At 36.3% G+C, this 72089-nt stretch overlaps 4 protein-coding genes and 3 pseudogenes across 4 annotated transcripts; 1 reads left to right on the forward strand and 6 right to left on the reverse strand.

Annotated features, from left to right (window-relative positions):
* Window positions 1-5056: 5056 nt before the first annotated feature.
* On the reverse strand, window positions 5057-10235 carry LOC147292737 (mogroside I-E synthase-like). The gene is made up of 2 exons (XM_086232376.1): window positions 9513-10235; window positions 5057-5885 (listed from the first exon to the last, which is right to left on the reverse strand). Exons 1-2 carry the CDS (start codon window positions 10182-10184, stop codon window positions 5154-5156), a joined length of 1404 nt encoding a protein of 467 aa, XP_086088502.1. The 5' UTR covers window positions 10185-10235; the 3' UTR covers window positions 5057-5153.
* A 6774-nt stretch (window positions 10236-17009) lies between these two features.
* On the reverse strand, window positions 17010-17405 carry LOC147292738 (mogroside I-E synthase pseudogene; annotated as a pseudogene).
* A 1930-nt stretch (window positions 17406-19335) lies between these two features.
* LOC147292739 (chitinase-like protein 1) lies at window positions 19336-21923 on the reverse strand. Its single transcript, XM_086232240.1, has 3 exons — window positions 21465-21923; window positions 20537-20696; window positions 19336-20137 (listed from the first exon to the last, which is right to left on the reverse strand). The coding sequence occupies exons 1-3, from the start codon at window positions 21856-21858 to the stop codon at window positions 19720-19722; spliced, it is 972 nt and encodes a 323-aa protein (XP_086088366.1). The 5' UTR covers window positions 21859-21923; the 3' UTR covers window positions 19336-19719.
* A 4417-nt stretch (window positions 21924-26340) lies between these two features.
* LOC147292740 (putative lipid-transfer protein DIR1 pseudogene) lies at window positions 26341-26809 on the forward strand (annotated as a pseudogene).
* Window positions 26810-34624: 7815 nt separating this feature from the next.
* On the reverse strand, window positions 34625-35086 carry LOC147292741 (uncharacterized). Its single transcript, XM_086230919.1, has one exon. The coding sequence runs from the start codon at window positions 35084-35086 to the stop codon at window positions 34625-34627; it is 462 nt and encodes a 153-aa protein (XP_086087045.1).
* A 25779-nt stretch (window positions 35087-60865) lies between these two features.
* LOC147292742 (uncharacterized) lies at window positions 60866-61806 on the reverse strand (annotated as a pseudogene).
* Window positions 61807-64588: 2782 nt separating this feature from the next.
* LOC147292743 (uncharacterized) lies at window positions 64589-67048 on the reverse strand. The gene is made up of 4 exons (XM_086232907.1): window positions 66232-67048; window positions 65982-66112; window positions 65780-65855; window positions 64589-65691 (listed from the first exon to the last, which is right to left on the reverse strand). The coding sequence occupies exons 1-4, from the start codon at window positions 67025-67027 to the stop codon at window positions 64589-64591; spliced, it is 2106 nt and encodes a 701-aa protein (XP_086089033.1). The 5' UTR covers window positions 67028-67048.
* Between the last annotated feature and the right edge of the window lie 5041 nt (window positions 67049-72089).

Below are 72089 nucleotides of genomic sequence, written 5' to 3' on the forward strand. Positions count from 1 at the left end.
TACTACCACCTAACATTGACCAATGCATGCTTGGCGACTCCACCGGTGCCAATGATGCTACTGACTTAGGGGGTCATTAGGGTTTATATTTGTACATATTGTATTTGGATATATTAAATTGTTCCTACTTTGTATGGATATTTGGATAAAAATTTATTATTAATGTTGTGATATAAAGTTTTTAGATAATGATTTTAAAAAAATTAATTAAAAAAATAATTTTTTTAAAAAAATAGAATAGGTTTGGGTGACGGAATTGTTCGTTGCCTAAAGTAGGTTTAGGCGATGCACATTTCCGTCGCCTAAGCATTTCTTTGGGCGACGAATGTGGTGTTCGTCGCCCAAAGTATGTTTAGGCGACGAATACCACATCCGTCGCCCAAAGTGACCTCAGGAGATGAATCAAATTCGTCTCCCTAGGTAGCTTTGGTGACATAATTGATAAGTTCGTCGCCCAAAGTCTTAGGCGTCATGGTTTGGGCGATGAATTGTTCGTCGAACACATTTCGTCGCCTAAAACTTTGGGCAACGAATCAACTTTGGGAGAGGAACTAGGTTCGTTGCCCAAACAAACTTTTCTAGTAGTGAGATGGGGTTGGATAAGGGGTTAGGGTTTGAGAAAATGTGAATTGAGGATAAATGGTGAACACCCATTAGACTCCTGTTTGTTTCTTTACTCAACTTTTTTTTAAATTCCTTGCTCTAAAACGTTTCCATTTTGGGCCAAGCTTTAAGAAAAAAAAAAAAAAAAAAAAAAAAAAAAAGATGAAGTGAAGAATGCCTTAGAACCATTCAGACATTTCGTCGAATAGGTTGTGAGCGTGCTTGTAGGTGGTCATTATAGAGGGTCAACCTGGCGGGTGGTCAAGCAATTAACCACCTTTGTCCCTTGGTGGATCCGTCCCTGAGAGCAATAAGCATTTTCCTTTTTGATATATTATATTGGTAGCATATCTCTAATAAATGTAAGACCTACTTGTACAAATAGAACTTCCTAATTATAGTACGAAATGTGGTATAAAATACAATATAAAAATACAATACATCTAGTACGTATTATGTTGTTGAGGTATAAATAAATTGACGGCCGAGCTCAATAAATTCCCAATTTCACATAATAAAATCTCATAGAGGGCACTGCCAAAGGGCCAAGGAACTTGAAAGAAACCCATAAAGATAAGTCCATTACTTGTTGGCCAAAAAAAACAAAAAGTCCATTACTTAAAAGAGTTCAAACCAAAATTCACTCAAATTATAACACATAAATAATTATTAAAAATAAGAGTTTAAAATTCTATATAATAATAAACGTAGACGTGTTATAATTTTTTTATTTTATAAATTCGTAACAACATATTTGCATACCATCTTACTTTTATATAATGCTAATAATCCTTTGGTGTAGTAAATAGCAGTCTTCTTTGTCGGAGTAGATCTTGAGTTTGTATCTCATAGATGACAGTTGATATTCTAAGTATGGGTTTATGGTTCTGTTTCTTTAAAGAAATTGTATTGTATTGTAGTCTAGCTTTCACTGTTGTACAATCTAAATAGTATTGTTGAATTGATTGAAATAAAATTTTGTTTCAAACCAAAGAAAAAAATATGACATTTGTGTTGTTGTTTCTACCACAAGAAAAGGAAGTTGATTGACTTTTGTTGAGTGTGCATTTCATGACATTTTATGTTACTAACTCCCTAACCTAGAGTGCAATAACTCGATATTTTGTGTCTTTTTAGTTTGTTTTAGTGTTTTGTAGGTAATTAAAGCAAAAATGGAAGAAAGAAGCTAAAAGAGCTGATTTATGACATTTTCTAGTCAAACTAGGAAACAAGGAGAAATCCTGGTCAAATCAGGAAAAGCTGTAATCCTAGTCAAAAGAGGGTTCCTAGTTTCATAAGGAAAGATGAAGCTTAGAGGAAGAAATCATGATTGTCCAAAATCAGAAATGAGAAATCCTAATTGGAGCAGAAATTCTGGTTAAACTAGGAAAACTTAACCCTAGTATGAAAAAAAGTTCTAACTTCATTGGGAGTCATGATGGGCAGAATGGTAAAAGTGAAATCCATGTTGGACTAGAAATCCTACTTTTACAAGGAATTCTAGGTGGACTAGAAGAAGTTGGTCAAAGTCAACTCATATGGTCAAAGGTTCTGGAAGCTTCCACAAGCCATTGGGCCTCCATACAAGCAAGCATTGAAGACTGGGCCTAGTGGAGCATGCACATGGACTAGAGAAGCTCTAGAGGAGTTGGCGCATGGGAGAGTGGGCTTAAGTTGCCGCAAACCCAACCAAGGGGAAACCCTAGCCCTTTCCCCAAATCCCATTGCTTTTGGGACAAGAAAGATGCTCTCCTAATTGGTTTTGAACTGTCCACCTCCTTACCCTATTTAAGGACCCTCATTCTCTCACATTTGTAACTTTTTACATGCTTTAATTTTCTACAAAGTTGAGAGAGAAGATTTCGAAATTGAGAGGACAAGAGAGAGACTTTGCCGCAAGCCCTAACTAACCCTTGTCGTAAGCCTCTTTGCTTGTGGTCTCTCTCTTGCTTCCCTCTTTGTGCCGAAATCTATTGTGTGTTTATTTAATGTTTACTATTGTTTTTCTTATTTCAATTGTTTAATTTAGTTAGTTTGTTAACAATGGATTGAGAATTTATTTATATTATGCACTTTTGGTTTCTAAATTTATTTATTATAATTGGTTAGTTGATTATTCTTGCATGTTGAGATGAAAATTGAAGTTTCAATTATGTGATTAATCGCAAGTCTATTAGTATTCTAGTTCTTGGTTTGAAGTTTGCATGTAACAAAATTCTATTATCTATTAGAATTGATCCTATTTGTATGATTCATTTGACTAGCCACCTTAGGGAAATTGCATCTAGTTTAAGTTATGAAAAATAATCTCAAAAGGATGATAATTTCAATTGGTAACAAGTGGGTAACCTAAGAACTTATCCATGATAATTAGAATTCATAGAAGTTCATATAGATCTAATCATGGTACTCTATGCTCTATGTGTTTGACGTTCCCCAAGAACAATAATGACTCTTACAAGGCTAACAGTCCTAAATATAATCAAGCTTTAGGAAACATGTGTAGTCAACTAATTAAGGCAAAGCTTAGGAAGCTCCTAGTTATGTCATAGAGGAATTATTGCTAAAAGATAATTATCAAAACTTTTAGTATTCAAACTTTGTTATATTGTTTTCAAAATGATGGCTAGTAAGGTTTGTGATAAAGGATTATATGCTTGAAATGGATTTGGAATTCTCAATTTTGCAAGATAATCATATATGTGTGTGTGTGTTTGTGTTTAGTGGTGTGCGTGACTTTCAACCCTAAAACCCCTCAGTCGTGTGTGTGTGTGTGTGTGTGTTAGTGGGTTCTAGTTGATAAGTAAAATTGATTTGTTGTGTATTTAACCATTTTTCGTGAAATCGATCTCGTACTTGCATCCTTTGCTATTAATGTGATTTGTGCACTTGGGAGTATACTTAGAGCTGTAATATGTTTTAATTGATTGATTTAATTTTGCTCTAAAAAACAACAACTTTAGTTCTATAAGAAGAGGTGATTGCCTTTGAGATGCTTTTTAACTAAGCAACTTGCCTCTGTTCCTATTGTCCAATTTCAAGGATAAGATGAATTGATTAGTGGCGTCACCACTTCAATATGCAAATTTGTTTTTCATTTGAATTTTCTATTCCTTTAATAACATTTTTGTCTGGATTTCGGGCTGTTAGTCTGATTACTGCTCCTTTAGCTATTTGGCATTCAATTATTTTTGTTCTTTAGCATCTCTACTAATTACATACAAAGTTGAATCATCCATAATCCCTTAGGTTTAGCCCAAGTTGAATTATTTTGCCCTAATGGTCCATTAACATTATTGACAAAAACGGTGTAAGTCAAACAATAAGATGCTTGATAAGTAAGTGTAGATTTTCAGTAGAAAACTGCACAACTGTGATTGAGTAGTGAATCGAGACTTATGAACCAAAATTCCTTTGAAGAACTACCAAATATAATTATATTTCTGCACAGAGTTCATAATTTTCTGGCCTTAATTTGTGGATATTGCGACAATGAACTATAAACCATATAGTCCAAATATGTAGGGATCACCCTTACATTGCCTTGTAATTCTCATTTACAAAAAGAAACAAAAAAGTATGTACACACTACATTTGATTGTTGTTGTATGCATTGTATCTCAGTCATGAAACTTAATATTGTTTTTTTTGTTTTGGACTTTTTTCATTCTTGCATATATATATGATATAATAAAACATTGGAGAAAACTAAGGACTTGTAGGAAAAGACCAGCTATTGTTCCTTTCAATGATTGGCACTTGCAACTTGGAAGGCCAATATATATATAGATGTTTTTTAGTATCGTCGGCCTCCATGGCTTTGATTGCTTATTAATTTTTGTTTATATATGTTTTTCCTTGTATTAGATCTTCATTTCGTAGTCTATTGTGAAAACCATGATGTGGATTATTGTGCTATTTTAAAAACAACCCATTAACTAGATAAAATCTTATTTATTTGAACGGATTGTTATCTAGTCCATATTTTTTGACTTAACGATGAAGTGCTAAATGGTCTAGAAGCAACTTTCTGGTCCATACTTTTTCACAAGTCGAGATCTTGAAGTAATATGGAAATAGATTTAATTAGAAAATTGAATATTTTGGAAGTCATTTTGGAAGATGTTTTGGATACCCTGTATCGTTCATGGAAGATGTATTTTGGCAGTTTTTTAAGGAATGGCAATGAAATGGCAATTTAATTTTCTTTCCTATTTTGGTATATTATGCTATATTGTTGTATGGCAATAGAAATGGTTCAGTTTAGTTTTCATTCAACCTAATGTGTTTAGTTTAATTTTCAATGAACCTGGTGGAAGTATTATTTAATTCAAAATAGTGGAAACAATTAATTTTTTGTCTAAGTTTGTAAATGCTGTTGGCTAGCTAAAACAATTAAAACAAGCAAATTCAATAGTTTAGCTTGAACTCAAACATTCCATGCACAAACAAATTGGCACTCAAATTTTGTGAATTAAATTCAATATGACAATGTTAATAAACACACTGGGCCACACGTAATAAAATTACAAAGTACAACTGATGGGCAATCAATTTAACATAAGTTTGGCCACAAATTTCTCAATGTTCTTATCAGAGCTTCCCCCTTCAACCACTGCCTCTTTAGCCAATTCCTTCCAAATTACTGAACTCTTTCTAAGCTCCACCCCTTTCTCCTCTTCCATGACCTGCCTTATACACATAGCTATTTCTTTGTTTGTAGCAACACATTTCTCATTAACCTTCACCCTAACTCCTATTTTCCACACATCCACAATAAACTTGGCATTAGTTGTTTGATCAGCCCATTGTGGCAATGCCACCATTGGTACTCCCAAGCTCAATGCTTCAAGAGTTGAATTCCATCCACAATGAGTAACAAAGCACCCTACAGCCTTGTGAGCCAAAACTTGTAGCTGTGGGCACCAACTCAAAATAAGACCCTTCTCATCTAATATCTCATCCTCTATGAAATTGTTAGGAAGCTTTTCCTTTTCTGATTCTTTGACTCCCCACAAGAAGTAGTAGTTGCTATTTTTTAGACCCCATGCTAATTCCTCCATTTGCTCATTTCCTAGGTTGGCCAAGCTTCCAAATGATGCATAAACTACTGAGCCAATTTCTCTTGAATCTAGCCACTTCATGCAAGTGTTCACATTAGGCTTGAACAAACTAAGATTATAGTCTTTGTCATTCCCCAACCGCCTGTCTAAAAATATTGATGGAATTGTGGGTCCTATTGTCATTACCGACCAACCACGGCTTGCCATCCATTTCACCACCTAATGAAATTTAACAACTATATTTAGCAACATAACAATATAATTAAAATTGAAAAAAATCATTTAGGAAAGCTTAATATTCAAGTAAAATGAAATATTGTGGGCAAAAAACAAATTTCCCACAAAATAAATATAATATATAGGCAATCTTACATTGATAAGAAAAGAAAAATGGTTCTATTTGGTATTTCTCTCGAAAACTATTTTCATACAATAAGATTTTTATTGCATGTTTCAAATTAATGATATATTACTTCATATTTATAGCAAAAAGGAAGCGGTTGTTCTGTATAATAATATATGCGGTTGTCCACTATAACATCTTCTATTAGGGTTATTATGTGATTTATAATATTTAGAAACCTTACCTATGTAAAATAAGGAAAAATTGGAGTAGCCCCCAAGCTATATAGGTGGCCTCCAAGTTTCCTATGCCTATAAATAGGCAACTTGCTAATGGAATCAAATAGATCATTTTCATTCTCTCTTACTCGTATACATACTTACATCTTCTCTCTATTTATTTCTATAACATTCAAGCCTTAAAAAAGTCACATCCATATTTTCAACACGTTATTAGCACAAAACGCCTTAGGTATTCCCTCCCTCTAAATTTTTGTAGGAAATGTGTGCCCATAAGTCAATCGTAATTGATCTTGAGAATAACATTTCAGGCAATCGTCCGTCGAGTAGACCCATTAAGACGGATGATACCTTATAGCTATTTAAGAGGAGAGTATATGTGGAATAAAGGTTTGTTATCTACACACGAGACCTATACATCTTTGTTAATAGTTGTTAAACTGTTCCTGATATATCGAAGTGATTACGATCTGGATAACAGTATATCCAAGTAAGATCAGCATAGCTCTTTAGCCTACTCAAATATGGAGGCAGTCAGTCTCAGACTGTGCGTGTGGAGACACCAAGGGCAATAGTATGGGTGCCTATAAGGAATATAGGTTCACTGAACAAGATCAACAAATGAGAATCTTGTATAATGTGGAATTCCCGTCAAACAAGACCTCATTGGTTGTAGCAGATTCAAATTAGTCCTTTGACCTAAGACACCATTGGCTGTCTTGTGCAACTGATCGTTGTGCTTTAGTGGTACAATGCACATGTATCGAGGTGCAATGTGTGTATCGCTAGGTTCAGTGAAATGGAACACGAAGGCATATGAGTGGTTAACAACAGATCTATCATCTTATCCCGTGCGGAAGAAAAGATTGTCCTATGTGATTAATCTGATGTGACTTAAAGACTTCGACGGAAGCATATGGGTGAGATGGCAGTTAGAATGGGGTTTTTCTAACTGTATATTGACGGGACTCATAATTAGAAAGATATCTAACATGCATAGAATCACTATCATAATATTTGAAAAATACTTCATACCTTATACAAGTGATCAAGACAATGGATGACTAAAGGATAGAGGAACCATATCGAATTGTAAATACAACTGAATAGGTTTCGATAATCTATTCAATTTGGGTAAGCCTAAAACATAGCTTAGTGTCACTCAAGACCTTTAGAAACTTGGTGAATAATAAGGTCTAATGCATGCGCATCTTAATATCTTTAAGATATAAGTTCAATTATTATCGTGGGAAAATCAAATAGAGATTTGTTTGTTCGATCTATTGCCAAAATAGAATAGATACTAAAGACCTCACACCTATACATTGATGTCCTAAAAGAAACATGATTAGTAATTAAGTAACTACATGGTAGTTGCTTTAGGTCAAAAGTGTTTGACCAAAGTAATTAGCAAGAAACGATTAATTAAAGAGTAGTACTAACAAACTACTTTATGAACCAGAGTGATTAAATGAATTAGGACGATTAATTAATCACTAAAATATTATTATATGCACATGTCTACTTTTATGTTGCAACAGCAGTGCTCTTGGTAAATTAATTAGATCTATTTTTGTGCGTATATTTTATATATATACATTTCGTGATATAAATATATACATATATATATACATATATATATTTATGTATATTACCTCTTATCCACTTAGCTAAAATAATGTTGTTAATATGTTTTTCAACTATATATACTTTAACTCCTTGCATAAGTAAAAGAATATGCTGCCACTAATACTTATATGTATCGCCAACTATGTTATTTAATTACATAATTTACATAATTCTTTTTCTTTTCATATTTTTTATAAATATTAAGTATATTAGATTTTTGCAATAGTGACTAACAAAAATTTGTCTGTTGATATCAGATACTAAAGGGGGTTATTCTAGTAGTATTGCTTAATTACTTTTTATGCATAAATGAGGCAAGAACTCGAAGTCCCTTGATCGGACATACGTTCTGAAACTGAAGTTTCGGATCTATTGAAATATATGAAACTAATGTTTATGGATCCTAATTATATTATGAACTTGAAGCTTCATAATTAATTAATATGCTTATTGATTATCTAATCCTAATATAATTCATCTTTCATCTTCTTTTTTAATTCCTTATATTTTAACTTTTTATTTTGCTTATTTCATCTTTTTTTATCATGTCTTATTTACTTTTGTTTAATTGATTTTTCCTTCTTATTTTTCGCTGAGGTTGATTTTTCCATGTTAATTGCAGGGACGAGACAAAAAGGTTGGGGTAATAGTGGGGTGTTGGGTTGGAGCTGGAGAGAGAGGCTAGTGAATGAATTTCTATACCCTCAAAATACAAGAAACTCATTAATTACTCTATTCATTTGTTCAATTATTACAATGACTTTGTTCATTAGAGGAAATTACAATAAATTTTTAGAGAGCGTACATGATAATCCTGATCAAATTGTATAAATTCAAGTGATAGAGAGAGAGAGAAGAAAAGGGTTGGGAAGAAATGAGGGAGGGAGTGAGGAGGAAGGGGAAGAATGGTAGATGGTGGTTATGGTGATATGAAGAGGGAACACATGATGTATTTTATTTATTTACTTATTTTATAATTTAAATTTTTTTAAAATTAATAAGAAAGGTTAAAACGGTATTTATAAAAATAATGTAATAACTAAATAATGATATATATATATATATATATATTAACTGAAATATTATTTGAAATGACATGACATTCCATGTCATTGACCCCCAAAATTGAGGCACCCTAGCATATATTACCCATAATACAAGACGTTGCCAACTTGATTTATTATACTAGAAGGGATAAGGTCAAGGTGTTAACAATTGTCTGGTACGTCTTCACGTGGGAGAGTTAAAATGACCAATAGAGAGGTATAGGCTATAGCTCGAATATTAAGTTTTCAACAAATTTATTCATTAAAGCCAAAGACTTTTACTCGTCCAGCATTAGGAAATGGTTGGCATATACGACAAGAACTAATTTGCAAATCCACATACGACAAGAACTAATTTGCGAATAAAACAATTGACTAGATTTTTGTAGAAAAAGAATATCAGATATTTCATATGTGTAAAACATGAACATATATAGAAGCTTTAAGTAGTCTAAATAAAAATAATGGTCGTGCCAAAACATAAACATGGAAGCTTTTAGTAATGCGAAATATTATCTATATGAAACTATATATGTATATATCCATATGCATGAATAGTGTGATGTATGTATATGAAATAAATAATTACCTCATCTTCCAACTTTTCGAAACTGCTAAACAAGAGCCATTTTACTTCCCTCAAATTCGAAAATTGATTCAAGGAGATGTTAAGGAAAGCTGGGTAGGAGTCAACATCACAAAGAAAAGAAGGAAGATCATTGAACCCTAGTGGTGGCATGGAAGGCAATATTGCCGCAGTTCCTTCGAATGGAATCTTGAGTAGTCCATCACGGAAGTGATGAAAGATGGCAGTAACTGCACATGAACATGTGAAAAATGGAGCTCCATCGATGCCTTGTTCTCGCGCTACATCTAAAGCCCACGGCATGCCTGAGTGGTAAACAAGGAACTTGAGCTTGGATTGAGAATCATCACTAGAGTTCTTGATGTTGATGATGAGGTTGGTTAAAGATTTCGTAGTTACAGTTTGGAAACGGTTGACAGATTCCTCAATGGTTTCTGATTTTTCGACATTTTCAGACCCATCCGAAATGAGTGCCACCTTGCACCCAAAAGAGTTCAGTTGGGCTGCTGCATGCATGGACTTACCAGCAGAGATGGTTGTGATAAGTGTGACCTTTACACCCTTAGAGGCTAGGCGCTTGGAGAATTCAACCATTGGATTCATATGACCCTGAACAGGGAAAGGGAATATGAGAAGGTGAGCACTACCCATTTGTTCTCTCATCTCCATTGTCATCCAAGGCCTAGCTTTTTGTCTATGCAATAGCAATAATGAATAATGATATTACATCAGATACAGCTAGGTATATATATAGTAGATAAGTCTGGGCATACCTTAAAGACTGACTGAGTGCATGCATTTCCTTTTCATCTCAATTATTGCATTTCTACCACATACTACAAAAGTGAGTGATATGAGCTATCAGAGAATTGTGGTTTATTGTACATTTCTACCACATACTACAAAAGTGAGTGATATTCGGTATCTAATTGTGCTTTAGTATGATATTAGAATGATGTCGGAGAATTGTGGTTTAGAATGATGTCTCGTGTTACAATCTAGACCACATATAGAAATACTGATTTATCTGATAAGAAATTCACAAAAATAAAAACATTTTGGAAGATGTTATTTCTCCAATGTTTTCTCCCAGTTATTAATTTTCAACTAATTAATATGACATTTATACATTAAATTCTACAGAATAATAATAAAAAATAAAAAATTACGATATAAAAAGATGCTCTGTCAATTAAATTCATGCCATGTAAGTCGGAAAATAAAAATTCGAAAAAAATAATTAGAGCAATAAGCATTTTCCTTTTCAATATATTATATTGATAGCATATCGATCTCTAATAATTGTAAAACCAACCTGCACTACTAGAAAAATTGGGTTTAGCATCTGATGAGAACAATCACCCTCCCCACCAAAAGTGACTCTTAACAATCACCTGGGGCTATAGTGACACTAGGGGTGTGCATGGTTCGAAAAACCGAACCACAAAGGTATAAATGTAATCAAACTAACATTTTCAAAATAGCCAATTTGAGAACCAAAATCAAACCAAGCTTAGCCTAAGCCGATTGGTTTGGTTAACCGAGAATATTGGTTCGGTTGATTCAGTTATCCGGAAACCAAATAACAACTAGTATACCCTAAACCCCATATCCTATACCTTATACCCTATACCCTATACCTTATCTCATATACTATATACTCTATATTAGTATGCTTTATACCAATTACCTACCATATACCTTTAACTAGAATTGTTTTAGTATATATATATATATACACCCTAGTAGTATAGTATATACAAATTATAAATAATAGACTAATCCTATAAACTATAAACTATACTATAAACCTATATATACAAACATATATAAACTATAATAAGAAATTTGGTTTACTCTATAATATGTGTTAAAACCATATAATATAAACTATATAAAGTTATAAATTATATAGTAATATAAACTATATACTAAATAAACTATAAAATATATAAACTATAATAAACATATACAAACACATATAAACTATAATAGAGAATTTGGTTTACTCTATAATAGGTATTAAAATCATATATAAACTAATTAATATATAAAAATAAATATATATTATCAATAATGGTTCAGTTCGATTAAAACAAAAAATTTCAATATTGAACACCAAAATCAAATCACAAAATTCAAATTGGTTTGGTTTGATATTCAAAGAAAAAAAAAAATACCAAACCAAACCGATGTGATTGGTTTGATTTAATTCGAAACTCGATTTTTCGATATTTTTTAACACCCTAAGTGACACTGCAGCCACCCTTAAGTTAACAGTCTAATATAACGGGTTCCAATTGATCTATAGGCTAAGTTTGTGTAGCAGTCTCCCTCAATTTTCCATTTTCTTGTTTTTTTTTTTTTTTCATTAGCTTCTGCCATTCTGTCAGGCCGCAGGTGTAGTTGTCTGGTCTTTTTTTTTGTTTTTTTGTTTTTATCATTAGCTTCTGCCATATATTCTGTCGGACCGCAGGTGTAGTTGTCTGGGCGTAAATCTTATATGGGCCCCAGTGGGGCACCTCTCAGTTGTCTGGTCCTTAGGTTGGTTAAGTCTAAATTCAATCACGAGGGAGGGAAATTTCACTGCTGCTGCGTCAGACCTTGAGTCCAGTGCCAATCAAATTCATCTTTTTTCATTTCAATGCATTACATTTTATGGAAATTTAGAATGGAAAGTTGAATTGCAAGTTGCAACCGAGCATTAATTAGTAGGCAATCTGTATATAAAAAGCAAATATACTTTTGTGCTTTAATTGTAATTGGTCATCAGTTACTAATAATTTACTATAAACAATAATAGTAACACAGTGAGATAAGCGTATCATTGAGAAAAATAAAGGGACGGACCTATAACAGTAATCACCTATATCAATCAAATAATAAAATTTTGAATTTCGAAAAAATTTTGAAAATTTTTAAATTTCAATAAAAATTCGATGAAAATGACAAAAATTATTATCAAAATATAAAAATTTTGAATGAAACTTTATCATATGTTTATTTAACATATTATCTACTACATTGATAAAAAATATTAAAAAAACCAAATTATATGATAAATTTTATATGATATGTGATAAATATAATGCACGTTGAAGGCAAATACTGTTACTCTTTACTTGCACCCTCTCTCTATTCACTTCTATAGCATTTAAGAATTTTACAAAATCATATCCATATTTTCAATAGTGGCCGGCAACTATATATATGTAATATATATAATATATATAGTAATACAAGACGTTGCCAACTTGATTTCTTACTAGAATGTCAAGGTGTTAACAATTTTCCTGTTCGTCTTCGATCACGTGGGAGAGTAATAATGACCAATAGAGAGGTATAGGCTATAGCTTAAACATTAAGTTTTCAACAAATTGCCTATTACTCGTCCAGCATTAGGAAATGGTCGGTACGCAATTTCTTATCTCTCTAATAATTACTACACAGAAAAGATCGACCTAATTAACAAATATCTACGTAAAAAGCTTAAGGTGGTGTGCGTCGAGAAAAAGAAAGGAAAAATATATGAAAAGTGGTCATACATGCATGCTAACTATGTATTGCTATAATGGAGTCCATCATGTAAATAGCTAATTAAGGATATTTAACATAGAATATATAATTACAAAACCTAGCTAGAGCACATGATGATAAATGCTCCTATTTAATTAGCATGGAATTTGTGATTAGTAATGACATATACAAATCTAAGATGAAGAGACTTTAATTGGCATGAACTAGGCACATGAAGGTGGCCGACCATGCAAATCCACATACGACAACAACTAATTTGCGAATAAAACAAATGACTAGATTTTTGTAGAAAAAGATTATCAGATATTTCTTATGTCTAAAACATGAACATAGAAGCTTTAAGTAGTCTAAATAAAAATAATGGTCGTGCCAAAACATAAACATAGAAGCTTTAGTAATGCGAAATTCTATATATATACTAAACGCGCAGAGGAGGTGTTACTGTAGCTTAAGAACAGTGTTCTTCCTTTTTTGTCCCCTTTCATTTTTTTTTAATAGTTGCTTACAATTATAAATAGTGGAATTAGTTGGGCCCCTTTTGGTCATTTATGTCTCTTTGTTTTTTGCCATTGCTTTTTCTGTTTTTCACAAATCTTGTCATCACTGTGGTTTTACCCAAGGAGTGAAATTTCGAAAATTTCGGCGAAATTTCGCCGAAATTTTCGTTTTTTAGGGATCCCGAAATTTTATCACACTACCCTTAATTTTCGGTAATTTTTCGGCGAAATTTCGAAAATTTCGCCGAAATTTCGCCGAAATTTCGGCCGAAATTTCGATCCCCCTCACATGCATTTTTGTAAAATTTCGACGAAATTTGCCGAAATTTCGCAGAATCTCAACTGGGTGGGTGATCGATTTTGGAGAAACGGCGGGTGGGTACTCGGTACTCCTAGTGGTTGTTCAATTTGCTGCTCGATTTTGGATGAAATATATCATATATGTCTATTTCTTGGTTTTGCTGCTCGATTTTTGTGCTGGGTAGCCTGGGTTTATGCTGGATGTCAAGTATATCTGTATATGCCTGGGTTTATGCTGGATGTCAATTAGCCTGGGTTGCTGCTCGATTTTTGTGCTGGGTAGCCTGGGTTTATGCTGGATAGCCTGGATGTCAAATATATCATTTTTTTTTTTTTTTGGTCAACGTGATTCATTAAAGCCCAACAAGGCAACAGAAGGCAAACAGAGGAAAGGCCTATGGCCAGCGTCGCTACAGCAAAGAGGCCACCGTCAAATATATCATATAGTTTTAGCAATGGTTGGCCTTTTTGTTTGTCCCTTGGTTCTAAGCTAGTGTTATGCTTTCTTCTGCAGTTATGCTTCACGATTAAAATTTGTTGTTTGTTGGTTATTTATATAAGCAGAGAAAGCCAGTTCTTTTAGTAGGCTGCATTCCTATTGGATCATATTCCGGGTATTGTTTTTATTAGTTTAGATTTAGACTGTGTAGCTGAATTATTCACATGTCTTGCATTTGCTAATTAGTACAAAGCTGCAAGAAATTATTAATTTTTTTTTTCCACTTTTCCACATTAAATACTATGCTTTGAATATATCTTCTCTTGATTACCCATTTCAATCAGATCACCATGAAATATGACAGCCTAAGGCCCTAAAGTCTATTAAAATAAAAAAGAATATATATAAGATTAATTGATTAAAGGAGTAATGGGACCATTTAATGAAGAAAAAGCTAGAGTACATGCTAATATGAAATTTAGAATTAAATTACATTCAAATGAAGGCAACAGAAGATTATAATTAACATTCTTAAAGATTCTTGGTCCTATAAAGAGATTACCAAATACAAAGAGATTTAAAATTGTAATATAAATAAATTTGAGGTGTTATTTATATAATTATTAATTAGTCACCCATTTTTGTAACAGTATTTACCACCAGCGCCCATTATATTCATCTTATATTACATAAAACTTACTATATAATTTGGTTTCTTCAATGTTTTTTATCAATATAGTAGATAATATGTTAAATAAGCATATGGTCAAGTTTCATTCAAAATTTCCATATTTTGATAACAATTTCCGTCGTTTTTATCTAATTTTGTCGAAATCGAAATTTTAATCGAAATTTCCACGAAAATTTCCGTCGAAATTTCCATCGAAAATTTCCTCGAAACCGAAATTTTACTCCTTGGTTTTACCTCACAAATTTTATTTTTTTGATCGGATTGCCACCGTGAAAATGTGCGAATAAGTGTGCCGTTTTTGGTCATTTCCTCTGCTTTTGCTTTTTGGTGGAGGGAAGATTTGTTTTGAGAGCTGCTATTTGCACACCCATAAATTTCTTTTTTCACACCTTTTTCTCACTTTTTCTCACTTTACACCTCCACACTCTTCCTACAATTAACATTTCTCGTATACACACCCTTCCCAATTACCAAAATATCCCAACTTATACACACCCCTCCCAAAACCTACACAACACACACCCCACCCGGCCCGACACCTCCCTCAGCCACCCCCACCGCCGGCAAGGTCGCCGGCAGCTCAACCCTTCCCTTCTCTCTCTCTCCCCCTGTCCTTTCCTTTTTCTCCTTCCATTTCTCTTCTTCACTCTGCCATCCCCCTCCCCTCCCCCTACCGCACCCCCACAGCCCACCCCCACATACCACAAACTTCCATACACAGCCCACCCCCTCCCTTGCTCCTCCCCCCACCCAACTTGCACACATGCATGCAGAGCCGCCAAGACCACACCGACCACCCAACCTACCCAGCTCGCCGGAGAAGAAAACCAAAAAAAAATTGCTAGTGGTTCGGCCGGACCAGTGCCGAAACCGATGGTTTCGTTCAATAGGTACATGTCGAACAATCCTATTCTATTCGGCAGTTACCTGCCGAATGAAACCACCGGTTTCGGCGCTGTTCCGCCGAACCACCTGCATATGTTTTTTTTTGGATGTTCAGGGGTGCAGAGGGAGGTGGTGCGGCAAGAGGAGGGATGCAGAGGGAGGTGGTGCGGAGGGAGGTGGAGGGGGGCAGGGGGGAGGTGGTGTGGCAAGGGGAGGGGTGCAGAGGCAGAAGGGGAGTGTTGCAGAGGGAGGTGGTGCGGCAGGGGGAGTGTTGCAGGGGGGAGGTGGTGCGGCAGGGGGAGGGGAGGGGGATGGCAGAAGGGGAGGGGTGCAGAGGGAGGTGGATGGGAAAGGGGAGGGGTGTGTAGTGTATTTTCACATTAGCTTTTGCTATTAAATTTGCCCAGATGAGCTCAAAGGGTGGTTTAGCTCTGGAGCTCATTTTTTGGGGGTGGCTACATCTTCTCTTCTCAGTCTGTGGACCTGTTCTTCGGTGTTGAATTTTTTTTTTTTTTTTTTTGTTAAATGAAAAGGTAGTTTTTTGTAATCAGATTCTTTATTTGGTGCAGCTGAATTTTTTTTATTTTTAATTCTATGTCAGAGTCTTTCTTTTGCTTTGCCTTTTCCCATGGCAGTGCCTTTGGCTCTCTGTGTTCTGTTCTCTGTTTCTTGGTTTTTGGCAGGAGTATTTTAGCTTTTGGTTTTCCTAGAGTTGCTCTGTTCTTTGGGGTTTTGCGTATGGCTTGAATTCGGGTTGATTTTTATTTTAAGATGTTTTCAGTTGTGCTCATTTGGTGGTTTAGCCTATGAGCCCGTTTTACTGGATCATTTGGGGCCTCTGGTTTGGTTTTTGACATATAGATTTAGTTGGGCTCATTTGGTGGTTCAGCTTATGAGCCCGTTTTACTGGAAAATTTGGGATTTCTGGATTAGATTTTGAGATGTATCTAGCTGGGCTCATTTGGCGGTTTAGCCTATTAGCCTCTGTTACTGTTGTCTTTTTGTTTCTTGCATTTCAGACCTTTCCACACCCGCAAGGCCGCACCCGCAGGTCCTTCGAATGGAATCTTCAGTAGTCCATCACGGAAGTGATGAAAGATGGCAATAACTGCACATGAACATGTAAAAAATGGAGCTCCATCGATGCCTTGTTATCGCGCTACATCTAAAGCCCACGGCATGCCTGAGTGGTAAACAAGGAACTTGAGCTTGGATTGAAAAGCATCACTAGAGTTCTTGATGTTGATGATGAGACTGGTTAAAGATTTTGTAGCTACAGTTTGGAAACGGTTGCCAGATTCCTCAATGGTTTCTGATTTTTCGACATTTTCAGAGCCATCCGAAATGAGTTCCACCTTGCACCCAAAAGAGTTCAGTTGGGCTGCTGCATGCATGAACTTACCAGCAGAGATGGTTGTGATAAGTGTGACCTTTACACCCTTAGAGGCTAGGCGCTTGGAGAATTCAACCATTGGATTCAAATGACCCTGAACAGGAAAAGGGAATATGAGAAGGTGAGCACTACCCATTTGTTCTCTCATCTCCATTGTCATCCAAGGCCTAGTTTTTTGTCTATGCAATAGTAATAATGAATAATGATATTAATATATTGCATCAGATACAACTAGGTAGTAGATAAGTCTGGCCATACGTATCTACATTAATGATTGACTAAGTGCATGCATTTCCTTTTCATATCAATTATTGCATTTCTGCCACATACTACAAAAGTGAGTGATAATAGTCTTAATAGGTATCAGAGAATTGTGGTTATTATTGCATTTCTACCACATACTACAAAAGTGAGTGATATTAGGTTTCTAATTGTGCTTCAGTATGACTATATGATATTATGTATCAGAGAATGGTTTATTGCATTTCGACCACATACTACAAAAGTGAGGAATATTAGGTATCTAATTGTGCTTTAGTATGGTATCAGAGAATTGTGGTTTAGAATGATGTCTCGTGTTACAATCTAGACCACATATAGAAATACTGATTTGTCTGATAAGAAATTCAAAAAAATAAAATCATTTTGGAAGATGTTATTTCTCCAATGTTTTCTCCCAATTATTATTTTTCAACTAATTAATATGGCATTTATACATTAAATTCTACAAAATAATAATAAAAAATAAAAAATTACGATATAAAAAGATAGATTCTGTCAATTAAATTCATGTCATGTAAGTCAAAAAATAAAAGTTCGAAAAAAATAGTTAGAGCAATAAGCATTTTCCTTTTCAATATATTATATTGGTAGCATATCTCTAATATATGTAAGACCTACTTGTACAAATAGAACTTCCTAATTATAGTAGGAAATGTGGTATAAAAATATAATACATAAAATTAATAATCTAGTACGTATTATGTTGTTGAGGTATAAATACATCAATAAAGTCCCAATTTAACATAATAAAATCTCATAGTGGGCACAGCCAAAGGGCCAAGGAACTTGAAAGAAACCCATAAAGATAAGTCCATCACTTAGAAGAGTTCAAACTTAAATTCCCTCAAATTATGACACATAAATAATTATTAAAAATAAGAGTTTCAAATTCTATATATATTCATAAATGTAGATGTGTTATAATTTTTTATTTTTTTTTAATTTGTAACTGCTTATTTGCATATCATCATACTTTTATATGATGCCAATAACCATTTAGTCTAGTAAATAACAATTTTCTTTGTGAGTAGATCCTAAGTTTGTATCTCATAGATGATAGTTGATTAATAAAAAATTAAAAAATAACACACGTTCATATGATGAATTCACTTGTTGTGAGAGGAAGGTTATGACTCACATTAAAAAAAAAAAATTTCCTCGCCCATTCATCTCTCTCTTTGTTCTTGGGTTATAGTGTCCTTGATTTGATTTATAGAACATGGATTTTTCTCTAAGAACCAATCAGGATACAAATCTAGGGTCTTCCCTGGATGGATTGACCTACGCTTGCGCTTTTTTTTTTTTTTTTTTCTGGCAGATTTTCTTCATCAAGGGCTCAATAATAGTACCAAGCACTCGATAGTGACTTTTTTATAGCACTCGACGCTACTTCCTCTGATTATAGTTAAAGGGTACATACTCTGCTTATAGTTAAATGGTACATACACGACAAATTCACCTTATACCCTCCTAAAGTGTAAAATGAGGCTTGTGGAAGCGTTCAAAATCCCAAAATTAAAACCTAACATAAAGCCGACAAACTAAGTGTCTTAACTCGAGAGAAGAAGAAAAAGACACTGCCTAGCACTCGGCAGGAGCTACCGAGCGCTCAGCTCTAAAAATCCATGAATAAAAAATGCAGGCGTCCGCCTAAGAGGACGACTAATAGGACCTATAAAATTTACTATAATTTATATAAACTAAATAGATGGCATCACAATGGCCAAAAAAAAAAATAGATGGCATCACAAATAATATGGCAGATGCCACACCATTTGTGATCCAATTTGGGGAGTCTAGCATTAGAACTCAAATACGGAACCCATATGAAATAAACATAAATTTACAAGTCCATAACTGATGCACAAATGACAACAAAATGGTTCATATATTACATATTACAAATTACACAACCACACATTTCGACCTTGGAAACGAATGGAACTCAAAACCCACAATGCAATAACAAAGTATAGAAACAAAACAATCTGCACTTCATAATTTCCAAATAATCATATTAACATCTAGCTTAGACATCTTTTTATTAAGATAAGAGTTCACCTTGTGGAGAGACAGTCCTGCCATAGGATGGGTATTTGATTTTCTTTTTCTTCTTTTTATATATTTTTAGCTGATGAGAGAAAGGATGGCTGTGATAGGGACGGCTACCTAACACCATATAGAGCTCAAGAAGATGCAGCAACAGGCTGGGTGATTGGGTTGAATGCAGCTTGTTCACTACAAGTTAGCTCTTCATGGGGCCCTGCCTCCTCTCGACCGACACCCATAAGGTCGAGGTAATACTGGTAATGGGAAACGATGTTGTTCATGGCATCAATGTCACCCTGGCCGCAAACTTGCTCCCCATAAAGAATATTCATCGTAGCGCCAAATCCGGGAACCCGCTTAGACAAAGTATCATTCTTGGTGGGCTTCCAATTGCCAACAAATATGTCGTGGGCTGAGGGTTGTGACTTCTTGATAGGTGTCATCCACCTCCATATTGCAGCCTGGAAGGCAAGAGTGGCATTCTGCTCAATGTATTCTGGATGGTTCAACAGATCCACCTTCAAAGCTTCTCCAGTTGCACCATAATTGTAGTTCCTATGATGTCAGCACCAATAGAAACTTCATAAGCATTTCTATTCAAAATATATAACCTATCATTTTTTCAACAACTTCATATGTCACTAACTGACATGTAAACTGCAGATATTTATGCTTGAGCTACAAAACAACTCTATCTAGTTTTCACAGAAAGTAGATTGCACTAGCTTGCAATATGCATCATTTAACTTGTGGAGTTTCTAAGATGACAATTTAAATGCTTATGAGTGTGTTTATGAATCATTTCATTTAATGACAGCTCTGCTTCAGAAAACAACTAATAAGACCCTCTGATTATGTTATTTGGAAAAGGAGAGTTCATACAATACAAGCAAATCTACATAAATAAATTATAGCTGCAGTTCAATCAAATGATAAAACAAAATGGATACAAACCAGTAAATAGGCAAAGCACCGCGACCATAGTATTCAGCTCCAGGAGTGCAGGGATATGTGTATTTGTAGAAGTCATCGCAGTATGACTGCATGGGACTCATTTCCCTGTTGTAGCAAAGCCCCCAGGCCAATGGTCCTCCTGTGGCCACACCATAACCACCTGGAAATAATCACCCCAATTACCATCATTAATCATAAGAACAATGGTGTGCACATGTGAATTTCAGCAAGAGCTTAGTGCCTTTTATGCAATCTAGAGTTGTAATCAGTCTGTTCCATTGTATCCATTATAACATCGAGATTCTGTCTGGTTCTGTGAATCTTGTGTCTTATATGGCTTTTAGGCATAGCGAGTAGCAACATCTGTCCTACTCTCCTTAGTTTAGTGGACTAATGGGACATATATATGATGGATTTCCCATAGTTTGATTATTTTGATATCACTTACTGACATCATAAGTATTTATTCTTTATGGGATTGATCAACCATTGAGCTCATCTACTAACTTTGTACAATTATACACAACCTGCTTTTGTTCTTCAAATCCCTCTTTCTGGAAAAGGCATTTTGTGGGTAAAATTCTTCAATTTTCTTTTGAGTGAAAAAAGAGCAACCTTATTTGACGGCAAATTGTGAAGTAAAATGAAAAAGTAAATTCTTCAATTTGATGTTTGCTTAAAAGCTAAAACCCACATTATACATCAACCCAATTTCACTCTAACTCAACACATAACAACCAAATCAAATGAAATGAAATGAAGTCAAACCTTACCGACAACCACCACCACCCATCATTCAAGCATTTGAAGCATCCAAAAAAATTTGGTTCAAACATTTGAAGCATCCAACAAGAACATTATAAATTAAAAATAAAATTCAACATTTTGGTGCCCAGCACATCAATTCTGTGAACAAAAATGAACTTACAAGAGGTTTTGCTGCCGACATGTCCGAGAAAAGCGGCGACCTCCTTCATCTGCATTTTCTTGCCGCCGGTGGTTCCGAACCCTTGGGGTTGGAAAAGCGCAGAGGCAATGATGAAAGAATGGTAGTCCCAGAACCCAACGGCTTGAGCCACCGGCATGTTCCGCTTCGAAAACAGGTTCTCGAACTGGTACACTTGGAAGAAATCGGATATGGTGAGATTGCAGCAGTACTTGGACCACCCCTCACACTCCCACCCTTTGGAACACACCTTCTTCCCCTTCACCTTCTTCACCAGCGTCTCCGTATCGCCGTCACCGCCATTCACTCCCACCACACTCAGCAGCGCCAACACCACCACCAAAAAGGCTAACAACGAGCCTCTGCTTGTCTTCATTGCAGAGGAAGAAACAGAGCAATGGAGTGATGGGAGGTGTTTCAGATCTGACTGACTTTTGTTTTAACAACAAGAAAGAGCTTGGAGCTTCTTGTTGTCTCAAGCCAAGTGTTTGATGAGGTGTCGTTTTCGGCCTCGTGGGGAGTGGTTAAATGTCGTGCAAGTTTGGGGTGGATGGACGGTGGATGATGAGGATGGGTTGGGTTTGGAGAGGCAAAGGCGTTCGAGGTTTAAAGGGAGAACAGGCTGGAATGACTTTTGAAGGGGATGACCCACTAAGCTCCACCGACAACGGTACAAGCATTGTGAAGTCTCACTACTACCCTTCTTTGGCAAAAACCCGAGAGGGAAAAAATGGCAATGGGGCGACTCAAACGAATACCCGCCCCTTTACCGCCACATTCGGGTTTCATCAAAACCAATAATGACAATAAAAATAAAAAAAACCATAAAAATTATACTTATAGATTTATCTTCTGTCTTTTTTTTATAAAAATATGTCAAAAATTCATAAAAAACACAAATTCAATTTTATAGAGTCACATCCTCCGAGTAACAATGGTTGTTACCATCAAACATAAATTATCTATTCATAGTTTATGAGGAACAAAAACTATCAACTTAGTAGTAGTACAATGCCTTATGTTCATTTAAGGCCTCTCTTTTTTGTCAATTTGAGCACCTTTATTTTTTGGTCAAATTTTTTTTTTTATAGATTTATGGGGAGGAAAAATCGAACTTGGGTATAGAGAAACAAACTTACAGTTCTTCCAACTGACTGTCCACCAACTGTTTTTTTTTTTTTTTTTTGTCAATTTAAGTGTCTCATTTTTAAATGGTGGGTTTATTTATGAATGAGTAGACCTTTTTAACATTCTAAGTATGTGGGTTGATATTATAGGGGGTGTAAAGTAGACTTATTAATCTTTTTTTTTTTTTTCATTTTTGACATTGTTGGCTTGTAAATATTGTGTTATGTAAGCCTTAAATAGTGTTTAATAGATTTTAGGGGTCAGTGGGAGAGAATCTAAATGGTAGCCTAGTAGGAGTCTGCAACAAAGTTTTATTATAATTAGGGTAAAAATTACAGACCTAGTTTAAAAATAAGGAATGAGTCTAAATCAAAATAGAAAAACCCTCGACTTAAATCCAATATTCTAATAGCAAAATAGGGCTATATCTAAGAAGCTCAAGTCTAAAACATAGATTGAGTTACATGTATGGAATTGGAATAAAAAAAAAATTCAGAAGCCTCAAACATGTATATTGTCTTGGTGGAATTAGATTATAATGGTGCTATGTTTATCAGATTTAGCACCTTAATTAAGAGAGACAAAATATGCAGATTTATTTTTATCACATTTTTGTTTATGTTAAAATCAGTTTCTCACAATAGATAATCGTGGCTAAGTCCTACAGACCATAATTCCTCTTGAAACTCTCAAAGCAGAAGACCCCCTTGTTCGAATAGACCCAGTGCCGCCTAAGGCCCAAGGTGACCGAGGCTCTTTTAACTGGGCTACTCCAACACTCCTACATTTTTCTAAGTTGTGGAATGTACTTTAATAAAAGAAAACCTTTAGCTCTTTCATCAATATTTAAAAAAAAAAATAAAAAAAATAAACATATATATAAATCATTCACAAAGAAAAGAATATTGAAAGATTTCTAGGAAAATGTGAAATGATGTTTCGTTCTTTAAACATACTATAAATTTAAAAATGAAATATTATAATTACCATTTTTTTTAGTTGGGAAAAGGGGGATCGAACTCGGGTGCATTGTGGGTAATTCTATGACCTTTTCAACTAGACTATCCAACAACTACAATATTATAATTACCAATTAACTTGCATTTGAATATTTTGTTTTTACTTTAGAGTAAGTTTTAATATACAAATTTGGGACTACTAATGCCAATCATAAAAGGAAAAAGGAGACAAGAGCAAAGTATAACCGAGCAGAGTTGTGGAAGAAAATACCAATCTTATTTGAACGCTTAGGTTTGTTTATTGCTCAAAATTGAATTTTGTCCGAGTTAAAAAAAGAAGATGTATCCCACTATTTTGTGAGGATTGGCCTTAATGTTCAAACTCGTTATTTCACATTCCACGTCTTTATACATAATTGTGAAGGAATAGTGCTATTTGTATCACTTCTTTTTTTATGTCGGGTGTTGTTAGACAATCTTAACTGATTACTTTATGTACCAATTTTCTAATTACTCGTTCTTGTGAGTTTTTCGTGTAAATGAAAGAAAAAGTGATGAAAAGATAATAAAGATGGGAATAGAGATGAGATTAACTGATTAAGCAAAAGAAATAAAGGAATATTGCAGTGGGCGCTCAGCTTTATACAATCAATGTGATAATAAATCAGTAGGCAGTTACAAACTACTTACAAAGTTACAATTTACATGTATCACAAGGATGAAAAAAAAAATGATTAATTTGAATAAACCCATATAATACTCCAACAAATGAACCAAAAAGCAGGCCCACTCTACATTAACAAAGGAAATAAGAATTTGTTACTCAGGGCCGGGCTAGGCGAAAGGGGTGGATGAGGGAGGGAGAGTGGTATTGACTATTGGGTAGAGCAACTGCTGGGTTTTGGTTCTTTTTTCTTTCTACAATTGAGAGTGTCCAAGTTGGAATTTTAGGAAAAAGATTTGAGGTCTTTTAAAAATTCCCTTTGAATTGACACGTTGTCCTTGCTTGGGCTAGATTGCCCTTTTTTCCAAATTATCTTTTGAATGGAAAAATTATTATGTGTGATCGTAACGCCACGTGATAGTGTGACAAATTCATTAAAATTATAATATGTTGCCCTTACTTGGGCTAAATTGGGCTTTTTCCCATCTTGGGCTTGAGTGATATTCTATCTCTGCTTGACTTAGGCATATAAGTGGATTTCATGGGCCGTATATTTGAGGCAGGCCTCAGCCCCTTCATCATGTTCTCCTATTTACTTCAGACTAGTGGCCGAAACCAACGAACCAACAAGAGTCAACTAAGTCAACTTTTTTTATTTTTCCCTCTGAAACCAGAGTCAATTATATGTGGCAACATCCACGGCTGGAGGGTAATTTGGTAATTTCCCACATAAGGCTTAGACAGAGCTAAAGGGCAATTTGGTCTTTAAATTTCTTACTGAACACAGGAATTGATGATTTTTGTCCTACAATAGCTAAAGCGGTAATATCCACCCCTTGGATTCCTCCCCACCGCTTCAACAATTAATTTCCCTCTATCTCTTTGCATTTATGAAGTCGTTTCAACATTTACAGTGGTGGTATTTATGGCCATCTTCATGCCCAACATTTATAACAGTACTATTACAGGCTGACTTTGCTGCCTAAGTTTGAAACCTTCCACTTCCGATCTCTTTGTTATACGTCGATGGCATTTGGTGAAGTAGCTTTGCTTTCAGCTTTAGTTTCCAAACATATTTTGTGAAAATGTTGACAAAAAAAAGTTAGGTGCTCTAATTAATCTTGGGATGAAATCCACTGTGAATGATTAATCTTATATAAAAAATAATATAGAACAAGTATTTATGTGATTTGACAAATATTTTGCTATGTCCACAGATATTTATTCTTTACGAACTATGGGAAAACAGATAGAACAAAAAAAAAATAAATAAATAAAAGCTTGAAGTAAATCACCATAACCAAAAGTTGAAACTTGTATATCCACTTACACAATATTTTCCCAACAACTTTCAATCTCACCCAAGCATATTGACTTTTAGTCTCTTTAGTTTCTCACACTCATCCACTACTCATCCACTAGTACATATTCAACACTATTTCTTCACGAGAAAGGAATTCCCAGTTTCTTTCGGATAAAGTAAGCAACAGTTAGCCATACAGGTCCACCATGGAGAAAAACTTTGGTGAGAAATAATTCACACATAAAACATATAGAACGTACCGTTCTATGTAAACTTTTTTTTATTAATTTACCTTGATAACTCAATTTATTCATTGACAAATTTTTTCATAGGTAGACAAGATTTTGGATTAAATGTCTTAAAATAGTTGAGGTTGACAACTTGATCTATATTTCCTAGATCCTAGAAAGACAACACCTTGTACAGTGACAATTAATAATAGGAAACCCTTGAAGACAGGAAAAGAATCGATAAACCAAAAAAAATAGCTAACCCTTCATTCCAAGAAAGTGAATGTCTAATGGGCAATGGAAGTATTAAAAAAATAAAAAGAAAATACAAAATTAAGCAGGAGTAGGTTAAAACTTAAAGGCACACACATATCCAGACAAAGACGAAATCATTGTTGGAACTTGGAAGACTTATCCGTGACACCATAGCCCGTGACACCACAGCATCAGCATGGGCCATTGTTTTGGTATTCACTCACGGACTGCATGCAATTACAATGCCCCCATTCCTTCATTCATTTCTTTCCCTATAAAACCTATCAACTGGGAGCTCCCAACATCGATATATCCACACCACAAAACAATTACAAGAAAAGAGAATTCATTGATTCATATATGGAGGGTACTCAGAAGCTGCTCATTGTGGCTGTTCTGCTGGTTGCTATTGCAAGCAACGAAAACGGCGTCGTTAGGGTTTCCAATGCTCAAACCATATGCAATGTCTCTGTGAATGGTTTGATGAGCTGCAAACCAGCCGTGACTAAACCAAACCCTGCCCAGCCGACGAAGGCGTGCTGCACGGCGCTGTCGCATGCCGACTTGGGCTGCCTTTGCTCTTACAAGAACTCCAATGTGTTGCCTTCTCTAGGGATTGACCCAACCCTTGCCTTGCAGCTTCCTGCCAAGTGCAAGCTTCCTCATCCTGCCAATTGCTAGACCCTAGCTAGCTACACAATAACATAATGAGAGAGAGGTTTAATAAAGAGTATGATGTAATGTATGTGATTAAGATATGATTGATCATATACTAGTTAAAGTTGAATTTGAATTAGGGGTTGGCAATGGGCCGGGCCGGGCTAGCCCGGCCCAAATTTTTCGGGTTCGAGCCGGGCTCGGGCTTGAATGATAGAAGCCCAATAGGACTTTCGGGCCGGGCCGGGCCGGGCTTGGGCTTTAATACACAAGCCCAAGGCCCGCCCATCGGGCTTTGGCTTGCGGGCTTGGAGGGCCGGGCCGGGCTAGGCCCAAACGGGCGGCCCAAATAGGCCCAAAGCCTGTTTAGACACATATATATGTTAAAAAAAAATATAGGATTTTGGCTATGTTGTGATTTGAACATGAGACCTCACACAACAAACTTCAACTCTCAACCAACTGAGCTGACCAGTTTATTTGTTAAGTTTGTGAATCATAACATATTTAATAGCTTTTTCGTTTGTTTACTTCAATAAATTATTAATATGCTTATTAAGTTATTCTATAATACTATTATGTTAGTAATAGTGTAATACCATAAATAATAAACTTTTAAAATTATATACAACATTACAACTATAATAAAACATAAATGTACATATGTTTTATTATATATTTTATTACATATTTTTATAAACAAACGATGCAATTGTGTTGTCAACGATCCGAACCATTCAAATTTTAGTTCCTCACTCAAAGATAATTCGTGCAAAAAATTAGCTTAATCGGAGATGTAAAAGTGACATAATGGTGGTCGAATTAAGGAACGATCGTGGTTTTTCTAATGATGATCGAATGGGTAGATGAATGTCGATTTAGCCGATTTTTTGTACGGATGATCTTTGACTATGAACATAGAAAATGAACGGGTCAAATTGTTGAAATCAAGTTGTGGTCTTCATAATTATGGAAACAACAAGGTTTCAACGGGAAAGTTATTAGAATTATACTCTTCAAGTGTATTTATATGTAGAAGTTCACATATCGATCGTGTTTTCAACGATCCGAATCGTTCAAGTTTTAGTTCCCCACTCAAAGAGAATTCTTGCAAAAAATTAGCTTAATCGGAGATGTAAAAGTGACATAACGGTGGTCGAATTAATGAACGATTGTGGTTTTTCTAATGATAATCGAATGGGTAGATGAATTCCGATATAGCCAATTTTTTGTAAGGATGATCTTTGACTATTAACATAAAAAATGAACGGCTAAGATTGTTAAAATCACGTTGTGGTCTTCACAATTATGGAAACGACAATGTTTCAACCGGAAAGTTATTAGATTTATATTCTTCAACTCTTCAAGTGTATTTATATGTAGAAACTCACATCTCGATCGTGTTTCCAAGTTTTCAATGATCCGAACCGTTCATTTTTTAGTTTTTCACTCAAAGATCATCCCTGCAAAAAATTAGTTCAATTGGAAATGTAGAAATTAGATAATGTTGGTCCAACTTATGAACGATCGTGATTTTTCTAATGATAATCGAATGGGTAGATGAGTTCTGATTTTGCTGATTTTTTGTAAGGATGATCTTTGACTATGAATATAGAAAATGAACGGCTCAGATTGTTGAAATCACGTTGTGGTCTTCACAATTATGAAAACAATAAGGTTTCAACGAAAAAGTTATTAGAATTATACTCTTCAACTCTTCAAGTGTATTTATATGTAAAAGTGACGTAACGATGGTCGAATTAATGAATGATCATGGTTTTTTTAATGATAATCGAATGGGTAAATGAATTCCGATTTGGCTGATTTTTTGTAAGGATAATCTTTGACTATCAACATATAAAATGAACGGTTCAAATTATTAAATTAATGAACAATCATGGTTTAATAACTTTAATTATAGTTGTATTATAAAAGTTGTATATATACATATACATTTATGTTTTATTATAGTTGTAAATTTGTAATGTTGTATATAATTTTCAAAGTTTATTATTTATGGTATTACATAGTATAGTTTACACTTTACACTATTACTATTTACTAATATTATAGAATTATATAATAACTTAATAAGCATATTAATAATTTATTAGAGTAAACAAACGAAAAACCAATTAAATATGTTATGATTCACAAATTAGACAAATAAACTAGTTAGCTCAGTTGGTTGAGAGTTGAAATTTGTTCTATGAGGTCTCAAGTTCAATTCATAACATAGCCAAAATCCTATATTTTTTTTTATTGAAGATATTAAACGGGCTTTGGGCGGGCCTAAGCGGGCCGGGCTTTGGGCGGGCCGTGGGCTTCAAGGGGATGGCCCAAGCCCAACCCAAGAAATTTTCGGGCCGGGCCGGGCCGGCCCAAATGTCGGGCCAAATCGGGCTTCGGGCCCAATGGGCTGGGCGGGCTTCGGGTGGGCTTCGGGCCTTGGGCTATTTGGTGAGCCCTAATTTGAATAATTGCGTTTCATTGTCCTTCTGGTTTATGGGTTCTTGCTAGTTATAATATTGTTGGAATGGGTATCAAATGTTATTACTATGAATATTATAAACCTCTTGATCAAAAAACATAAAATTGAATATTATACACCTGGTTGTTTGGAAGTTGTTACATTCAAATGTAATAATACAACTATAATGTTTTTTTTTTAATAGGAAATGAGGGAACTCATGTTAAGGCATGCACTTGGCCAATAGAATTACCATCCTCTATAAAAATAATAAAGAAAATTTACAAAAAGCATCATACAATTACAACCCTAACCTAACCCAACCCCACCCACTCCATCCCATCACTCTCACCAGGATCCGAACCTTGGACATTGAACTCCGGACCCAGGAACAATAATTCAGATCTTGAAGCCATACCCTAAATCTCGAACCATGGGTCCTGTATCTGAACCCCTGGCTCCCGGTAATGTCTAGATAATTTAGATAATTAAATAACTTTTCCATCTGCTTGTATATATATATCTCTTTCTCATCACTTTTTTTTTTTTTTTCTTTCTCATAGTACATATCTATAGTTATATATGTATCTGTTATTATTATTATTTTTTTTCAAATGGACGATGAATCTGCTATGCATTGACAATTGATTAGCCTATATATATCATGGTCCACCAAATTTGTGCTTGCAATGTTAATATATTCTTTGACTTAATTAATAGTAAATGAACCACCACAAAAATCTATTGTATTGATGCATCATATTATAATGTTATTGGAAATAATAACAATAACAGTCTGTCACCCACAAACAAAAACAAGTGAAATCTTCAATTACACTTACATATGACGCAAAGACAAAAATTCATACCAATATCTATATCTTCAACCTTTGAATATGATATATATATATATTTATATATATACAGACCTTTCAAGTGTGGGATCTCATATTTAAGCTTATATATGGGATGAGGTGAATGGGCCCACTCTATGTAGTTTTTCAATAATCCGAACCGTCTATTTTTTAAGTCTCTATTCATAAATCATCCTTGCAAAAAATTCATCAAATCGGAAATCATTTGCCTATCTAACTTTGATCAAACAAATAGACGGTTTTGTACAAAATATTTGATTCGTCTATTTGTTTGATCAAAGTTAGATAGACAAATGATTTCGATTTAGCTAATTTTTGCAAAGATGATCTTTGAATAGAGACCTAAAGAATAGACAGTTCGGATTGTTGAAATATTATATGGAGTGAGCCCTATGAGGGATCCCACAAATAAAATTATTTATGGGATCCCACATTAGAAGGGGCCTGTGTATATATATATATATATATATAATCATATTCAATCTGTAAACTAAAAAAAATAGAGTAACAAATTGCCACTAAAAAACAATATATAATAATAACAGTATAACAACCCAACATCAAAGTCTATCCAAACTCATGAACTCCATAAACCATTATACTTTTAGCCATTCAATATAAAAAAAATATTTTAATTTCTAAAGAAAAATAAAATTTAAAGTAAAACATTGTCGCTGCCATATAGTAACAATAATAGCCTGAACCTTTAATACATGCTCGCTTTAACCAAATAATATATGACAATAACTTACACCTAAAAACCATACATGTAATGACCAGACCCATATTTTACTAAAAATTTGAATATTTACTCGTTGTGGATTTAAGAAGTACAAAAGAAAATTGCGTTGCATGTGAGACCTAGAAAAGTTTTTCTAAATTAATTTGGAGACAATATTAAGTCTTGGAGATTCGTGCATACTTATTTTGAAGTTAAAATGATTTTTGAGGAAGTAATTGAGGTAAAAATAGCAGGAAAAAATAAAATGCATGTTGTAAATATCATTAATTATGTAGCTGTCCATTATCATATTTAATATTTATCTCATGTATTATTTAGAATAATTATATAGATAATTAAGAATAGTCCAATTCATTGTAAAATAGGAGACCTTAAGGGTTTATCCCAGGTCATTCAAGAGCCTACAAATAAAGGCCTTATATGAATGAGAAAAACACTCTGATTCCTCCTCAATTCTCTCTTATGTTCTCTCTACCTTTTTCTTTATTTTATAACACGTTATCAGCACGATAGTCTTGGTATAGTTTATATTCTTTTTATTATTTTATTTTGCTTCTTCAATTTATGTAACAATTTATATTCATATAACAAGCCGATGACATTGAGAGGCTTTTCGATCTAAGAAGCAAGAGCCTTCGTGCTCAACTTTGATGCTCTTATTCATGCTACTGCAATTACTATATATTGTTTGAATTAATATAATATATCTGTCAGCACATATATACTGCCTGATTTCTCCATCACAATATATATTTGCTTCACAAACTCCTGCCATTATATGCCGCTGCAACGTTAGTCCTAAACTCGTGGGTTGAAACAAATTATCTTTTCGCTCACTGATGGCATGTTTTGGGTGTTTAATTAATTAATTCATCTGACAGGTTGTTGTTTTTTTGTCTATTTCACTTTTATCATTGAATTATTATATATACGCTTTATATATGACAATTCTTTGATTCATTTACTGCAACCTTATGTGTGTGTGTATATATATATGTGCCCTCTGCTTGCTATATCACGCACAAAGTCAATCTTGATGCATATCGTATATGTATCAACTGATTCAACTACATGTACAAGCATATAACTTTTATTCCTACCTTCTGGGTGGATATATCTTTATCATAAATTCGTTTGATCTAATATATGGGCATGTTTTGTTTAAATTAATTTTTTATAATTATTTATCAAGTTTATTTTTAGATTACACTTTCAATATATTAACTGCATGTACATGCACTGCTAATTTGAATGTTTTTGAGTTTCGATTTGTATATTAATTAATACCTATATGCTTGTTTAACCATATTGCGCTTGTATAGCAATATCAATTGACGTGGATTTGGGCTATGATTTTATTTGATACTTACGATTCATATAATAGCTTAATTTTCACATTGATGATACTTGAAGTGTTACAAGAATAGCCCGATGCGATATGAGAGATTTTTTACCATCTGGTTATTCATGAATTTGATTTACTTTATTATATTACAATAAACTATAATATCATGCTATTATCATGATTGTTGAGATTAGAACTGAATGTTGTTGGATCCTCAAATTAAATCGATTAAGGACCAAAAAATGCTAAATCCTATAAAAAATCAATTGAGGACCCGAAGATCCTCATAAAATTGAATGAGGGCGTAAAGAGCCTCATTTCTTAACCAATACAGTGAGGGCCCAATGTTCCTCAGTTCTTGTATTATTAAATTAGGGCAAAGTGCCTCAATTGTTATACATTTAAATAAGATAAGTACCCGATGTTTTTTATTACTTATCATACAAGGACCTGAAGTTCCTTGACCCATACAATTAAGGACCTAAAGTTCCTTGACCTTAATTATTATAAGGGCATGAAGTTCCTTATCATATAATCCAATTGAAACCTGAAATTTCGCGATCCAATCGAAACTCAATGTTTCACGATGATCGATCAATATTGGAACAATATGCAATGATAGCCAGAATTACTTTTTGTTGAATTTTTCTCCTCATATATTATAATATGTGTTTTATATATATGAGCTAAATCCTATGATATCAATATTGCTTCATTGGCATATTGCAATTCATTATTTTTATTATATAAAGTTGGAACTAGAGATGTATGTTCCTTAAATTTCTAATATTGTTGATTAAAACTTGAACCAGAAGTTCATTTAGTGAGAGGTTGAGGGCCTGAAGATCCTCAATCCTTATTAAATTAATTAATCCTCATGAAATCGAATGAGTGACTAGAAGTTCCTCAATCCTTTTACAATCGAATGAGAGTTAAGAGTGACTCAATTTTTATACAATTGAATGAGTGCAAAGTGTCTCAATTCTTATCAAATTATGAAGGCCAGAAGATCTTCACATTTATTAAAATCAATGGAACCAGAAGTTCTATGTTTCTTGATTTCTTTTATTGGAACCAGAAATTTCCTTATTATTATGTTTTACTATTGTGATTGTTCTATTTAATTCCTTGTTTTAATTCTTTGATTTATATTATTTTTATATGGACTTACAGTCTCAAACATCGAACCCTAAGCTTCGCGTATATATATCACCTTAAGTTGAATTTCTAATTATGGTCAGTCAACCTCAAATCTGAAGTTTTGAGCAAAACATTTTTTGCCTAAAGTTCAAAATATATGAATGTTGTTAAGAACCAGAAGTTCTAACATGGTACATACATAAAGGAAATAAGGACTTGAAGTGTAAATATATATGCACCTGAAGTTCAAAACTCAAACATTTTAGACTCAGAAGTTTTAAAATTAAATTTAAGTCCATATTTTGAATCTGGAACCTGAAGTTTCAGAAATATGTTAAAGTGGACATGATGTTCATGTTATGACTTTTAAGGAGCAAATATTTAGAACCCGAAGCTCTAACCTACTCCAAATTCGAGGTTTTGGGAATACATAGGAACATATTATTGGTATTTTGCCAATATTGATTGAATCAGAAGATGATCCGGCCAGCTCGCGGGTCTTGGTTCAAGCTTGAAGGCCAGAGCTCTCTTTGCGTCGAGCTCGGGCAAATAAACAGAATGTCGTAGATGGTGTAAATCCTGTGACCCCAGACGCGTGGCAAAGGTGGAATTTCTTGAGGATACTTTGTAGTGCGGCAAGGAGCTTGGAACTCAGCCTTGCCGTTTTTGTCAGCAACGACGATGTCACCAATGTCACCAATGTCTAGATAAGGACTATTACCACAATAGTACCAAAAGGAAAAGCCAATTCGTTCCTTCAAGCCGTAAACATCACTATGAATGTACTTTTATTCTGTCTCTTCTTGGTTGAGCTCGGGTTTCGCGGTCATTGTAGGTCGAAGTTCGCATGTCGGAGTTCACCGCAGTTGCATGAGTTTGCTAGTCGAGGTCACTGCTTCATCAAGCTTGAAGTTCAAAGTCAGTCACGTGTGAGCTCATAGCTTTGTCGGAGTTCACAAGTTGAGTTGACAGCTTTTCTCAGATGTGAGTTATGTCTGGTTAGAGCTCGTAGAGCTTTGGCCTCTTTTGAGCTCGTTTAGGCTGGAGCGTGTACCAAGGTTGTTGCCCCATTAGAGGTTTTTTAATGAAGTATTTCTTTGAATGAACACTTTTGATGTTCTTTTATTGAAATCATGCAATTACAACGGGGAAATAGAAATTGAGAAAGATATAATATGCTTGACACATCAATTTATTTGCATAAAATAAAATAAAATAAAAGTTGACCAACCTCTTGGAAAGAGAGATCGAACATGCTTGATACAGCAATTTATTTTGCATAACATAAAATAAAATAAATGGTGGATAATCTGTAAAAGTAATACTTATCCAGATGGATTGCGTTCCACGGCTTCGGGAGATGTTTGGCCCCGTTTAATCAATGTCCAGGACTTCGGGGTCTTTTTCCTCGATAGTGTTAGAATTTGGTGTGGCGACTGGTTGATGATTCGAGGTCGACAACTCAAGGCAGATGCATCCATCGGCTCGAGTGATCACTTCTTGCATGTTCTTCGAGGGCCTCATGACTAGAGATTCGTGTAGCTTGCATCCCTCGATGAGGCCCTCGCGAAAAGCTATGGCCACGGCGTGCTTATCACAACTGTCGAGCGTGGACATCTGGACCACAAATCTAGCTAGATAGTCGCTCAAGCTCTCACATTTCTGTTGCTTGGTGTTGAAGAGTACAGAGATATCGTTTTTCTGTTTCTGATTGCAGATGTACTGTGCGATGAATATTTCGCATAATTCAGCAAACCCCCTAATGGATTTTGGCTTGATTTGGTGAAACCAGGTCAAGGCAGGTCCTGTGAGGCTCGAAGAAAAAACTTTGCACATCAGGGCTTCATTGTTTGCTTCCAGGATGAGTTGTTGTTGATAATGGTAGATGTGCTCGAGGGGGTCAGTCGTTCCTTCAAATAGCTTGAACTTAGGTTGCTGAAAACATCAGGGTCTCGGGGCTTCCAGAATGTTGTCCGTGAAGGGAGACTTGCAAATGCTTCTCGCCACCTCGAGAGCCGACTCGGCTAGAGTTCTAGTTGCTTTATGGTATTTCATGATTTTTTCGAGCGCGTTGCGAAAATCGGTGTCTTTTTTCTTCTTCGATGGGTTGGAGCCACTTGGGTCCTCGATTTCTTCGAGATCATCTTGCGTGTTCTTCCTGAGGTGAACGCCTGAGAATGATGCTTTGCGTTTGTCGACTCTCAGGGGAGGCTCCTCGTGCTTCTCGGACGCTTTTGTTGTTGCTTGTTGTTCGATTTCTCGAGCCTTTCTGGTTTCCTCGGCTATTCTTTCGATTAAGGCGACAAGTGATGGATCTTGGATCGAGCTCAAGTCGATGTCCTCGAGATAATCAAAGTCAGTCATTGTACTCGCAACTTTGCTTGATTTTGGAAATGTCTTTCCCACAGACGGCACCAACTGTTGAACCTAAAATTTCTCGAAGATAAATTATGTCAATAATAAAATTATTTGGAGCTTGAACATTTGACGTGAAGCAGATTGAACGGCTTGGTTTCTCTGTCTGACTTGTCAAAGCTTCTTCTCCTCGAAGATGGGTGGAGTTACCTGCAAAAAACCCTCTGATGCCTAAGTTAGCACAAGAAACTCTCAAGTGTTTGTAAAATGATTTTCTACATACCTTTCATTAATGACCTCCATGAGACTTTATAATAGTTTGATTCAACTAATTTCATGGTTTTTCTCTACCTTTCTTGTGCTCTAAGATGGTAGGCTTTGTTGGAGAAAATCCATGGGATTTTTAGTGGTTGGTCTTCTATTGAAGAGATTTTTTTCACGTTGTCTCTGCATTTACTTCCTTATTTAATTCCTTCATTATCCTCTTAATTCCCAAAAATCAAAGGTTAAGAAATAAGTGTTAAATAATTATCATTAATTAATAACAATGAGTCCCAAATTGAATGGGAAACAAAGAGATTTTGGCTGGGCTTGTATTCCACGTGAAAATCCTTCCCAATTGCCGTAACTTCTATTTATCTCATTGTTAATAAATAAAATATTATTGAAATGTAATTATCATGAAATTGACTCCTTATCAAGATAGGTTATCAATAAATATTTCTTAAATTTAAATAACACATCACCTTTGATTGAGTCATTGTTCTTCAAATGACAAATGAGAAATTGACATGTGTCGCGGTAATTTTTTGCTCCAACATAGAATATTCTAGCATTAATTTGTATGAGTTTTGAGGAAGTCTCTAGAATTTTGTAGTATTTTCCAATAATGTGTATTAATTTTCAACAAATGTGAACCCACCAAAACAACACTGCTTCATGGTATTCCTGTTTTGCTCAAGGACAGTATAGCAGCCAAGGACAAGCTGAACACCACTGCTGGGTCGGGGAGAGGAGCCGCCAGTATGACTCTGGAAATCGCGTCTGTGTCGATGTAGATCACATGGACGGTCGACGTCGACTGTCCTATATAGTCGACAAAGCCAATATATTATAGTCGACGTCGACCATATGGACAGTCAAAAATATATTATGGTCGACGTTTATACATCAATTTGGCTTTGTAAACCAAATTTAGATTTCAGATTTGTAAGGGATTTGTTTACTTTAAAGGATCAATAAGGACTTGTCTGCAAATTTCTCTATTTCCAGATATACCAGAAGGTCTGCAAATTTCTCTGTTTCTAGATATACCAATAGACAAAGATGAACAACTATGTAGATTAGCAGCAAGCCAACTTTCCTAGTAGACCAATAGCTTTCCACATTCTCTTGGCTCTACCTTGGACTTTTTCCAAATTGCCTGCATAAATAGCTCTATAACTCTGGAATGAACCACATGCATTCCCAAATACTTACCCTTAGCCTTATAAACTTGCTGAAGATGTTTAGAGAAGCTTCTGTTGGGACGCATCTGGGTAGAGTTAATTTCTTCCATGGCTGCGTTTGGGTTTTTTTTTTGTTGGAGAGAGAGAGAGAGATGTTGACTGAGCTTAAGCATTTGGCAACTTAATTTAGCTAATTAATGTAACAGTTTTGTAGTTAATTAGTTAGATTATGTTTGTGTAAGTTGAACACGTGGCTGTGTCTCATAGGACACCAATTGAATGGTAGTGCTGAGCTCATAGGCTCACGCATTTGGCATGCCTCAGCAATATGGTTGCTGTCCCTTTATGTAACAGAATTGCAAGAATGAATGTAACAGTGGCGTGAACACTGAAAAATTTACAGAGATTAAATTTCATTTTCTTCCCCTTTCAGCTTCAATGCTGCTTCCTCTCTCTCCCTCAAAATTAATAAATTAAACAAATACTCCTAAATTCTACATGGTATCAGAGCGTAGGATTGGATCAAGGGGTACTGGGGCGTGATTTCTGTGAAGAAGAACAGAGTGAAACGAGCAAGGATTCGTGGTTGCAATGGCAAGCTCTGGAGGTGGTGAGCTACGAGCTCTTATCTTTGATGGTAATGAATTCGATTATTGGAAAGTCAGAATGATTACTATCTTCAAGTCACAAGGATTGTGGAAGCTAGTAGAAAAAGGGATTACAGTCCCTGAATCAAAGAAAAAGAAAAGCTCAAAGAAAGAAGAACATGCTGAAGGTGTAGATGTTGATGAAGAGATGGAAGCATATCTTGAAGAACAGCACATGAAAGATGCAAAGGCATTAGGCATCATTCAAGGAGCAGTCTCCAAAGAAATCTTTCCTCGAATTGTTAATCAAGAAACTGCAAAGGGAGCTTGGAACCTACTGCAGGAGGAGTATCATGGTGATGAACAAGCTAGATCTGTGAAATTGCAAGGTCTACGCAGAGAGTTTGAGTATATGAGAATGAGAGATAATGAATGTCTTGCTGATTACTTTTCCAGGTTCTTTGATTTAACAAACCAGATGGAGAAATATGGTGAGATTCTCTCACATCAGAGAATGGTCCAAAAGGTACTTATCAGCTTATGCAAGATTTATGATCCAATGTGTGTAGTGTTAGAAAGAACTTGTGATCTGAATTCAGTTTCAGTACATGAGGTTGTTGGATCTTTGAAGAGTTATGAGCTTCGATTGAATAGACATGAGGAAGATGATGGACACACAGAGAAGGCATTTTCCAGTATGAGCATCACTCCAAAAGGCCAAAACACACAGAATAGGCCATATGCTCATGATGGAGGAAAGAAGGGACAGAAGCAATGGAAAGGAAAACCAAGGAAATGGGATGCCAAGTTTCAAGTTGCTGGAAAACAGGAAAGAGGTGCTGACTCTGGGAAGCAGAAATGCAAGATTTGTGACAAGCTTCACTATGGTGACTGTTGGTTCAAAGGAAAGGTCAAGTGTCACAAATGTGACAAGTTTGGCCACATGATGAAGGATTGCCATCAACCTAGCAGGAGGGGTGAGGTGGTCAATTATGCCAATCAGGTCCAGGACACTGCCACAATGTTCTATGCATGTCATATGGCATCTGTGCTAAAGGAACATGGGGTCTGGTATCTTGATAGTGGCTGCAGCAACCATATGACAAGCTGTGAGTCACTTCTTATCAACATAGATCGAAGTGTGAGGTGCAAGGTCAAAATGGGGACTGGTGACTTAGTGGAGTCTACTGGCAAAGGCACACTGGTGGTTGAAACAAAGAGAGGAGTCAGACACATACCTGAAGTGATGATTGTTCCTGGTCTGGATGAGAATCTGCTCAGTGTTGGACAGATGATTGAGCATGGATATTGGCTTGTTTTTGGTGACTTCATGGTTTCCATTTTTGGAGACAAGAACTTGCAGGAACCTATCACTACTGTCAAAATGAAAGGAAACAGATGCTTCCCTCTCTCATTTGACAGTGTTACTCCTTTTATGGCAAACTCAGTGACCACTATTGGGTCAACTTGGAAGTGGCACAGAAGATTTGGACATTTGAACTTTGGAAGTCTGAAAAAGTTACAAGAAAATGAGATGGTATATGGTCTACCAAGTTTGACAGACACTGATCACATGTGTGAGAGCTGTGCAATGGGAAAAGCTCATAGGCAACCCTTTGACAAAGACAAAGTCAGAAAAGCCTCTGATCTTTTGGAGTTAGTACACACAGATGTGTGTGGTCCCATGACAGAAACAATTGGAGGTAACAAATACTTTCTCACCTTTATTGATGACAAGTCAAGAATGTGTTGGGTCTATTTTTTGAAGTTCAAGTCTGATGCATTCAATGTGTTTAAGAAATTTAAAGCAATGGTTGAATTGCAATGTGGATTTAAACTTAAGAAATTGAGAAGTGATAGAGGGGGGAGTATACCTCTCATGCCTTTGAGAAATTCTGTGAGGAGGTGGGAATTGAGAAGCAATTAACTGTTGCTTACTCACCTCAGCAAAATGGCATTGCTGAAAGGAAGAACAGGACCATAATGGAAATGGCCAGGACTATGCTCCATGAAAAGAAGCTGCCACAGAGTTTTTGGGGAGAAGCAGTCAATACTGCTGTCTACCTATTGAACAGGTGTCCTACAAATGCCTTAGATAACAAAACTCCATTTGAGGAGTACAGTGGAAGGAAGCCAGGTGTTAAACATCTAAGAGTCTTTGGTTCTGTATGTTTTACTCATGTTTCTGCACAAAATAGGCAGAAACTTGATGAAACTGGTCAGAGAGGCATTTTTGTGGGGTATGGAACTCGAGAGAAGGGTTATAGAGTTTTTTATCTGAAAAATAACAAGGTTGTTGTCTCTAGAAGTGTGATTTTCGATGAAAACTCACTGTGGGATTGGAACTCTAAGGAAACTGTTTATATAACAGTACCTTTTGAAAGAGAGCAGACAAGCAATGCTGCAGAAGGTGAAGTTGAACCTGCAACACCTGTGCAATCTCCAAGAGTGTCTAATGAGGCTGCAAGTGTGGAAAACTCATGTCCAAGTCCACTCACAGAAGGCTCAAATGGTGGAACAAATATGAAAAGGACTGATGTTCCAATTTCTACAGCTGAAAGTGAAATTGGGAAGTCTGATACCTATGATAATACTCCAAAGAAGTGGAAGAACCTCAATGAGGTGTTTGCTCAATGCAAGTTTAGTATAATAGAACCTGAGAATTTTACTGAAGCTGTCAAAGACCAAGCATGGCAGAAAGCAATGTCAGAAGAGATTGCTATGATTGAGAAAAACCAGACTTGGAAGCTTGTAGATAGACCAAGTGACAAGCCTATTGTGGGAGTAAAGTGGATTTACAAGATCAAACTCAATCTGGATGGCACAATTCAGAAACACAAGGCAAGATTAGTTGCTAAAGGCTATACACAGAAGCCAGGAATTGATTTTAATGAAACCTTTGCTCCTGTGGCAAGGTTAGACACCATAAGAACACTGATTGCTCTAGCAGCTAAGAATGGCTGGAAACTTTTCCAACTTGATGTCAAATCAGCCTTTCTCAATGGAATTCTAGAGGAGGAAGTGTATGTAGATCAGCCAGATGGCTATGTTGTCAAGAATCAGGAGCACAAAGTGTATAAACTGCATAAAGCCCTCTATGGCTTGAAACAGGCTCCACGAGCTTGGTATGGAAATATTGACAGTTATTTGTTGGAATGTGGTTTTGAGAAAAGTCCTAGTGAGGCAACTTTGTATGTTAAAAGCAAGGAAGGCCAGGGCACACTTATTGTATCAATCTATGTAGATGACATTGTCTACACAGGGAGCAGTGACAGTATGCTTGTGGAATTCAAAAGGGATATGATGAACAGATATGAAATGTCTGATCTTGGTCTGCTACATCATTTTCTTGGAATGGGAGTAGGGATGGCAACGGGGCGGGTTCGGGGCGGGTTTGCCAATACATACCCGCCCCGCCGGGTAATCGGGTCCCCATCGGGGGTATTCGGGGCCCCTATTATTTTCAAAAAAATAATTTTTTTATTAATACCATATCAAATTAATATAAATATATAATATAATAGATGAAATACATTAAAATTCATCATATTATATTACAATAACACTAAATCATAAAGAGAACACTATTAAATTTTAAAGATATGCAACAAAAATTAAGAAAATAAATTAAAATATAATTATGTAATATAATATTTTTATTAAACGGCTATACGGGGAGGGGCGGGGATGGGGATGGTATTACCATACCCGCTTAATCGGGGCGGATCCCCACGGAGATTTTCGGGGGCGGGGAATTTTGCCATCCCTAAATGGGAGTGATCCAGCTAGAAGGGAGTATCTTTATCCACCAAAGAAAGTATGCTCACAACTTGCTAGAGAAATTTGGCCTAAAAGATTGCAAACCTGTGTCCATCCCATTGTCAACAACTGAAAAGTTAAGGAAGGAAGATGGAAGTGAGCCTGCAGATGAAGGCTTATACAGAAAACTGGTTGGAAGCTTGTTATATCTAACTGCCACAAGGCCTGATATTATGTTTGCAACAAGCTTGCTAGCTAGGTTCATGCATTGTCCCTCTGCTAAACACTTAGGAACAGCTAAAAGGGTGTTAAGATATGTGCAAGGAACCATTGACTATGGCATACAGTATAGGAAAGGAGATTCTGCCATTCTCATAGGCTATTGTGATAGTGATTGGAGTGGAGATGAGGATGATATGAGATCCACATCAGGATATGCATTCTCTTTTGGGAGTGGTGCATTTTCATGGGCATCAGTCAAACAACATAGTGTTGCTCTCTCTACTGCAGAGGCAGAGTATATGAATGCTTCAGAGGCCACATCTCAAGCTATTTGGCTCAGGTTTGTTCTACAAGATTTTGGAGAAGAGCAAGTTGAACCAACTACCCTACTGTGTGATAACACATCTGCAATAGCAATGTCCAAGAACCCTGTCTTTCACCAGAGGTCAAAGCACATAAAAAGGAAATTTCATTTCATAAGAGATGCTATTCATGATGGAGTGGTTGATTTGGTGTACTGCAAAGGAGAAGATCAACTCGCAGACATTTTCACGAAGGCATTAGCCAAAGACAGGTTCTGTTGGTTAAGGAGCAAGCTTGGTGTTAAGTCTGCCAAATCCTTAGAAGGGAGTGTTGACTGAGCTTAAGAATTTGGCAACTTAATTTAGCTAATTAATGTAACAGTTTTGTAGTTAATTAGTTAGATTATGTTTGTGTAAGTTGAACACGTGGCTGTGTCTCATAGGACACCAATTGAATGGTAGTGCTGAGCTCATAGGCTCACGCATTTGGCATGCCTCAGCAATATGGTTGCTGTCCCTTTATGTAACAGAATTGCAAGAATGAATGTAACAGTGGCGTGAGCACTGAAAAATTTACAGAGATTAAATTTCATTTTCTTCCCCTTTCAGCTTCAATGCTGCTTCCTCTCTCTCCCTCAAAATTAATAAATTAAACAAATACTCCTAAATTCTACAAGAGAAAGCAGAGATGAAAGAGAGGTTGTGTGGGAAAAATGAGAAAGCAGGTATATTCATTGATTTCAAAATAGGATGGCATGACAAAAGGTAATATCGAAAAAATATAAGGGGTATTTGAGAGTTTTCCTGTCTACAAAATGTCTTTTTCTGCAAAGATTAGTGATGGTGCTAAATTTGAAAACGGATCATATAAAGGTGTTTGTGGGGCTGTTTCCTCTTTTTTTTTTGGCCATGATTTCTGGATTCATTTAAATATTTGGCAAAGTGTCGCTTTCTGCATAATTGGATTTTCCATTTGTTTATTTTATTAATACATCCTACTATTGCTGAGTTTTTATTAAGATCTACTTCAGCTGTAGCTATGACTGCTTGTTCATGATTTTCCCATCTATCATCACAAATATATATCAATGCTTTAGTTCCTACTTGTGCTCTTGCTAATCTGGCTATTCCTACAAGTATTGTTCCTATATGTATTAATTTATATTGTTGTTTTCTAAGTTCTTTAGTTGCTTCTGGACTTAATAAATATAATATTACTTCTTTATCTATACAACTAATTTCTTGTTGACTAATACTACTTACTATACTTTTCTTACTTTCTAGCATTCATAAATGATATAATGAGTTCTTATGTTTTTGTGTGTTTTCAAATCTTGATCCAAGAAATTCTTGTGCTTCTATTTCTGTTGAGTAGATGTCTTCGGTTCTGACCACTTCTTTGCCTTTTCTTCTGAATAGTTCCATTTAGTATTATCAAAGGGATTAATTTTCTTATATTTTGTTTATGTTTTTCTTAAAGTTAATCCTTCTAATTTTTGTATTAAGTCTGGAGGTAGTGTAACTTTATGATTTGCTAAAGTTTTATGTATATCTATTATTTGTTCTTTAAGACTTTCCAATTTTTCACTTATATTTACCAAAAGTTGAATTATAAAATTGTTTTGTCTAATAGGTATATGCTAATTTGAGATACTAGATGTATAATATGAAATTCCTACAGGTGTTGTATTTGATTCTATTTCTTGGATTGTTTGAAGGACTTCTATATATTTTGTACTGGTTTTTGCACTTTGCATTTAATTTAGTAACTTATTTATTTTATCATGTAATAAATCTACTTGTTTTGCTAAATTCTTTTGTACTAATTGAATTTGTTGTACTTGTTTTTTAAGTTGATATATAACAGTAGGGAAGTTTTCTATATTTTTTATTTAATTTCTTCTAATTGTTTAGTAATATAGTCTAAATTTTTTCTTATAACAATAATAGAGTTCTTTTCTTGATTTTGTGTTAAAAGTTCTATTAACTGATTTTGTTTATTCTGTTCTAACTTAATATTTTGTGATAAATTAATTATTAAGTCTACAATACTATTTTCTATATGTTGATCTTTATTATATAATATATATTTATATTGAGTGCTAGGAAAATTACAAAACAAAGTATTTTGATCTAAAGTAAATTTTTTCTTTTGATGTTCACTTAATTCTAGATTAAGGTAATCTATCATAACTTTTTCAAGGGAACAAGGAAGGTTATATCTAGTAAATAAACTCAATATTAACAGAATAGTTTACTATGTAAACAAACAAGTTATTTGTGGTAACAAAATATTTTAGCATGCAGATAAACAATGTTTTCTTTTCAGTTGTATTTATGACTTCTGTCCTCAAGATACTTTACTACATAAACATACAATTATAATGTTAAACTAGGCTCTGATACCAATTTTTTAAAGGGGAAGAAATGGCTAACCGAGAGTGTCTCGAAATTGTTCGTCTAAATATTGTGTACAGTATGGTACATTAAGTATGAATTATCGCAAGTAGAACCTCAGGCTATAATAGCGGCTAAAACTCAGGGACCTGCTAACTCAGGGACCTCTCTTATAGCAACAGAGTAACAAATAGAGAGGCTCTTCGAGAGTCAAAGATCTGTAAAGACTTAATATAAAACCAAGCTTAAATATTCTGGTAATTGTCCTTCTCCCAAAAGCCAATTTTATTTTTTTTAGTATAAAAAACCAATTTTAATTTGATAAAAGAAGAACAAAAGAATAGTTTATCTTTGTTTTCTCTTGTAGTCATGTCATGTTGTCATAAACAGGAAGTTGAAAGCAAATGTTTGATTTGTAAAAATTTGTAATATAAACGAAAAAAAATGAACTGACAAATTAAGTTTCTTAAATTCTCTTAAAAGAAATAAAGGGTGCAATCAGAATATGTATTGTGTGTGTATGTTCTTTTTCTATATCATTAATTAGTTTTATGTAAGTTGAATAAGTCACTACACCATTATCAATGATCAATCAGTGAAGAGAGCCACTATCGTCCTTTACAACCCAAAATAGTAAATAAAAAAAAGCAACAAAAAAGAAAACCCCAGGACATGCTAAATACATGTTTTCTAAACTCAGCCAAAGGTTTCATTAGTGTTTGCAACCTGACCTACAATTAATGCAATAAATCAACATTGTTCATCAAACTTTAGTAGGTGAAAAAAAATTCATCGCAAGATTACAGGAACTTCACAGTGCAGAGGATCAGTATTAATATATGGTAGACAAATTAAAAGTAAATACAATGAGCCAAGAAATGACCAAAATGAACAATGGAAAGCAGAAATTCTTATACGCGCTTTTATTATGCAGAGTAAGCTATGAAACAGAGTATTCAAGGCTCTGCATCTATTTAATTTGTTCTTATATAGTACTTACTAGAATTTGCTGAGGGAAAGAAGGAAATGATCAAAGATCGGGTATGGTATTGTTTTTCAAGACTGAATTCTAATTAGAGCATATATACATATATGGTTTAATTTCATCATCCTCCACCTTAATTTCTCTGTCTCTCGCTCTCTCTGTTAATTTCATCTCCATATATATATATATATTAATAGCATTGAGCACTCAACTGAACCACTTGAATTTTTGGTGGGTGGGTGAGTCAATCTCATGTGCATAGAATATAAAAATAGTTCAGATGATCTAAGACATCTTAGTATTTTAGTTGACGTTAAACACCAACCGAATTCAAGTCTTATATGACATTTAATAAAATTCTAAGTAAATATGAAACTTCAGAGACTCCAAAATCTATATATTTGCTGTCACAGGCTCCACATCCATAAACCTGTTGTCTAAGAACTCAAATTTGAGATGGCATTCTTGACAGAATTTAAACAGATTTGATAACATCCCGGGGAACATCTCACTAACCAGCTTTTCCACTTGATCCTCTTCCTGCACTAATTCAATAAAATGGCAAAATATAAGACTAACCTGCCAAATATAAGACACATATCATTGTTGGTTACATACCAAATATAAGACATACCAAATGTTCATCTTTGGGCAGATGCTGATTTTCACAGAATAGAGCAATTTCTGACATAGTCTAATTCTTCAGCTGCTTCATCCAGATAACCTTTTGTGCGGTACGTCTTGTCGTGGTAGACCTCAATAAACCCTTTTCTCCCATTGATACTCTCGACCAGATTGATTTGCCTTCTCTTGTTCGCAGTCCATTCAGAGAAAGCTTTTTTCCCATACAATTGCCCAATTTTTCGAATAGAGTTGAAATGGATTTGTGTTAAAATTGGAAAATGAAACCTCTCTTGTGGGGATTGCAAAAATGGGTGCAAACGCAGCTTCCTAAATTGTATACACCTACACAATAGAAAAGTAATCATCAATAGTGAATAACACCAACATTATTTGGTGATTGTCGCTTCTATTTAAATCAAATATAGTGAGTCATGCATCTTAACACATGGATGAACCACATCAGTCATGATTGAGACCATGCATGAATTGGATGTGTCATTTTTTGGCAAGTATAAAGCCAAAATTATTACCCATGGTGACAACTAATTAATTCCCATCAACCCATTGTATATCATGCATGGGAATTAATGGGTTTAGGATTGATGGGAATGGGTTGATGGGAATTAATTAGTTGTCACCATGGGTACTAATTTTGGCTTTATACTTGCCAAAAAATGACATCCAATTCATGCATGATCTCAATCAGGACTGATGTGGTTCATCCATGTGTTAAGATGCATGACTCACTATATTTGATTTAAATAGAAGTGACAATCACCAAATAATGTTGGGGTTATTCACTATTGATGATTACTTTTCTATTGTGTAGGTGCATACAATTTAGGAAGCTACGTTTGCACCCATTTTTGCAATCCCCACAAGAGAGGTTTCATTTCCCAATTTTAACACAAATCCATTTCAACTCTATTCAAAAAATTGGGCAATTGTATGGGAAAAAAGCTTTCTCTGAATGGACTGCGAACAAGAGAAGGCAAATCAATCTGGTCGAGAGTATCAATGGGAGAAAAGGGTTTATTGAGGTCTACCACGACAAGACGTACCGCACAGAAGGTTATCTGGATGAAGCAGCTGAAGAATTAGACTATGTTAGAAATTGCTCTATTCATGTGAATCAGCATCTGCCCAAAGATGAACATTTGGTATGTCTTATATTTGGTATGTAACCAACAATGATATGTGTCTTATATTTGGCAGGTTTGTCTTATATTTTGCCATTTTATTGAATTAGTGCAGGAAGAGGATCAAGTGGAAAAGCTGGTTAGTGAGATGTTCCCCGGGATGTTATCAAATCTGTTTAAATTCTGTCAAGAATGCCATCTCAAATTTGAGTTCTTAGACAACAGGTTTATGGATGCGGAGCCTGTGACAGCAAATATATAGATTTTGGAGTCTCTGAAGTTTCATATTTACTTAGAATTTTATTAAATGTCCTATAAGACTTGAATTCGGTTGGTGTTTAACGTCTACTAAAATACTAAGATGACTTAGATCATCTGAACTATTTTTATATTCTATGCACATGAGATTGACTCACCCACCCACCCAAAAATTCAAGTGGTTCAGTTGAGTGCTCAATGCTATTAATATATATATATATGAAGATGAAATTAACAGAGAGAGCGAGAGACAGAGACAGAAATTAAGGTGGAGGATGATGAAATTAAACTATAGATATATATGCTCTAATTAAAATTCAGTCTTGAAAAACAATACCATACCCGATCTTTGATCCTTTCCTTCTTTCCCTCAGCAAATTCTACTATGGTAAGATTGTATTGGTCTCTCTCCTTGCAACTCATAAGTTAGAAGAGGATGCCCTCATGGATCGATCACAGATCTAATCCAAGTGATGTTTATGATCATAATTGAGGCGGCCAACTGTTCTTGTTATCCAATTCAACGTCCGGTTGACTCTTTGAAGGCCAGGATGCTTGCAGATTATAATTTTCTTAGCTCGATGCGGGTTTCTTTCTGCATCTTGATTTTAGTCCTTGTGGCTGCAGTTGGTTTTACTCTTCTCCCTCCAGTTCCCCAATCCATTTATATAAATTACTACACTGTTAAGAAAAAATGATAAGAAATTTACCTGGACAATGCGGATCCTAGAGAGTGAGTGGAGGAACTACTAAACAGACAATTATAGAAATAGTGTCAAATTTTCCAGCAACAAAACAATATATCACACAAAAGTAAATTATATATTAATATATTACTACACTGTCATGCATATATATAACATATAATTATTTAGCTCAGCTGAGGTAATTGATCTAGTGAATTATATATATATATAATTTTTTATAAAGTTCAAGGCAATGTTTTGACTCCTAGCTTGGTGACGATCGAAGAAGGGTGCATTCTGCATTTGGTAATTGATCTAGTGAATTATATATATATATATATATATATAATTTTTTATAAAGTTCAAGGCAATGTTTTGACTCCTAGCTTGGTGACGATCGAAGAAGGGTGCATTCTGCATTTCATTTTCAAACGGTTAATTTGTCATCGAAATACTTTCCTAACTAAATGACCAAAAACGAAGGTTGCAATGAAGTAGGGTCAGCCCAAGTAAACACGAAAAGCTGCATTAATTGCAACAGAAGAAATAATGATTGAAGTTTACACTGACCTCTGCATCCAGCCTGATGAATTTGGCATGAAGATGCCTTGAAGCAAGGGACTTCAAATGCTAATCCATTATCCTACAAAGAATCATTTCACATGAGAATAAAAATTTTGCATGCAGATGTAGCGGCTCAAAGTCTACAATCAGCTACCATTAGCAGTCCATAATAATCCGATTATTCAATTAATAACAGAACATCATCAAATAATTCTTAAATCAAGAATGATCCAGTCATTTCATTAACAGGAAAAACATCTCAATTCAATCATGTAATGACCAATTAGATCAGCGTACCAACCTAAACTAAATTCACTTTAACCATGTTCATTCACCTAGGAAATTAACGTATCTCAATGCAATCCAGCTCAACCCGGTCAGCGGCTACAAACAAAATCAGAGTTCTCAAGCTATCAACCAATTTCAATCCATCACAAACACTCAAAATAGCAGTCACCGGAGCCATACACAGCGGAGGTCACGGTGGCAGAGGGTTCTAGTGTAGGTTTTTGGATTTTAACAGAAATCCAAGTTACCAATCCATACAAACAATAATATATATTATCCTTTCACTTTTGTTGATATTTTCTGAGAGATCTCAATGCAACAATAAAATTGAAATTAATGAAGCACTTCAAAACCAGCTGTCAAATAAACGAAAATAAAACTATATATACCACTAATTTCAACCAATCTAATTACAATTCCTAACTTGTATCTAACCAAACCAAACTGCCTATTTTAAAAGACTGAAAAACCATTTGTACTAAAAACAAAAACAATTCGAATAATAATGTCTGAAATTGCTTACCAAATGAGTCTTCTTCAGAATAGAACGAAGCCTGGTTAATAACCTCCAATCAGTATCACAAGAGGCTCACAGTAAGCCTGAACATAGGAAAGCAGCAAATCAAGGTTTATAACAGCTGCTAACCAATTATGACAGGTGTCATTCAGTGATTGACTGAGTTAGTTATTAGTTGTTAGTGTTAGTTCCTAGTCGGTTACTAATTCTGTTTAGCTATTGCTTAGCTGTTAGGCCTTCACTGTAATATATAAACTCTGTAATCTCTATTCTAAAATTAATTCAATCATTTGTTCATTTCTCTTGGATTCCCTCTCAATTCTCTCTGAGTTTCTCTTCTCAGTTTTTCATTTCTCTTCTTGGTATCAGAGCTTTGTGCTTCACAGCTCTGCTCGATCCGTTCTTGGCCATTTTCTCGGAAAATTTCTTCAATTTTCTCGAGAAAATCTCTTGTTTAGATCTGTGTTCTTGATTTGGTGTCGCGATCTTCTCTTTTCAATGGCACACGATGATCCTACTCAGCTCCTTACTACCTTGCTCTCTGGTCTCACCAATCTGCTTCGTGCTCAAAGCGATGGTGATTCTTCTCTGCCCTATCTTCCCTCATCTTCTTCACTGAACTTTCAGAATGTTCAGAGTATTGGTAACATGATTCCAGTCAAGCTCACCAAAGACAACTATATGCTTTGGAAGGAGCTCTTCATTCCTGTTCTGGAACACTATGACATGGTGAATATTATTGATCGTACGGTTCCGATTCCTCCACGTTTCATTGCTGGTATGCTTCCTACTGACCCTCCTAGCCCCAATCCTGAGTTCAGTTCGTGGAATCACAAAGATAAAACTCTTAAAATCTGGATTCAGTCTTCTCTCTCTGAAAGTGTCCTTCCCTATGTTGTTGGTGCCAAATCTGCAAGGGATCTTTGGATTAACCTTGAGAAGAGGTTCTCTACTCTCTCTCAATCTCATGTGATTCAACTTCAAACTCGTCTTCAAGGTGTTTCTCAGGGTTCCAGGTCTATGCATGATTATCTACAAGAAATTAAGGAAATTTCTGATAGTCTTGCTGCTGCTGGCGCACCTATTGATGATACCACAATGGTTGTTCATATTCTGAATGGCTTGACTGAAGATTATGATGGTTTTGGTACATCCTTGAGGGTCAGAGCTACTCCAGTTACTCCTGATGAAGTTCATGGTCTTCTTCTCAGTGAGGAACTTGCTCTTACAAGGAAGAGGCAGACTAAAGGCTTACTGGACACTCCAGTTCAAGCATTTGCTGCTCCTCATTTCACTGGTGGTTCTTTCAACAATTTCAAGCCTAAGTATCAGGGTAAAGGCAAAGGCAAGATGCCCTACAACAACTACAATGGTGGTAATCGAGGTGGAGGTGGTTTCAACACTTTCAAGCCTCCATTCAGTTCTCCCTCTGCTGTTCCGATCAGGCCTCCTTCTGCATCTTCTACATTTTCTGCTGGCTCCTCCACTCCCCCTCTCAGCCAAACTAAGTGTCAGATATGTGGTAAAGTTGGTCATCCTGCTATTGATTGTTACAATAGGATGAATAAGGCATTTCAGGGCCGAGTTCCTACTGATAAGCTTCAAGCTATGGCTGCAATGGCTGCTCCTCGAGGACCCAGACCTGCTTATTGGCTAGCTGACACTGGAGCTTCTAGTCATGTCACTTCAGACTGCTCTAATCTCAATGTTCATTCTGAATATGATGGTCCTGACCAGATTGTCATTGGAGATGGTCAAGGTTTGTCCATTTCTCACATTGGCTCTACTACTTTGCATACTTCTAATGCTGCTTTTCAATTGTCTAAGGTCTTACATGTTCCAACTATAGCCTATAATCTTCTTTCTGTTAATCAATTTGTCAAAGACAACAATTGTGTCATGATTTTTGACTCTGATTCTTTCTCTGTCAAGGACAAGATTTCGGGGAAAATACTTTTTCAAGGACCTGCTAGAGATGGCTTGTACCCTCTCCAGCCTTCCTCCTCTTCTGTCAAAGCTTCTCCAGCTGCTTTTACTACACATAAAGTTCCAGCTTCAATCTGGCATTCTAGGCTTGGTCATCCTTCCTTCCAAGTCTTACATAGAGTCATTTCTACTTTTCAATTACCTGTTTCTGATAGTATAAATAAACTTGAGTCTTGTGTTTCTTGTCCACTAGGTAAAAGTCATAAACTTCCATTTCCAAAGTCCATTTGTAAATCCACTTCCCCTTTACAACTTGTGCATGTTGATCTTTGGGGTCCTTCTCCTGTTCTCTCTGTTAATGGCTATAAATACTATGTGAGTTTAGTGGATGATTGGTCTCGTTTCTGTTGGTTATTTCCACTTGCCCGAAAATCTGATTTCTTCTCTATCTTTCAAAATTTTAAGGCTAAAGTTGAGAATATGTTTGACTGTAAATTGAAAGTAGTTAGAACTGATGCTGGTGGTGAGTTTACTTCACACCAATTTCAAAGTTTTCTTTCTCAGCATGGTATTTCTCAGCAATTTAGTTGCCCTCACACCCCTGAGCAAAATGGAGTGGTTGAGAGGAAGCATAGGCATATTGTTGAACTTAGCAGAACAATCCTTGCTCAAACTGCTATTCCTTTTAAATACTGGGTTGATATCTTCACCGCTGCTGTTTATATCATCAATAGACTTCCTTCTCCTCTTTTAAATCATATTTCTCCATATCAAGTTCTTTTTCACCATGTTCCTGATTACTCCTTTCTCAAAACCATTGGCTGCGCATGTTATCCTTGGCTTAAGCCTTATACTACGCACAAGCTTGATCCTAAAAGCAAAGCTTGTGTGTTTCTTGGCTATAGTCTCTCTCACAAAGGCTATAAATGCTTAGATCCTTTAACTGGCAGGATATATATATCTCGACATGTTCAATTTCATGAAACAATTTTTCCTTTCAAGACCTTTGTTCCTCCTTCTTCTTCTCCTGTCTCATCTTCTGTTCTTTCCGATCCTATAGTTCCCCTTCCTTCTCTTGTTCCTCCCCCAGTTTTTCCACAACCACACCCACCACCATCACTATCATCATCACCACCTCCACCATCCCCATCTCTTCTCCCTTCTCCACCTTCTCTTCCCCCTTCACCATCTCTTCCCCCTTTACCATCCTCTTCCCCCTCTTCTCTTTCTCCACCTTCTCCTTCTCTTTCTCCTGCTCCAATTAATCACCATCCTATGCAAACCCGTTCTAAATCTGGTATCGTCAAATCCAAGTTGCTCTCTGCTACTCTTCACCCTATAAATCCTGCAGTTTCCTCTTCGGTTACTTCTATACCTCCTACCCCCAAAACCTTTTCTCAGGCTGCCAAGGATTCATCTTGGCGGGAAGCTATGCAAATTGAGTATGATGCTCTTCAGCGGACTGGTACCTGGTCCTTAGTTCCCTATCATCCCTCTATGAATCTTGTGGGGTGTAAGTGGGTCTATAAAGTCAAGCTCAAGGCTGATGGTACTTTGGAAAGATACAAGGCGCGCTTGGTGGCTAAAGGCTTTCATCAAAATCCAGGTATTGACTACACAGAGACCTTTAGTCCTGTTGCTAAGCCTGCTACCATCAGATTTTTGTTGTGTCTGGCTGTTCAATTTGACTGGTCTATCAAGCAACTTGATGTGACCAATGCTTTTCTTCATGGTCATCTCAAGGAGGAAGTGTTCATGGTTCAGCCTCAAGGATTCATTGATTCTGCTCGCCCTCATCATGTCTGCAAGCTCCACAAATCTCTTTATGGCTTAAAGCAGGCCCCCAGGGCCTGGTATGAGGAACTTATGCATGCTCTTCTTCAGCTCGGGTTTGTTACTAGCTATGCTGATACTTCCCTTTTTGTTCGCGCTCAAGATACTATCACCTATGTCTTGGTCTATGTCGATGACATATTGATTACAGGCAATTCCTCCTCCTTTTGTCATTCTCTCATCTCTCAGCTTCAAGCTCAGTTTGCAATGAAGGATCTTGGTTCTTTGCACTACTTCCTTGGTCTTGAGGTGGTGCGCACTTCTCAGGTTCTCTATCTTACTCAGCAGAAGTATACCTTCGATCTGCTTCTCAAGACTTCCATGGTTGGTGCTAAACCTGTTGCCTCTCCTACTGCCTCTGATCGCCTTGATGCTGATTCTGGTGATCTCCTTGTGGATCCTACTGAGTTTAGGTCCATTGTGGGTGGTCTTCAATACCTTACTTGGACTAGACCTGATATTAGTTTTGCTGTGAGTCAATTGTGTCAGTTTATGCATACTCCCAGATCTTCTCACCTCATTGCAGCTAAGAGGGTCCTTCGCTATCTTAAGGGTACCATTGGTCATGGTCTTCGATTCACTAAAGGTTCTCAGCTTCTGACTGCATACTCTGATGCTGATTGGGCTGGATGTCCTATCGATAGGAGATCTACAACTGGTTTTTGTCTCTACTTTGGCAATAACTTGCTCTCTTGGTCCTCTAAGAAGCAACCCACTGTTGCTCGGTCCTCTACTGAGGCTGAGTATAGAGCTTTGGCCTGTACTGCAGTGGATATAATTTGGCTATGCCAACTTATGAGAGATATGCATTATTTTTTATCTGCTACCCCTTTGCTTCTTTGTGATAATCTTGGTGCTATGGCCCTGGCTTCTAACCCTGTATTTCATGCTAGGACTAAGCATATAGAGGTGGATTATCATTTCATTCGAGAATTGGTTACTTCTCAGTTGGTCTCTCTTTCTCATGTTTCTACCACTGAGCAGACTGCTGACATCTTCACTAAGCCCCTGTCTATTCCTCGGTTTCACTATCTCAAATCCAAGCTGCAGGTGTTTTACAACCCCTTCAGCTTGAGGGGGGATAATAACCTCCAATCAGTATCACAAGAGGCTCACAGTAAGCCTGAACATAGGAAAGCAGCAAATCAAGGTTTATAACAGCTGCTAACCAATTATGACAGGTGTCATTCAGTGATTGACTGAGTTAGTTATTAGTTGTTAGTGTTAGTTCCTAGTCGGTTACTAATTCTGTTTAGCTATTGCTTAGCTGTTAGGCCTTCACTGTAATATATAAACTCTGTAATCTCTATTCTAAAATTAATTCAATCATTTGTTCATTTCTCTTGGATTCCCTCTCAATTCTCTCTGAGTTTCTCTTCTCAGTTTTTCATTTCTCTTCTGAAGCAATCTCCATTAGTGCAATATATCTGCAGTGAAAAAGGGAATAAGCAAAACTCAGTCATTACAGTACCCCAAAATTTTGTGAATTTGATGATACTCACTAAGGCATGATTCAAATGTTTTTTATACAAATCAACCAAAACCTTGAGAGTTAAAAGTTGAACAGAAACATACCAAAGCTAAAACCAGCGAAAAAAACCATACCTTACCCCAAAAAAGAAACCAATCTTCAAATCCAAGAGAGTATGGGAACCTGAAATTAAAACACAGAAATCAAGTCATCGGCGCCGGCGGGAATCGTGGTGGCAGTGGGTACAAAACCTAGAAATACAGATTTCACAACCAATTGAACAATTCGATCCAACAATCAGACAGAGTAGACAAAGAATAGTAAAACTCACACAAAACCTGACGCTTAAAGTCACCGGAGCCGTCGCAGGTGACGGTGGCAGCGGCGGAGCTAGGGTTCGAATTGGAGCTTTCATTACGGGACCCAATTGACTTAGATCAAGCACACCAATAGAAAGGCCTGGAAGAGAGGAGCAAAACCCGACCAAAATCATCACCATCCGCCGCCGGAATCGCCAACATCGGCGGCGGAAGGCCGCCGGACTTCTCCGCCTCGAAACTCCGTGCAAGGCGGTCGGTTGAGCAATTTGAAGACCCCTTCATCCTCAGAACGATGGGAGGAACAAAACCCACCCAGTCCGACATCCCAACTCAGCCGGAATTGACGGATCGCCGCCTGAGGACTCGATCGGGTTTGGGTGTCTTTTCGAGTTTTGGCATAATTTCTGGGTTAATCAAATACCATAGAAATGAAGAGGAAGAGAAGAGGAAGAAATCGGGACACAAATCGCCCGCATACGTCGCCGGACGGTGGAGATACGGCCGGATAAAGGGGGCGGAAGGAGAGAGAACGAAGGAGAACAGAGAGAGAGAGAGGCGCGTGAGATGAGAGTGCTCCAGTATTTTGATATTTTCTGGGTTTTGGGCTTTCTAACGATAATCAGGATGAATGACAAAAAAGGGCAGACCCAACCCTGGTATTCACAGAATGGCACGTAGATCAAAAAAAAAAAAGACTGAGAGGGGAAACAGAAGAAAAGGAGACCAATGGCACGGGGCGTAAAAAAACAGAAAAATGAGGGGAAGAAGAAAAAAGGACGCAAAATGACCAAAACAGGCCCAATTAACCCACTAATTACGATGGCAAGCAACTAAAAAAAAAAAAAAGGGGGCAAAAAAGGAAACACACTATTCCTAAGCTACAGTACTGCCTTTGTTCAGTTTTAGTATATAGGTAAATTTTGTTGTGTTCTTATACAGTACGATAATCATAGTGTTTATAAGATATTCAAAGATCTGTAATAGAACTGCGTCATTGTTGTGAGGAAGAGAGAGAGAGAGAGAGAGAGAGAGAGAGAGAGAGAGAGTGGAGAATCATAGAGAACCTGATGACATAGCAAGACTGTATGAGGCATCAATGAAAGGGGATGTAACATTACTAGACACATTGATTCGAGAAGACGCACTCATTCTTCAAAAAATTTCACTAACCCCCTTCACTGAAACTCCCTTACATGCAGCAGCTAGCTTTGGGTGGCCACCTTGAGTTTACCGAAGCTCTTCTCTTTCATCATCCCCGACTCGCCATGCATGTGGACTCCAGAGGACGTTCAGCTCTCCATTTGGCTTCTGCTGAGGGACACAAGGACAATAATACAAATACTATCAATTGTATGTGGCTCTTATCAATGGCCATGTGTGTCACTCTCACCTTCATGGCGCTTACCTACCTTCGTATTTTGATTTTGGCCACCCCTAATAATGCCATTTTCAATAACGTTATAAAGTTGTATAAAATATGCTTCTGGCTTTGGATTTCATTGCTTGTGATGGTTAGTGGACTCCACACAATTCGCCTTTTCCTTTGGCTTCTGAGGTGGTTGCGGCACACCTGGTTCAAACATACGGTCTCAGGAACATAGTCAATGGCACTCCAACATTGCACCTACGGCTCCAACAAATAATGAGGAGATCAATGTGCCCGTTGTCTAGACTATCCTTGTGTATTTCTCTTGTTTGCTTGCGAGTGTTTGAATAATTAAACTCATTAGTGAAGGAACAATATATGCTAAATAAATATCGCACTACCATAATTCTAATAGAGTGAGATCTATTTGCATAAGTGGGTTATACCTAATACATATAGATATAAGAGTTAAATACACCGTTGGTCCACTTACTTTCACGCTTTTCCCAAGTTGGTCCACTTTCTTTTCGACGTTTACCTACTTGGTCTATTCCGTTAATTTTTAACAATTTTCGGTCAAATTGAAGGGCATAATAGATTTTTCATTCATTTTTCTTCTTTTCTTCTTCTTCCTCTTCCTTCTTTCTCCTTCTTCTTACTTTATTCTTCTACAACACACCCCAAACCACTTTCCCCTCCCCAACCCGTGCCCGGCCAGCCCACCCCCACCATGTAAAGACTCAAATCAAACACAAAATTATTCCAAGAAAACAACACTCTCCCAAAAACATATATTGAAATAGATAGAAATAGTAAGGTATTAAATTTCATTTTTTTAGGGTTCCGAAATCGAAAGACATATTTAAAATTTTTCGTGAAGATTTTGCCGAAATTTTTGAAATTTCGGAGAAATTTATCGAAATTTATCGAAATTTTTGAAAATTTTCCTATTTTCTATTTTTTCCAACTTGAGAAATTCACCAAAAATAGCTCGAGACTTCAAATAATTCATCGAAAAATTCTACGGACTCGTATTGATGAGTACTAATTTCCTATGACCTCAAAATAGTCAAATTGCTTTCAAAAAAATTATGAAAAATCATACTCTCATAATTTAATTATGAAAAAAATAATAATCACCAAATTCTTGAATTTTCATTTTCTAAAATTCATTTCCACACAACGAAACTCTAGAACCATAACCAAAGGTCTAAGTTAGTTAAAATAAACTTAAGGAAATTTCTAATTCATTTAAACAAACCTTAAAACAAGTTTGAAAAATTTAAGTAACAAAATTACCATAAACCAAAATTTGAGTTGTTTCACTCAGTGAAGACAAAGCTTGGCTGGGTGAGAGGCAAGGGAAAAAAGGAAGGAAAGATAAATAATAAAAAAAAAAAGACTGAAGAGAGAGGCACAGGGTAATAAAAACAGAGTGGGAGAAAAATGTCTTGTATTTTTCTTGAATTATCTGATATACAGGAAGCTAGTATATATAACGTTTACAATAGGCTATACTAGGAAAAGAGCTATTCTAGGCTATAAACAAGGCTGATCCATAATTTGTGGAGTCCAATACAGAATTGCTACAATCAAGGGATTTTATTTCTAACACTCCCCCTCAAGTACGTTGGAGAGTGAATGTTGTGAAGTCCCAACTTGCCACTTAGTGTATGGAAACTATCCCTTCCCAAAGCTTTTGTAAAAATGTCTGCTAATTGTGCTCTTGAAGGAACATAAGAAGGAGATATCATACCAGCTTGCAGCTTTTCTCGTACTATGTGGCAGTCTATCTCTATGTGCTTTGTACGCTCATGAAACACAGGATTTGCTGCAATATGTAGAGCAGCCTGATTGTCACAATACAAGGATGTAGGATCATTTTGTGAAACCTGTAAATCCCGAAGAATATATCGCAACCATGTTAATTCCAAACACGTCGCAGCCATGGCACGGTACTCGGCTTCTGCAGATGAACGAGCTACATTTGTTTGTTTCTTTGATGTCCATGAAATAAGAGAGTTGCCCAAAAAGATGCAATACCCTGTGACGGACCTCCTTGTGGTGGGACATCCGGCCCAATCGGAATCACAGTAAGCCCGTAATGTGAGAGTATTAGAAGAAGGAAAGAATAACCCTTGGCCAGGAGCACTTTTAATGAATCTTAGAACACGCAGTGCTGCCTCCCAGTGAGTTTTCTAGGCTGATGCATAAATTGACTTAATGTCTGTACCGAGTATACTATGTCTGGTCTAGTCACAGTGAGATAGATTAATCTTCCAACTAACCTTCTGTACTTGGTAGGATCATTGAGCAATTCACCATCTGTGGGCGTAAGCTTTAGATGTTGCTCCATTGGGAACTTGTCAGGTCGTGCTCCTAAGAGCCCAGCATCTTGCAGAATATCTAGTGCATACTTTCTTTGAGAGATGGAGATGCCTTTCTTGGAGCGCGAGACTTCAATGCCCAAGAAGTATCTCAAATTACCAAGGTCCTTGATACGGAATTGTTTGAGAAGAGAACTTTTAAGTCGCTCTATCTCTTGAGCATCATTCCCTGTTACAAGTATATCATCAACGTATATGAGAGCTGCAACAAAAGACTTGCCTTGAACTTTGGTGAAAAGCGAATAGTCAGCTTTGGACTGCTGAAATCCGGCTTGCTGAATGGCATTGGAGAACTTAGAAAACCAATTTTGCGAGGCCTGTTTTAAACCATACAAAGATTTATTAAGCCGACATACCAAGGGCTCCCCCTGTCGGCAAAGTCCCGGAGGGGGTTCCATGTACACTTCCTCATCAAGATCACCATGGAGGAAGGCATTCTGAACATCAAGTTGGTGAAGGAACCAATTGCGTGAGGCAGCTACAGCAAGGAGGCAGCGAAGAGTAGTGAGTTTAGCCGTGGGAGAGAAGGTCTCAAGATAGTCAATACCTTCAACTTGAGTGTATCCCTTGGCTACAAGACGGGCTTTGTAGCGCTCAATGGTTCCATCAGAGTGGTACTTGATTCTGTAAACCCAGCGGCAACCTATAGGCGTGTGACCAGCTGGTAAGGGCATGAGAGTCCAAGTGTTATTAAGTGTCAGAGCATCAAGTTCTGCCTGCATGGCTGTTCGCCAGTTAGGATCCAAGAGAGCTTGAGCATACAACTTGGGTTCAGTGGCACCTGAAATGTGAGCTAGAAAAGCACGATAGGAAGGAGAAAAACGAGTATTGGAAATAAAATGAGACAGGGGATGGTGAGTACCTCGAGAAGAACTTGGCGCCGAGTCAGATGAGAGGTCATGGGCGGCTGGTCTGGAGCGGTGAGGAATGTGGTAGTCGTCATGCCATTTGGGTGGGTGGGTAGTGTGTGTGGAATGACGGAGAGGTTCAGCAGAAGGCTCGGCTTGTGGTGAAAGAGGTTGAGTGGACAAATTGGAAGGCTAGGAAACAAGTTGATCAACTAATGGGTCTATCGAAATGGGCGGGGAACTTGGTCGAGTAGAACCTAAAGGAACAGAGCGAGCAGCAGAGATGGGAGTGGGCGTATGGGGTTCAGGAGTAGGAGACACAGAAATGGGCTCAGAAACATAAGGAGAGTCAGGATGGGGTAAAGGTAAAACAGTGTGGCCTGGTGAAGTGGTAGAGGTGCAAGAAGCATATGGAAAAATGTGTTCAAAAAATTTGACATCCCGACTAACAAGAAAATTTTTAGAGTCCAGGTCATATAATTTGTAACCCTTTTGCCCTGTGGGATATCCTACGAAAACACAACGGCGGGCACGAGAATCAAACTTGTGGTGTGGGTGAACAATGGTGGCATAGCAAAGACACCCAAAAACTCGAAGATGGGAAAAAGTAGGAGCACGGTGATAAAGAAGCTCAAATGGAGTTTTATTGGATAAAAGTGGGGTGGGTATCCTATTGATGAGGTACACGGCTGTCAAGACACACTCCCCCCAAAAAGAAAGGGGCAAATTGGCTTGAAAACGCAAGGCACGGGCTATATTGAGAATGTGACGGTGCTTGCGTTCAACTACCCCATTTTGTTGAGGTGTGTATACGCAAGAGCGTTGAAATTCAACCCCATGAGAAATAAAGAAATCTCGCATGGAGAGAAATTCAGATCCATTATCTGTCCTTATGGCTTTAATGGTGACGTTGAATTGATTGCGGACTAAAATAAAAAATGACTTGAGTAGTGATTGTGTTTCGGATTTTTGGGACATTAGAAAAACCCAAGTACATCTAGTATAGTCGTCTACAATAGTAAGAAAGAAACGTGCACCAGAATGTGAATTAATTCTATGGGGACCCCAAATATCACAATGCAATAAATCAAAAGGAGAATGAGAAGAAATATTACTTAATGGAAAAGGAGTTCTGGTTTGTTTGGCTATTGGACAAACGCCACAATTATTATCAAAAGAAAGAGACATGTCTGGGATGAGTCTGGTGGGTAATCGAAGGCGAGCAGAGGAAGGATGTCCGAGCCTTTGGTGCCAAAGTGTTGATGAAAGTGAGGCATGGCATGAAATTGGGTGGTTGGATATCGGCGACATGTAGTACAAGCCTCCACTTTGTTTACCCAAGCCAATCATCTTCCCCGTAGCCAAGTCCTGAATGACACAAAAATCAGGAAAAAGAATTATACAACAGCGCAGAGATTGGGTGAGTTTACTAGCTGACATTAAATTCAAACGAAAAGAAGGGACATGAAGAACATGATCAAGTCTGATATCTTTATTAAAGAAAATGGTGCCTGTAGAATTAATGGGAACTGAGGATCCTGTAGGCAAATTAACACAAGATATGGGAGAAGGATTAATATGAACAAAAGGAGAAGAATCGGATGTGATATGATCAGTTGCTCCGCTGTCAAGAATCCAAGGATTAGAAAAAATTGAATTAACAGATGGAATGAGATGATTGAACCGACCTGCTGCATTAGCAAAGGCATTGGTATTTTCGGATGAAGGTTTTGGCAGATTTACCATAGCAGCTGCAAGTTGCTTACATTGTTCTTCTGAAAGCCCAGATAGAATATTTTGCAAGCTGGGAGTTGACTGTGCCGCAGAGTCTGGTGAAACAGGTTGCATTTGGGCTGTATTTGTCGGCTGACTGGACCTGCCCGTGTCTACTTGGTGCGCGAAGGAATTGCGCGAAGAGTTGTTTTGATTATTCGAGGTGTGTGTACTGCCCGAGGAATTGGCACCGCCCCCACGATGCAACCTATGACCAGGAGGATATCCGTGCAATTTATAACACGTCTCTATGGTATGTCGTTCTTGATTACAGTAACTGCAATGAAGAGTGGACTTGTTTGATGATTGAGTACCTCCTGCATGACTTTGAGAATTTGCAGTACGATTATGAGAAAAAGTGGGTCCGGAACGATTATGATGTTGATTATGTACTGCTGCGGCAACAGAGAAATTTTCAGTTGTGGAAGAACTGATTTCTCGCTATTTTTCTTCTTGGATAATCAATGAGTATGCTCTCTTAACACTTGGCAGAGAATTCATGAGGAGGATTTGACCACGTACAGCATTGTAGGAGTCATTCAAGCCCATGAGAAATTGCATGATGTGGTCTTGTTCCTTTGGTTTGTATACAATTTCAGACCACCGCAAGAGCAGGTTGGAGTAGTGCTATAAGATGCTAGTTCATCCCATAACCCTTTGAGTTTTGTATAATAAGAGGAAACTGACATGGAGCCTTGAGTGTGGGAAGCAATCGCCTTTTGAATTTGGAAAATTCGCGGAGCATTTCCTTGTGAAAAACGATCGTTAAAATCTTCCCAAATTTCTCAGGCCGTGTCGGCGTAGACAACGCCATCTGCCAAGTCTGGCTTCACAGAATTCAATAACCATGAGAGAACCATTTTATCACAACGTTCCCAAAGAGCATGATCGGCTAGTTTCTTAGAAGCTGAGGGCGTTCTAACAGTGCTGTCGACGAAGCCGATCTTGTTCTTGGCTGTGAGTGCGATAACCATGGATCGTCTTCATGTCGCATAATTATCACCATTGAGGCGCTTCGAAACTAACAAAAGGCCCGGGTGATCTGAGGAATGGATGAAATATGGACTGGAGGCTTCAACAGCAGAGTCTTTAAATGACTGCTCGTTACCACCCATGATGAACGAAGACTAGGGAATGAAACCCAAAAAAAACAGAAAATTAAGAGCTACCAGGATGGTGCTCTGATACCATAATAAAAACAGAGTGGGAGAAAAATGTCTTGTATTTTCCTTGAATTATCTGATATACAGGAAGCTAGTATATATAACGTTTACAATAGGCTATACTAGGAAAAGAGCTATTCTAGGCTATAAACAAGGCTGATCCACAATTTGTGGAGTCCAATACAGAATTGCTACAATCAAGGGATTTTATTTCTAACACAGGGAAAAAAAGTGAGGAAAGAAAAAAAAAAAAAAAAAAAAAGAGAAAAAAGGAGGGGGGTTTGGGGCCTTTGGCCAATTGGAAAGAAAAAAAAAGGTTTGCGATTTCGTTTAGTTATTTTAAATCTTAAACTCTAATACATTTTTATATAAAAAATGATTAAAAATATTCTAAAGGGCCTAAAACCTAATATCCTAAAGAATATAGAGTATATAGGGATTAATGTATAGATTATAGAGTATAAAGAGTATTAGGGTATATAGAGTATGTAGAGTATTAGAGTTTAGATTTTAGTGTATAATTAAATTATACAGTATAAATAATATACTAATTTTATTTATTCATTATACTAATTTTATTTAACAGTATTTGCTGCAGCTCGCATTATATTCACCTTATATCATATGAAACCTACTATATAATTTGGTTTCTTCAATGTTTTTTTATCAATTTAGTAGATAATATGTTAAATAAACATATGGTAAAGTTTCATTAAAAATTTTCGTATTTTGATAGCAATTTCCGTCGTTTCGTCTAATTTTTGTCGAAATTTAAAATCTTCGAAATTTCCGTCGAAATTTTCATCGAAATTTCCTCGAAACCCAAAATTTTATTCATTGTTTATACCACGTACAAGAGTTATTGGGATGAGATTCTCTGCACAGATCCACCCTCTCCTCCCAAACTCTTACCATCACTTCTCTATATATATCAGACAAAAAAAAAAAAAAAAAAAAACGAAAAGCCACACCAAATGGAAGCAAATATTAACCAAAGAGAACTCAACCGAGAAACCCACTTGAAATATTGCAATACCCAACAAACTAATTTCCAAAACATGAGAAATTTTAAAAGTGCGAATAAAAATGGGTATTTAGGAAGTGACCAATCCTCCATTCTGTAGTAGTAGTTGATGTTGGTCCATTAATAATGTTATACTTACAACATTCTTATACAACATATTTGTACCATCTTACGTGTCATTACTAATTTAAGATCGATGTGTCTTGATCTTGGTGGCCTTTTCATTTTGATTCGGGCTTGGTCACTAGATTTAGCATTGAGATTTAAGCATTAACAGTGGGCATGGCTATCTGCAAAATGATCTGATATTGAGACCAATTGTGATTATTATTTATTACCAATGGAAGTTTTGAACTCTCTTTAAACTTCGATAATGAAAATGGGCGTAGAGATTTTTAATAAAAACTGGTAAGAACTTAGACATTACAAAAACTGGGTTTTTAATTTAGTGTTTATATGGTGAGGTGGGTTTTGGAAGCTTAAAAAGGGCAATCTTGACATTACAATTAATAAAAAAAAAAAAAAAAAAAAGGTGCTGCTATTCAGACTTAATTTTTTTTATTAATAGCTCCCACACACTTTCTACATCCAACTAAAAATTAAAAATTATAAAAATTTATTAGTATACCTAACAAGATTTTTCAAAATTACCCTTACTAAAAACCCAACACCACATCCAACATATTCTACTTTATATACCCAACATAAACACCCAACTCCATCTCAACTACCATCAAGGAATAAAATTTCGGGTTTCGAGGAAATTTCGATGGAAATTTCGATGGAAATTTCGACGGAAATTTCGAAGATTTTTAAATTTCGACAAAAATTCGACGGAAACGATGGAAATTATTATCAAAATACGGAAATTTTGAATGAAACTTCACAATATGTTTATTTAACATATTATCTACTACATTGATAAAAAACATTGAAAAAAACCAAATTATATGGTAGGTTTCATGTGATATGTGATGAATATAATGCGCGCTGGAGGCAAATACTGTTAAAAAAATGCTTCACTAATTAATAATTACTTCAATAACACCTCAATTTTATTTTTACTATAATATTGCCACATGAATTACAAAAGTAATCAATACCACATAGAGTTTCTAGGAGGTTCAAAATTTCTGCTGTCTTCAGTATCATCATGTCCAGAGTAGGTGTAATGTGAAGAATAATCATCCCAAGATACTTCTCCAGCATAATTTTGCATGTAATTGCCAACATGCCAACCATATGGATCAGGAACCTGTTGTGGTTGAATTTGCCCATAAGCATACTCATTTGAAGAGTTTGTCTCTTGTTGTGCCAATGAGTTACTATCAGACTCAACCAAGTAAGGCAGATGTGGTGGGTAGAATATTGGAGGGTTTTGCCCATAATTGTAATTGTCACTTCCTACCCCCATAGAGCCAAAAGTGGTGGATAATGAATCCTCTTCTTCTTGTGCCAAACTCTCATGACCTCTTTGTCTGCGACTATAGTCTTTTCCTATGGCACCAATTCCTGGTCCGGCACGCCTACTCCCATGATCCTCATCTTGTGTTGCATGTGTATAGTGTGCTTCGACAGAAAATGGGCTCATATACTCTTGAGAATGTCCAGTGACATCTTCATTTCCACCACCACCACCACCACTACCTCTACCTCCACTGTTGGTAGGAGTGCCCGATCTTGTGCTAGAGTTGCCTGATCGAGAAGGATTAGTGGGAACTGGCTCAGTACGATGTGTCGACCTTGGTTGCATAAGTTCATTCAAACTTGTAGTAGGGCTCACCTCCTCATTTAGAACTCTGTCCACATTGATACCTTCCTGACGTGCTTGAGCTGCAATATCAGGGTCTGGATTGCCTGCATCATCATCTAAATGGAGGGGCCTAATCCACTGATAAAGCTGGTTTTCCTCCACATCATCATCCCCTATAGCAGCATCATATATATCCAGCGGATCATATTCATCAACGCGATCCTCCTCTGCTTTCTTATCTCGAAGTGCAAGCCTCATATTATAGTAGCAATATACCATTTTTTCTAACCTACTATATGAGAGCCTGTTTCGTTGTTTGGTGTGTATGAGTGCGAAAGTGCTCCAGTTTCTTTCACAAGCTGATGATGACGCCGTTTGTGATAAAACTTTGATGGCTAACTTCCTCACAGTAGGCGCATCACTCCCATACATGATCCACCATTCACCTGAAATGAAAAATTTGTTTGTGTAAGTGTAACTATAAAAATAAATAATTAAGTTAATCTAACTAATACAAGTAAGATGTATACTCACTAGGAGACATTCGTGATCTAGCGGTCTTTGCAGCTCGCTCTCCGAACATTTTCCGGGCATCTTTAAAATAAGTTAACTAGATACAAATACAATACAAATTATACACTATCAATCAAATATATAATTTAAGACAATCAAATTCTATAAAGTATTAATATTTTTCGTAAGGATTCTTATGGGCCTTATGACAAATTATTTTTACCTCATTTCCAAATTGGCCAACTTGTGGTGAATCGGGATCCAATTTGGAGAATACGTTGTGCACAGCCCGAATAAGTTCACCATCATCTCCAACGCCAGGTCTATATTGATAGCGAGGATTCAAATAATAGGCTGCAATCATGCATCAAGTAAATATAGAAATATATAATTAGTAATTTAGTTCATTAATTGAAAGCTAAATCAATTTAAAAAAATGCGGAACCAAAATTACAAATAAATTATTGGGTTACCTGCTGCGTGCAAATCGTGTTGTAACGTTTTAAACCATCGATCATTGATGATTTTTATTACCCACCGTGCACCCTGTTTTTTTTCTAGTTCTTCCTTCACGACACGCATTAACTCATAAATTGATTCCATTGTAGGATACACTTCTGTGTCCACAATACGTAAAACTACGTAGAGAGGTTCAAACAGACCGCACACCTTATGCACCTGTTGCCAAAAAGAGTGATCAAGAACTATATTTTCAACGGTGATGCCTGCATCTGAACGCCGGAAATTGCTACGACCCCAATCATCACTGGTGAACAATTGCTTCAGCCCCATCATCTTACCATACAAACTATCCAATGCAATATAGTTTGTAGCAAATCGGGTGGCACCAGGACGAACAATATCTCCCTTCGTGATCTCTCGCATCTTTGCCAACAACCAGTTATGGTTGTAAATATAATTCGTGATCATTCTGGCTTTTTTAATCACATTAGCAACCTGCTCTTTCTTCCCCATCTCTTCAAACATTAGATTAATGCAATGTGCTGCACACGACGTCCAGTACACATTGTATTTGTTCATTAACTTCTTACCTGCTTTGACAAATGCGGAACCATTGTCGGTCACAACTTGAACAACATTCTCCTCTCCAACCTCCGTGATTACATCCTTCAGTAGCCCATAAATATATTTATGATCCTTTATGCAATCTGAAGAATCAACGGACTTAAGGAATACCGACTTCCCTCTTGAGTAGGCCATGAAGTTAATGATAGACAGTTTGGTTGGACCTGTCCAACCATCGCACATGATTGTGCAACCATAAGTTGCCCAATCAGTCTTCAATTTGTTAACATGCTCTTGCATTTCTTGAAACTCCTGGTCCAAAAATCCGGTGCGTATCTGATAGGGTGTTGGAGGTTCCACTCCTACTCCTGCCTGTTGACATCCTACTAGACCCAGAACCTTGTCCCCTATTTGGGACTTTATGTGAGTGTTCTCTCTCCCATTTTGCTGCTCTAGAGGCTCGAAGTGCAGCTCGAAATTCTCTTCGCTCTTGAGGCCCCATATCATCATTATGATCTTCATCATCATCATCTTCATCATCACTCAGCTCAATCTGACTTTGTCCTCGAAGCTCTTCCATCCTTTGTATTTTTTTACTTTTTTGGTGTTGTTTGTGTTGCATCCCTGCAATGATGAATTGTCTCACTTCTGGTGGGACACTATTGCATCGTTGCACATTGTGTCCAGGATCCAAACCACTAAGGTGGTATTTTAATCGTGTCACTCCAGCACCCTTCATTACAAGGCCACAATATTTGCATATTGAACCTTGTCTGCTACCCGGTAATGGATCGGCATGATCCCAAGCTGGATCACGTGATCTCGATCCTTTCACTGGCCATTGAATCCTAAATTCCTAATAACAAAAAGACATACACAATAACACAATAACAATAACAATTAAATTCCATATTAATATCATATCAGTATATCACCAAGAAATTAATATCATATTAGTTATTAACTTATTACTAATTAGTAATTTCATATCATATTCATATTACCAATTGGCAATTCCATATTTCCATATTACTAATTTGTAATTTCATATCATATCACCAATTTCATTTCCATATTACTAATTTCATATTAATTATTAATTTATTACTAACTCCATATTAGTTTCACTAATTTTAAATTACCAATTCGGCAAATTCCATACATGATACATATTAGATGCTATTAACAAATCATACAAATTCCATATTAATTATTAACAAATCATACCAATTCCAATTCCATATCATATCAAATCACCACTTTCAACTTCCATATCAATATTTATATATCATACAAATTACACAAATCACACAAATCAAAATCAACCTAAAATTATACAATCAATTCCAAAATTATACGATTAAAGATTCAAAATTAACCCAAAATCATATAATTATACAAATCAAAATCAACCCAAAATTATACAATTAATTCCAAATCTATATAAATCAACCCAAAATCAATATAATTTATCTTATATAAATTAACCCAAGATCAATATAATGACATAATGACATAATGTACATATAAACCCAAAATATGATATTAATCAATTGATGTTAGATAATATTTAAAAGTGGGTAAATGTCTAAATGATATACTCATATAGATATACTCAGATATACTCATAGATCAATTTAGATATACTCAGAATCTCAGATATAGGACTCAAGACAAACAATAAAAACCCGAAAATTGAAAGGAAAAGGAAATATATTAAAAATAATGATGAACTAGATGGTAGTATCAACGATTTTTTTTGGCCAAGTAGTATCAACGATTTTAATCATAACTAGATAAGTACAAAGATTTTAAATAAAATGGAAATAAATTTTTCCCTTGGCCACGGGACGGTGATATACTGATATAATTAGACTATTAGAGCAACAATAAATCAAATCAAATATTAAATAAGAGTATAACTGTATAACACACTACAACACTACTTCACCGGTTCACCCATAAGGCCATAAGTATAGATCAACTTATCAAGACATTTTGAGTCTTTGACTGGTTAATGGCTTTGACAAACCCAAACCCAAACCAGACTTCACTTCGCAGTTCGCACAAAGCCACAACAAACACTCACAGACTTCACACTCCCACAAAGTCACAAACCCAAAATACTCACAGACACAGAGACAGAGATCGCCGAGAAGAGATGGCCGAGAAGACGGAGGCTTCGAGAACGCCGCTGCAAGCCGAGAAGACAGAGACGTCCAAGACCGGCGCTGCAAGCCGAGAAGACGGAGGAGAGAGGCGAGAGAGAGAGAGAGAGAGAGAAGAGAGAGAGCCGAGAAGGAGGAGAGAGGCGCTGGCCGCGCTGCGCTGGCTGCAGATCGGATCGAAGGTGTGCGCCGAGCCGCCGAGGTGAGTAAGATTGTGATTTGTAATGTGAGGCAGTGAGGGACTTAGGGTTAGGCTGGGTACCGTATTTGAGCGAGGCTGCGAGGGTTAGGCTGGGTATTTCAGCGTTTTGCCACTGTTTTGGAGAATTGGAGCTCGGGTGAAAATGTGAAATCTGGGTATTTTGAGCGAAATTAAAAAAAAAATGGCTGTTAGGGGCATTCGAAATTTCGCCGAAATTTTCCGAAATTTAGTCGAATAGGTGTTAAAATTTCGGAACCCCTAAAAAACGAAATTTTCGGCGAAATTTCGCCAAAAACTTCGAAATTTAAACCCTTGACTACCATCACCATCGAACAGTACCAACGACAACGACGACCACCACCACCACCGACGAATCAATATGTACCACACTCAATTAAATATTTGTTATATAATTCGTGTTTGGGATGAAATAATTTGAATCTTAACCTTTTTAATGTCGAATTTGAATTAGATGAAGAGGTTTATGAAATCAAAACTTGATCTAATTTAGCTCCGATATGTTTTTGGTTGTTCGTGTGTATGTGCTCGGCTGTTAGTGAACTTGATTTCTTTAAATTCTCTTTTCCTGTTTGGTTTGTGAGAAAGCTGAGGAAAGTGATTGAAACAGGAAATGTATGATTGTGTTTCATCACGTTGTTGTTGGCTTTGAATTTTGAGATAAACTCTAGCTCAATGATGCTAGGTGATTATGCACTTACAGTAGCTAGGATCAATCTACTGCTAATTGAAAAAAAAAAAAAAAAAGGTTATTTATTTGTTTGTGTGGATCTTATATGAATTGAAGGATGCAGTTTGTGTTTGACGGATTTTAATGTAACACTTTTTCTTTCAGTTTAAATTTTAAATTTAGAATTAGTCTCTCATATTTCGGTAGTTTTTTTTTTTTGATTGATGGAATATAGATCGAGTAATCAAGTATGTTGATATAATGACTGTCTATGTGATCCGAAGCTTTCTGTTTTAAATTTCTTTACTTTTTGTTGATGTTGGGTATATAGTAATGTTGTGTATAAATTTCAGTAAATTATTTTTTTTAAATTAATTTTATGTCCTTAAAAGTTAATTTACATTAGGATAAGATTGAAGGTTATATTTTAATTAAAGTGTTGGGGATACTGATAAAAAAAATTTGGTCTGAATAACGACACCCTTATAAAAAAATATAAAGGAGTGTAAGATGACTTTTATGGAGTGTGAATAGCAGCTCCCTAAAAATAAAGTTACAAGGTCGCAGCTTTTGTGCTGTCATGTGTTGCCGTTTCACAGTATTGGCACAACACCAGCTTTTGATGCGGGCCTTCATGCATGATCGAACAGTCCAAATCATGCCACGTGGCATGATATGGTGACTTTTGATTTTTAATTTTCTTTTTCCTATTTGTTAATATTACCTCAACTTTAGATTTTTGCCAAAACTAGCTTGAGACTTTGAAAAATTCTCCAAAAAATCAGACATACTCCTCTTGACCAGTACTATTTCTCTAAGGGATCAAAACATGATTTTGATTTCTAGAATTTTCCCCAAAAATTCCAACTTTTTAAACTAATTTTCAGAAAATCATATAATTCCAAAAATTACTTCGTTTCAGGAAATTGGTAGAATAATTCCCAAACTTTGAAAAATACATGACTGGTATCGTTGGGTTCGTAATGACAAGTACTGCCCTCCCGGGATCTTTGGTCAAAAGACTACCTTGTGTAAACTCAATTTAAGTTCAAGGAGGAAAAATTTAATTTTCCATCTGAAATAATTCTAGAAAAAATCTATAATATTGCCAAAAATCCAAGAAATTCCAAATTATATTTGGAAAAATTTTCAGGTCTCACACTAAGAGAGATTTTTAAACAAGTGAGGATTGCATGTATTGGAATTCTTTGTTGAGAATTGCCTTGAGTGAAGAGAATACTTTGAGTGTGGAAGAGGCTACTTCCTCTTCATTTGTATCTTCTTCATGATTTCTTAGTGGATTCATAGCCTACGCTCATGAACGTAGCCCAATCACATCGATTGGGTAAACCATGTCATATCATGTGTTCTTTGTATTCTTTTTTGCTTGTTAATTTGGTTGTTTCTTGTTTACTTTAATCTTTCATTCTTTTCATCTTAGTGCGATCTTGAAGTAGAGATTTTTCTAAATCCCTAACAAATATATATCTAAGTATTATTATTAATTTCATCATCATCATGATGTCAGACAAAACATGAAGATGTGAGACAAGGCTAGCAAATATCTTATTGAAAATATCTATATAAGAGGCCCAGGCCTGGGCATCGGGCGGGTTGGGCGGGTTAGGACCCAACCCGTTAGCCGACCAGTTCTCATATGGCTTGTCGGCTTAGGCTTCGTCAGGGGACGGGTCGAAAAGGTCAGAAATCGAGTTGGCCAAGAATGAGAATGAGAAGGAGAAGAGAGAAGAACTGGATCTTGGTCCATCACCGACGATGTCGTAGTGAGCGACTGCCCGGGAGAGAGCTTGGGAGAAGAGAGAAGAATGCCGCAGTGAGGAGAAGAGAGAAGAACTCCGACGATGGTGGCTTGCCTGAGAAGATGGTGACTAGGGGTGGAGGTGGTTCTTGTGCTGCACTGGTGGATTGTGTCGGAAATGGAGGTGGTTCGAAATCGGAAATGGAGAAGATGGTGGCTGGTGGTGGCTGGCGAGCGGGTCGGCTTCGACGATTGGTGGAAGGGATGGGCCGACATCGGCCGACAGGTTGATGCCCAGTCCTATAAGAGGGCCAATTAGTTTCTTAGGAAGTCAAATATATTAAGTATTTAAAGGACAAAATATATAATATTTATTCAAAAAATTACATACATTAATTTAATGGTCTTTTACAATTTACCCATACAAACTATAGGGGTGATTTCAGGATGCTCTCTAAAATACAAATTCTTTCAAGCGCGTCCACCAT

The sequence above is a fragment of the Dryas octopetala genome, chromosome 2 (genome assembly GCF_963921425.1).
Source record: "Dryas octopetala chromosome 2, drDryOcto1.1, whole genome shotgun sequence".
Taxonomy (NCBI): domain Eukaryota; kingdom Viridiplantae; phylum Streptophyta; class Magnoliopsida; order Rosales; family Rosaceae; genus Dryas; species Dryas octopetala.

Excerpts from the sequence above, each read along its gene's own strand:
- LOC147292741 (XM_086230919.1), bottom strand. The coding sequence starts at position 35,086 with ATGTGCAAAGTTTTTTCTTCGAGCCTCACAGGACCTGCCTTGACCTGG.
- LOC147292739 (XM_086232240.1), bottom strand. The coding sequence starts at position 21,858 with ATGAAGACAAGCAGAGGCTCGTTGTTAGCCTTTTTGGTGGTGGTGTTG. Across the intron at positions 20,697-21,464 it reads TGTCGGCAGCAAAACCTCTT|GTGGTTATGGTGTGGCCACA; the intron begins GTAAGTTCATTT and ends GATTATTTCCAG. Across the intron at positions 20,138-20,536 it reads GGTGCTTTGCCTATTTACTG|GAACTACAATTATGGTGCAA; the intron begins GTTTGTATCCAT and ends CTGACATCATAG.
- LOC147292737 (XM_086232376.1), bottom strand. The coding sequence starts at position 10,184 with ATGACAATGGAGATGAGAGAACAAATGGGTAGTGCTCACCTTCTCATA. Across the intron at positions 5,886-9,512 it reads TCGAAAAGTTGGAAGATGAG|GTGGTGAAATGGATGGCAAG; the intron begins GTAATTATTTAT and ends AAATTTCATTAG.
- LOC147292743 (XM_086232907.1), bottom strand. The coding sequence starts at position 67,027 with ATGTGCGATGGTTGGACAGGTCCAACCAAACTGTCTATCATTAACTTC. Across the intron at positions 65,856-65,981 it reads TTGGCCAATTTGGAAATGAG|TTAACTTATTTTAAAGATGC; the intron begins GTAAAAATAATT and ends ATTTGTATCTAG. Across the intron at positions 65,692-65,779 it reads TAGATCACGAATGTCTCCTA|GTGAATGGTGGATCATGTAT; the intron begins GTGAGTATACAT and ends TTTTCATTTCAG.